This window comes from Gossypium arboreum, chromosome 1, assembly GCF_025698485.1.
Source record: "Gossypium arboreum isolate Shixiya-1 chromosome 1, ASM2569848v2, whole genome shotgun sequence".
In the NCBI taxonomy this organism is placed as follows: Eukaryota; Viridiplantae; Streptophyta; class Magnoliopsida; order Malvales; family Malvaceae; genus Gossypium; species Gossypium arboreum.
In genome coordinates this window covers 77,406,050-77,478,138 of record NC_069070.1, presented here as the reverse complement: position 1 = coordinate 77,478,138, position 72,089 = coordinate 77,406,050, and the positions used below count along the sequence as shown (strand labels likewise).

General features: G+C 32.3%; 3 protein-coding genes and 1 non-coding gene across 4 annotated transcripts; 1 reads left to right on the top strand and 3 right to left on the bottom strand.

The window, feature by feature from the left end:
* The first annotated feature begins 21,624 nt into the window (after positions 1 to 21,624).
* LOC128281641 (small nucleolar RNA R71) lies at positions 21,625 to 21,731 on the top strand. The gene has a single exon (XR_008271894.1). It is a non-coding gene; the product is annotated as a small nucleolar RNA R71 (small nucleolar RNA).
* Positions 21,732 to 41,133: 19,402 nt separating this feature from the next.
* LOC108482333 (BRI1 kinase inhibitor 1-like) lies at positions 41,134 to 42,284 on the bottom strand. The gene has a single exon (XM_017785451.2). The coding sequence runs from the start codon at positions 42,164 to 42,166 to the stop codon at positions 41,333 to 41,335; it is 834 nt and encodes a 277-aa protein (XP_017640940.1). The 5' UTR covers positions 42,167 to 42,284; the 3' UTR covers positions 41,134 to 41,332.
* Positions 42,285 to 59,124: 16,840 nt separating this feature from the next.
* LOC108482075 (B3 domain-containing protein At5g42700-like) lies at positions 59,125 to 61,298 on the bottom strand. The gene is made up of 7 exons (XM_017785181.2): positions 60,997 to 61,298; positions 60,810 to 60,905; positions 60,699 to 60,730; positions 60,463 to 60,625; positions 59,844 to 60,050; positions 59,647 to 59,725; positions 59,125 to 59,325 (listed from the first exon to the last, which is right to left on the bottom strand). The coding sequence occupies exons 1-6, from the start codon at positions 61,135 to 61,137 to the stop codon at positions 59,687 to 59,689; spliced, it is 678 nt and encodes a 225-aa protein (XP_017640670.1). The 5' UTR covers positions 61,138 to 61,298; the 3' UTR covers positions 59,125 to 59,325; positions 59,647 to 59,686.
* Positions 61,299 to 63,046: 1,748 nt separating this feature from the next.
* On the bottom strand, positions 63,047 to 66,117 carry LOC108480310 (uncharacterized). The gene is made up of 7 exons (XM_017783259.2): positions 65,627 to 66,117; positions 65,294 to 65,351; positions 65,077 to 65,157; positions 64,937 to 64,972; positions 64,499 to 64,738; positions 64,268 to 64,409; positions 63,047 to 63,764 (listed from the first exon to the last, which is right to left on the bottom strand). Exons 1-7 carry the CDS (start codon positions 65,812 to 65,814, stop codon positions 63,274 to 63,276), a joined length of 1,236 nt encoding a protein of 411 aa, XP_017638748.1. The 5' UTR covers positions 65,815 to 66,117; the 3' UTR covers positions 63,047 to 63,273.
* Positions 66,118 to 72,089: the final 5,972 nt, after the last annotated feature.

The following is a 72,089-nucleotide window of genomic DNA, read 5'->3' as shown; positions in this document are numbered from 1 at the left end:
CTCTTTAAGGTTTTAAGTGGAGTTAGTAAATTACAAAATATTGTTAAGCATTTAACAAGAGATGTGTTTCATAACTGTATATATATATATATATGTTCATGTTACGATAAAGTCAATCATCATACATAAAAATTTCTAAGATGTCTTACATTTCATGTCCGAGGTACTACCTTGCCATCAATATGAGCCAACTCATAAGCCCCAAAACCTTAACCACTCTATATGGTTCTTCCCAATTAGGAGACATCTTTCCTCTCTGGCATGCAGAAACGTTAGCTTTTGTACTTCACATTACCAAATCTCCTATATATAATTCTTTACCTTGTACCCTGGAATTATACTAGTGAGCTACTTTCTGGTTCTTTATGACAAAGTAAATTTTAGCTTGATCTCTAATCTCCTCGAGCATATCCAGGTTCGTTATCAAAGATAAATCATTCTAATCAGAATTGTAGTGAGTCACACAATACATTTGAAGTCCTATCTCAATTGGAATGATTGTTTCCATATCTAACATAAGGTTAAATGGAGTTTCACCTATTCTTGTATGAGATGTTGTAACATCCCAAAATTTAGCTTAAATTTTTGTGAAATTATTTCAAAGATGATTAAATAGCACAGTGGTTAGAAAGAAATAAGGAAGCAAGGTAAAAAGATCAAGGTCCCAAGTTTGACTTCCTTCCCTTGCAAAATAGCTAAAAATTTTCCTTCTCCCTATTTTTGTGCCGCCATTACCTAGTAAACATAGGTAATAAGTATCACCTTTTTTCTAGATTTTAGTTATTATTTTTCACCTTAGTCCCCCCTCCCACTTCTTCTCTTCAATTTTTCTCTTCCTTTCCCTTATGTGCCGTCAAACTACCAAGATCCACCATCCTTTTTTTTCTTTCTTTTGCAACGGGTTCTTAAGACATTCCCCCTCCTCTCTTTTTCTTCCATTTTTATATATTTTCCAGCCTTAAAATGAAATTTTTAACACTCAAAATTGATCTCCATTACTACCCAAGAAGCTCCATTGTCGTTCCCTCCTTCTGGCAAGAGTAAGTGTCGTATTTCTTTCGTTTTCTTGACGAATCTTCCAATAAAATACCCAATTTTATAGATTTTGAATTGGGGTTATTTTTGATGATTTTATGAGTTATTTTCCAGCCTTCAAATTTTTTTTTAAAAGGCTCTCCAATCAGCCCCGAATTGCCATCGTTGGTGGTGGTGCACCGCGCCTAGAGGCACAAAAGGGGACAGCTATTTTATTTAATTTTTACCATCAATTTCCATCAATATATTGGTCTTGTAAACCCTTCCTAATCAGCCTTTAATCATGTGTGACATAGAAAAATTCAATCTTGATCGCTCACCAACTCAAATCTAACGAATCCGGAAGCGTAAGTGTGATAGTTGCGGGTTAATGCAAAGATTTCAATTTGATTATTGGTGATTGTGTTAATTGATTATATTAGGGTCTCTATGGGATTGTATAGCTATTTATTTTTCATTATTTAAGGTTCTGACTTAAATTCCCCGAACTAACAGTGAAGCCTTTAGACGTTTGTGTGTATGTTCCGCATCAAACCAGTGTAAGTAACTTAGTCTGTAACAACCCGATTTTGGATCTAGTCAAAATAGTGATTTCGGGACCACAAATCTGACATAGAAAAATGTGTTTTTATTATATTTTTATGGTCTACAATTACACGAAATGATTTTGTGAAAATTTCATTCGAAAATTTTAACGTTTGGCCACTCAATTTAGCTAAAAGGACTAAATTATAAAAAGTACAAAAGTTGAGTTCTACATGCTAGAGGTATTTAATTGTTATGAAATTTTAAATTGGAGGTCCTTAAATGGTAATTAGACCATTGGATAATTTTTTGGACAAAAATGTACATGAAATAGGAGAAATAGAATATTTTTAAGTTAGGGGCATTTTGGTTATTTAGTAATTAAAAGATTTAAAAAGCCAAAATCAAAGCAAAATTGTGTCCATCTTCAAGCTATGGCCGAATTTCACAAGGGAAAACCATGGCTAGGGTTTTTCAAGCTTCCAAGCTTGATTGTAAGTCCCTTTTAGCCCCGTTTTTAATGTTCTTTACATTTTTTAAATCCTCGTAGCTCGGTTTAGCTATTTCCACCTTTATTTTGAGCTAGGGTTTGTGTTTAAAAATTTACCCATGGATGACATGCATTTTTTTATGTTTAATGGTAGAATATGAATGCACGGTGTGTAATAAATGACTTTTACTAAGTGATTTTCGATGAAATTGTCAAAAGGACTAGTTTGTAAAAAGTTGTAAAATGTGTGTAAGTGTGTGAATAAATGGAAATTGTGGACTAATATAGTTATGAAAATGGTTCGGCTAGGCTTAAAATACAAGGAAATTGAATAAAAATTATTTTACGAGCCTAGGGACAAAAGTGTAAATATGACAAAGTTTAGGGGCAAAAATGTAATTTTTTCCAAAATATGAATTTAGGCTAATTTGAGTAGCAGGATGAATAAATGAGTTAAATGTGTTGTTATAGATCAAGGAAAACGAGATTCAAACTTAGAACGGGAGGAAAATAAAGAATATGACGAATAAGTCATTTTCACCGATTGTGCTACCGAGGTAAGTTTGTATGTAAATAATATTTCATTTTTACTTAATTTATAATATTTTGTTATTATATGAGAGGTGGTTGCATCTTAAATGATCACTTGATGTAAATTATGAATTGAAATTGATTATGGATGAACTGGTAAAATGTTGAAAAGTGAGGAATTCCTCGGTTAGACCTTCGGAATAGAAAAGATACGAATGATCCGTTGTGAGAACACATGTGCAGGCTACTATGTGTTTAAAATGGTTTTAGGTCACGTCTGCAGTACTAAGTGCAGGCTACTACGTGTACCAGATGGTTAGGTCGCATGTGTAATACTAAGTGCAGGCTACTATGCGTACCCGATAGCTTCGATCACATGTGTGGTACTAAGTGTAGGTCACTATGTGTAAAAGATAGCTTTGGTCACTAGTGTGGTACTATGTAAAGGCCACTTTGTGAAGAAGGTAGCTTTGACTACAAGGGTGGTACTATATGCAAGCCACCAGGCAACCGTTATTATTCCAATGTGTTCAACAGGAAATGACTAGGTGTAATTGAATTTGACTATGTGATGAATGAGTGCATGCACGTGTGTGTAAACTTATGAGCAATGTGCTCGATATGTGATCGAACTTTGGTAAAATTGATATGGAGTAAGTGTTACAATGAAAGTTACTACAAAGAAAACATGAAAGAGTGAAATTTAGTAATAAAACTGTTTTGGACAGCAACAGTTGTGTGACTTTGAAAAATCACCAAAAATGGTGGAAATCGAATTAGAGGTTGAATAAGATATGAAATTAAAGCTTATTGAGTCTGTTTTCATATAAAGGAAATGGTGCAAGAAAAGAATTTTATATTACGAGATATTTAAATTTTTGTGAGACGGAGTCAGAATGATTTCAGAATCCCCTATTTTAATTTGGTAAAATCATGAAAAATTTTACAAAAATAATTACGAGTTATTATTATATGATTAAAATAATTAATGAGTCTATTTTTAAAATAAACAAACAGGAACATCATCCGAATCCCGTATGAGGAGATAATTAATTTTTAGTGAAGAGTGGTCGGAACTGTCAGAGAGGAAAACAATGGTGACTTTAAAGAATAAACTGTACTTATTGGCTAAACCAAAAATTCTAAAATTTTTATGGTAAGAATATATGCGAGTCTACTTTCTGGAAAAATTAGCAGATCTTAATTTGGAGTTCCATAGCTCTAGATATAAATAATTTTGTGACTGTAACTCGAATAGACATCTTGTTTTAAACTTGAGTAAATAGTGGATCTATGTGTAGTTATGATTGTATTATTTTGAAAACATATTTTGAGAATTTATAAAAGCATGTTAATAATTTTTTTATTATTTACATACCTACTTACTAAGCTATATGCTTACTCCCCTCTCTTTTCCATTGTTTTATAGTGTCACTAAGCTAGCTCGGGGTACAGAGATCGTCGGAGATTCTATCACACTAACAAGTTATTCATTAACAATCTTCAAGTATTTTTAAGTCTATGGCATGTATAGAGACTTGATTATGTGTATATGTTATTATGAGTTGGCCTAAAATGTTGGCCTATAATATTTGATAGTTCATTTTGTATAAGGCCATCGATGTTGGCTAATATTAGTTAAATTAAATGTTATGATGATGCATTTTGTGAGAGGCATGAGTTGGTTGAATGAGTGTGTAATGACTAAGCAAGGAAAATGTGGCATGTGAATGGTTGTGTGAAGGACACGGCCTTGGACACGGGCATATACCCCTATTTTCAAGAAATTTTCCAATTCTCTAAAGTTTTCGGTTTAGTCCTAGACCGCTTCAATAGTATGTTTTGGGCCTCATAGATCCATATCAGGGACTTAGTGCTCAAAATTTAATAGTTTAATTTGGATGTAAAAATTATGTCTCGATTTTGTAAGATTGCATGTGTATGTTCTGGTAATGCCTCGTACCCTGTTCTAACGTCGAACAAGGGTAAAGGTTGTTACATTTAGTGGTATCAGAGTTATGATTTAGTCGATTCTCAGACTAACCTAGCGTATGTAAGTCTAGCAATACATGCCATTTTACTTGTGATAGTGTGATATCTCCCGATCCTGGCGAAATTGTCTTTGCTGAGATAAAGATGCCTTCCAATCGAGCTCTTTTGACAATGCTGAAAGTAGTACTAAGATATTCGAAAGTGTGTTTATGATGAGTCTAAACTTGACAAGGTATGAGTAAAAATTCATGATTTATATGTGACGATGTGCAAAATGAAATTGGAGTAAGCTAAGAAACAAAAAAAAAAGTGAAATGGAATGAAAGTTTATATTGTGATAAGCTTGTTTATGTTTGCTTGGTAATCATATGATGTTATGTGCCTAACTTATTTGATTAAGTAAATGTGATAAGTGATCTTATTCAAAATTGAAGGAATACGTGTTTATGTACACTTGTTTGAATAAATGCAACCGCTAAGTTCGTGTGACATAAATATGTATGTAAATTTGCCTGAAGTGAATTATATGATTGTGATGATGTTATGTTAATGATGGGTGCTAAGTCATATGTGTGTAATCATGAGAGTCGAGTTAGAGGCTTTACGACCTCACCCCCTACCAATAGAGCTATATGCCATAAGAGTTATGAGATTTATATTGAATGAGCTCATAAGTGTGAAACGAAAGAGTTCAGTGATGGAATAATTGATAATGCGATCAAAGATGAGAATCGTTTAGCAAGTAAAAATAGTTCTGAATGAAATATCAGAATGTTCTAAAGATCATTCGAATTGCATGATGTCACAGTTAATGAAAAAGTTAGTCTTGGTTAATCGAATCAATCAGATATGATGTCTAAAGTATGTATTTGTTGGAAATTCTCCTAGATCAGTTTTTGTTAATGAACCGAATAATACGGGGTTCATGATGGCAGAATTACTCAAAGAAATAATATTTGAGTTGTAAAAATATCTGTGTGTGACAGTTACAGTGGAGTACTTATGACTATCTCTTCTGGACATTCTATGTGTTCATACATTCTCAAAGGCATATGTAATTGCTCAGTTTCTGATGAAATTCTTATTGTATGAGAATGCTAGTTAACTAAAAAATTAGACGAAAGCCCTATTGGTCTGGTTGGTTTATGAGCAACATTTCTTTATCTTTTCGGGATTTTGTTCTAATATGTTGGAATGAAGTCAATGGTAAAAATTTATATGAGACTATTCTTCTGTTTCTACTGATTAAGGTTTTGTTTTATATATTTGAAAAATATATTATCTCTGTTACAATGGAATTCTAGAGCCAGTAAGCATTGCTTTCTTTTGGTTTTCTCTGAGTAATCATCAAATCTTTATTATTTCTTATCAGTTATGTTCTCGGAATTCTAGTGTGGCATCGTACCTTGGATTTCTTTATCTCGGCTTTTCCTATTATTCTTATTTTGTGAACTATCAATCATGGTTTATCTTTAAAGTGTGTTCTCTGGCTTGTGATAATTATGTCTATTATGATTATATTTCTGGTTCAATTATAGGAACATGGTGATTTTGGTATCTGGATTTCTCTAAATTTCATGTAAGGAATTAACATCAGCAAAGGTATAAACGATGGAAGCTCAAGCCTAAATTTTGTGATGGTTCTCTATTCACAGGTAAGTTTGACTAGAGTCAATGCGTTCAATCATCATATTTGTTTTCTTGAGCTAATACGGTTGTAAGGATCTTTGACTAGCTTGTTTGGGAAATTTCAAAAGATTGTGAGTAATAATCGACTTACCTTTGGAAAAACAAGTATGGTTATGGATGCTTGATTAGAAAATCTTGATTATTTTGTGAACATTGGTCATGGATTAATCTTATTTGGTGACGATCCGATTCAGTTAAATTAAAAACTAAAGCGATGTTTTTCTCTGCAAGTTTAAAAAGCTTATAAATGTGTTAATGGATGGTAATCTGAATGAGTTCAGAGTGAATCGACTTTGATTTTAAATTTCAAAAGGGACCTGATTCCTGTCATTATTATCATTGTTCTAAAATAGAAATTGCTTATAGAAGAATCCAGTGATTATGCAGAAAATTTTGTACGAGGTTCAGTAGTAGCTCGTCTATTCAATCAGGGAGTAACAAAATGTATAGTTATTTGAAGTAAATGTTCTGGTTACGAGTATGGAAACCGATATTTCTGATTCTGTGTTCAGATGTTGATTTGTCAACAGGTTAAAGTCGAATAACAAGAACATTCAAGACTATTACAGTCAATGATAATGTTGGTGTCTTATGAGATAGAGTTACTATAGATTTCATATCGGGATTATTTTTACCGCTGAAAAAGGAAAATGTTATTTGGATTCTGTTAAATAATTTGTTAAAAGTCTGCATAATCATTTCAGCGTGTACGGATTCCTATTTTGACAGATTGGTTGAGTATATGTGTTTCTGAGAAAGTAATCCGACACTGTGTGTTAATATGCTCCAACACTGTGTGTTAAAGTTCAAAGATGATTAGAAAGAGATTTATGGAGTTGATTTGATTTATGATTTTGAGAAAAGTGAAAGTAATTTGTGAAAATTGAAAATAGCTTCAGACCGACATGACGAATATGTAGATTGGAAAGTTTAGGATTTTAGATATCAGATCCGATGACAGAGTGTTTCTAGAATATACTACCTTGAAGGAGAATCTTCGATGAGTTAGAAGAAACTATGAGTAAGATGCACTAATCCCTTGTCTGGTAAGATTTTCGGGGACGAAAATCCCTAAAGGGGGGAAAGTTGTAACAGCGCGATTTTGGGTCTAGTCGGAACAATGGTTTCGAGACCACAAATTTGACATAAAAAAATATGTTTTTATTATGTTTTTATGGTATACGATTTCAAGAAATGATTTTTTGAAAATTTCGTTCGAATATTTTAACATTTGGCCACTCAATTTAGTCAAAATGACTAAATTGTAAAAAGTGCAAAAGTTGAGTTCTACATGCTAAAGGTGTCCAATTGTTATGAAATTTTAAATTGGAGGTCTTTAAATGGTAATTAGACCATTGGATAATTTTTTGGACAAAAATGGACATAAAATAGGTGAAATAGAATATTTTTAAGTTAGGGGCATTTTGGTCATTTAGTAATTAAAAGAATTAAAAAGCCAAAATCAAAGTAAAATTGTGTCCATCTTCAAGCTATGGCTGAATTTCACGAGGGGAAACCATGGCTAGGGTTTTTCAAGCTTCCAAGCTTGATTGTAAGTTCGTTTTAGCCTCGTTTTTAATGTTCTTTATATTTTTGAGATCCTCGTAGCTCGATTTAGCTATTTCCACCATTATTTTGAGCTGGGGTTTGTGTTTAAAAATTTATGAATGGATGACATGCATGTTTTTTGATGTTTAATGTTAGAATATGAATGCTCGGTGTGTGATACATGACTTTTACTAATTGATTTTCGGTGAAATTGTCAAAAAGGACTAGTTTGTAAAAAGTTATAAAATGTGTGTAAGTGTGTGAATAAATGGAAATTGTGGACTACTATAGTTATGAAAATGGTTCAGCTAGGCTTAAAATGGAAGGAAATTAAATAAAAATCATTTTACGAGCCTAGGGGAAAAAGTGTAAATATGACAACTTTTATGAGCAAAAATGTAAATTTTCCAAAATGTGAATTTAGGCTAATTTTAGTAGCAGGATGAAGAAATGAGCTAAACGGGTTGTTATAGATCAAGGAAAATGAGATTCGGACTTAGAACGTGAGGAAGACAAAGAATATGACGAATAAGTCATTTTCACCGATTATGCTACCGAGGTAAGTTTGCATGTAAATAATATATCATTTTTACTTATGTTATAATATTTTGTTATTATATGAGAGGTGGTTGCATATTGAATGATCACTTGATGTAAATTATGAATTGAAATTGATTATGGATGAATTAGTAAAATGTTGAAAAGTGAGGAATTTCCCGGTTAGATTTTCGAAATAGAAAAGATACGAATGATCCGTTGTGAGAACACATGTGCAGGCTACTATGTGTTTAAAATGGTTTTAGTTCACGTGTGTAGTACTAAGTGCAGGCTACTACGTGTACCAGATGGTTAGGTCGCATGTGTAATACTAAGTGCAGGCTACTATGCGTACCCGATAGCTTCGATCACATGTGTGGTACTAAGTGCAGGCCACTATGTGTAAAATATAGCTTTGGACACAAGTGTGGTACTATGTGAAGGCCACTTTTTGAAGAAGGTAGCTTTGACTACAAGGGCGGTACTATGTGCAGGCCACCGAGTATCCGTTATTATTCCAATGTGTTCAACGGGAAATGACTAGGTGTAATTGAATTTAACTATGTGATGAATAAGTGCAGGTATGTGTGTGTAAACTTATGAGCAATGTGCTCAATATGTGATCGAACTTTGGTAACATTGATATGGAGTAAGTGTTAGAATGAAAGTTACTACAAAGAAACATGAAAGAGTGAAATTTAGTAATAAAATAGTTTTGGACAGCAGCAGTTGTGTGACTTTGAAAAATCACCAAAAATGGTGGAAATCGAATTAGAGGTTGAATAAGATATGAAATTAAATCTTATTGAGTCTATTTTCATATAAAGGAAACGATGTAAGCAAAAGAATTTCATATTATGAAATATTTGAATTTTTGTGAGACAGAGTTAGAAAGATTTCAGAATCCCCTATTTTGATTTGGGAAAATCATGAAAAATTTAAAAAAAATAATTATGGGTTACGATTTATATGATTAAAATACTTAATGAGTCTATTTTCAAAAGAAACAAATAAGAACATCATCCAAATCTCGTATGAGGAGATAATTAATTTTTAGTGAAGATGGGTCAGAACTGTTAGATAGCAAAATAGGGGTGACTCTAAAGAATAAACTGGACTTATTGGCTAAGTCAAAAATTGTGAAAATTTTATTCCATAGCTCCAGATATAAATAATTTTGTGACTGTAACTCAAATAGGCAGCTTGTTTTAAACTTGAGTAAATAGTGGATCTATGTGTAGTTATGATTGTATTATTTTGAAAAGATATTTTGAGGATTTATAAAAGCATGTTAATAATTTGTTTATTATTTACATACCTACTTACTAAGCTATATTCTTGCTCCCCTCTCTTTTCCCTTGTTTTATAGTGTCACTAAGCTAGCTCAGGGTACGGTGATCCTCGGAGATTCTATCACACTAACAAGTTATTGATTGGTATAATATTAACGATTTTCAATATTTTTAAGTCTATGGCATGTATAGGGACTTGATTATGTGTATATGTTATTATGATTTGGCCTAAAATGTTGGCCTATAATATTTGATAGTTCATTTTGTATAAGGCCATCGATGTTGGCTAATATTATTTAAGTTAAATGTTATGATGATGCATTTTGTGAGAGGCATGAGTTGGTTGAATGAGTGTGTAATGACTAAGTATGGAAAATGTGGCATGTGAATGGTTGTGTGAAGGACATGGTCTTGGACACGGGCGTATGGCCCTATTTTCAAGAAATTTTCCAATGTTCTCCAATGTTCTCGGTTTAGTCCCGGACCGCTTCCATAGTATGTTTTGGGCCTCGTAGATCCATATCAAGGACTTAGTGATAAAAATTTAATATTTTAATTTCGATGTAAAAATTATGTCTCGATTTTGTACGATTGCATGTGTATGTTCTGGTAATGCCTCATACCCTGTTCCAGCGTCAAACATGGGTAAAGGGTGTTACATAGTCACTTTGGATATGGAATTTTTATGGAAACTTTGAATTGATTAAATTCTTAATTTTATGTTCTAAGGTTGGTTTTGATAGCATCCTAACTCAATATATTCCTATTTATTTTAATTTAGGTTCGATTTAAGGTTTTAAAGAGAAATCATGTGCTTCGTAAGTAGTGCTGCAGTAGTGCAAAAATAAGGTATGGGTCCTAACTTGTTAACTTAAATATTTTAATAATATTTTGACTGTTATAAAAATTGATTAAGCTTGCTGTTCGGGCTTAGTTAAATGGCTAAGTAAATGATTTTAAAGTGGCAAAATCAGATATGTTACGAGCCCTAACTAAATGACATGTTTGCAAAGTTGCATGATTGAATGGTTGATTGATTGGTACTGATATGAATGGTTTGTTAATGTAATTTATGATTGGTTGTATTTATAACATGTATTAAATTGGAAATAAATATTGAATGCATGAAATCTTTGTTAGGTGAAATGTCATGAAAAGTACTGAATGAAAATTTGCTATACATACACTGGAAAATTTCCTATAGTGATAATAAATGATGGTATGATATAATGTCACCATGTTGATGGTGAAATTGAATGCTTGATAAGGAAATGCTATAATGTAGGCATGTAAATTATGCTACTGATTGAAAATGTATGAAACGTACATTTGATTGAAATTCATATGACATATTGCCTGTGCATGGGGAAGGATATTTTGGTTGATAAAGGAGCTCTCTAGAGTAAGGGCGGCATTTTAAGTTCGCATATATGTTGTTATTGCACTACACCGGGATTAATTAGGAGATCGATTATATCGCATTTTTTGTTAAATGGAAGTAAAACTACATTATGTATTATGGTGGTTTAACCATAACGAGCTTTGCTTGTAACGATTGGAGTTTGGCAGACGGGTTTTGGAGAACACATGGTGTGTAACGGATTGTAACACTCCTAACCCGTATCCGTTGCCGGAATAAGGTTATGACGTATTACTTAACTGAACAAAACTTCTATAAGGTTAAAGATACTTACCAGATATAAATTATCAACAATGCAAACATGTCTCATTGATTTTCCATAAGAGCTCTTATAAATTTCCAAAATGACTCACTATCAAAACATAACCGAATATCTAATAACAAAATAACTACTGTCAAGTTATAACTAAAACATTTCACCACATTAGTTCAATTATAAGGCTTCTCTAAACAAAATGAGCAAGCCATCTTCGCATGGCTATAATGTATACAAAGTCGAAATATCATTCTACCTATAGTCTATCCTATACATGCCTTAAACCATGATGATATACAATCTTCTCAACTCACATAATGACTTGATAGTGTGATGATATCTCCGGCCCTTCCAACTCGAGCTAAACTATAAACTATAAGAAATGGAAAAGAGAACACGGAGTAAGCTTCAATGCTTAGTAAGTTTTAAGCAATGCAAACAATTAATTTACTTATAGATCGATTATTTCAAATTTTTAAGAAATCATTCCTAGATAATTGCCATTTTGGCCAAGTATCCATGAACATAATGCATATTTAGCAAATTCACCTCACTTGAATCTGAACTCAATTAAAACCAAATATTGAAATCACAAATAAGATCATAAGAACTCGAAAAGCATCTCATTAACAAGTTTTAACCATGTTTGCAACAAAAACACAAATTCACTACAAGCTGTCTTCCTGAGCAATAGTCACTAAATTATTTATAACTAGAGATAAGAAACTCCAAATCAAGTGCTGTTACTTTTCCCTGAAAATACACTCATATATCTTATATCCATAAAATTTTCAGAATTTTTTGTTTGACCAATCAATACCAGATTTTTATTGAAGTTTCCCTGTTTCACTATTTGACTATTCTGACCACTCTTCACTGCGAATCAATTTTCTCATTATACAGAATTCAAAATATATTATAGTTTATTTAATTTGAAATTAGACTCATTAAGGAGTTTAAGAATATAAATTTTATCTTATAACTATTTTTTTACCATTTATAATGATTTTCTGAAACAGAACAGGGGACCTCGAAGTCATTTTGACTCTATTCCACATCACTTCAAATATCTCATTATTGGAAATTCTTTTGCTTACACGGTTTCTTTTATAAGAAACTAGACTCATTAAGATTTCTTGACTAATTTATTCAGCCTCTAAATCAACTCCCACAATTTATGGTGATTTTCCGAAATCACATTACTGCTGCTGTCTCAAGCAGATTTATTACCCATTCTTTGCATTCATATTATTTAACATGTATATCACCAAATCAATCTCATATAACCTTTCACCATAACCGAATACACACATACACATATGAGATTTTCACATATACTTCTCATTTCGCGTTCATGATTCAATTCCGATCAATCTAACATATAAAAGTATATAATACATACCTGACCAACTTAATGTATTGAACATATTCAATGGTAGTTTACTACGAACATTCAAATCAAAATCTTACTCCAATCATCGGCATTAAGTCTGCTAGGTTTAAAACCCAAATCCAATCACCACCACAAAGCATGCGGACTTTAAGCCGGATATAATACCAAAGACAAAGCTGCAGGACTTTAGCTTGGATATAATACCAAAGACAAAGCTCGGGGACTTTAGCCCGGATATAACACCAAACAAATGCCTTCGGCTTAACCGGATATAACACCAGCACGAATGCCTTCGGGCTTAACCGGATATAACACCAAGACGAATGCCTTTGGGGCTTAGCCGGATATAACACCAAAGACGAATGCCTTTGAGATCGAGCCGGATATAACACCAAAGACGAATGCCTTCAGGACTTAGCCGGATATAATTCTCCATTATCATGCACATATATATATATCATAACACATTAGCATTTCATTTACATTACTTGAACACAAGCGCAACATGCTTATCAACCATTCCACTTTCGGCTCAATAGCCACATACAAAGAACACGATTTCGTTTCGCTATCCAACATGATTTCTATAACCATTCGGCTACAAGTCATATGCACAAATTATTTATCCCACTACGTAATTCAAGTAGAACCAATAGGTCACAATTTATTTATTATGCTTATATACCATGATTTTATCAAATCATAGGCTAAGCTTCATTACTCAAAGACTTACCTCGGATATTTTGAACAGATGTGGATAGGCTACTCGATTGCTTTCTCCTTTCCCCTATCTGATTTAGTTCCTCTTTGCTCTTGAGCTTTAAATTTAAACAAATGAATTTGTTTAATTACTTACTCAACTTTAATTCTATCTACTCGATTGCTTTCTCCTTTCCCCTATCTGATTTAGTTCCTCTTTGCTCTTGAGCTTTAAATTTAAACAAATGAATTTGTTTAATTACTTACTCAACTTTAATTATATAATAGTCACATTTGACAATCATATAATTTCAATGCATATTATGTTTTATAAAATATGCCATGACTCGATTTCATGCTTATTATATCAATAGCTAATTCGCATACACAAACAAAGATTCACATAACTTACCATGCTACCTTATACATGAATTCAACCATATATACAAATATCAACTTATTAAACATTTATCACATTTCCACTTGCTATTTATCAATAATACCAAGACACACACAAATACATACATACTCATATGCATGCAACCCATTTTTGATTAATATATATCCCATTCAGCCCTAACTACTCAATTTAACCTTCATATTCAAATTTATAGGTAATGCCGAATGCCCAAACTTAATCAATCTCAAAATTTACTTTCATCACTTTAATTAACTACTACTTATTCTTCCAAAACCTCAAATACAAGGTATTTAGCACCTATACACTTATACCGAATTAGCAAGCACATATGATCCTTGGCCGAATGTCATTAAACACAAGTCATCAAAATCTTATTATTTAACATCTTATATATTATTAGATAAATGGATTAATTATACATATATACTACCAAAGCCGAACATAAAAATTTTACCTATGCATAACATTACTCATATTCCAATACTCATATTATTCAAAATCATACTCTAAAAAAAATCATGTACAATGCCGAACACTTAGATGATCAAACATTTAATTTATTCATTTCAAAACACCCCAAACGACATTTGTTCAAGACATTAAGCAAATCCATGTTCGGCTATTACACATATGAGTATTAGCAATTTATATTTTTAACAAGATCAACTTCTTTCATCAACAATTCTTCATCAAAACTTAAAGGCAATAATCAAATTCCTTCCTTATCTACCATAACCGAATGCTCAATTCATCACTCAAAATTCAAAGTTTTGGCATGGGCTAAGTAAGAAACATGATAATTAACTTAAAACAAGCTACAATTTCAAAAATCTAACATAATTTACTAACCTTCCTTATGTTTCAAATGGCCGAATGTCTTGCTCCTCTTTTTCTTTCTTTAAGTTCAGCTAAGAAGAACAAAGATGAGACTTTGTTTTCTTCACCAATATTTCTATTATTATTATGATTTTATTCATCTATATTATAAAATATAAAGCCACTTAACTAATAAATAATACATATATTTTATATAAACCATTACCATGGTCGGCCACTACTAAAAAAAATGGATATTTGACATGCAAGTCCATCCTCTTTATTACATGCATTAATAGACCACTTTAAAATTAACCTATCACATTTCACAATTGTCTCACATAAGTCCTATTTAATAAATTTCACATACAAATGACAAAATTAAAGTATGAAACTTTTCACACATGCATTATCTCATATAATAGACATGAAATTTAACATTTAATTATTTTCATGACTCGGTTTTGTGGTCCCAAAACCACTTCCTGACTAGGGTCAAATTAGGGCTATTACACGGATGGTTTGGGTAGGATTTCATTATGCGCTACGATATGTCCATGAAATTTATGAATGATTATACTTATGATATATATGTGTTGCAAATGTAAGAGTGGTGAATGATATTAACATGTATGATTGAATGTTCTTATTGGTTTGACTCACACTGAGCTAATTAGCTCACCTTAAAGTTTCAACCATCGCAAGTAATGCTCGAGACTAGGACCAGACATGGCATGCGGACATACGACAGACCTCGAATATTATTATTATTTTGTTTCTGTTTTAATTAAATTTATTCAGTTTTTGGATTGTAAAGTTATTTGAACTATAGTTGGCTTTTTCTTACTGCTTTGGCATTTTCATGGATGCATATTTGACATTTATATTTGGTTATTATATTATTATCTGCAAATGGACAAAGTATGATATCTGGCTTAAACAATTAATTTGTTAATACCAAATTTTTCTATTGCGATAAAAGATAACAAAATTCTTGATAATGAACGTTGAGTTAACTGTTTTCGAAACAACACTAGAGCTAATAACATGACCTAAGAATGGTAGATTTAATTAATGAACATTTTCCAAAAATAACAAAGATAAATTGCGATTTTTCCTAAAAGAGAGGGTACTTAATGTTATTAACAAACAATAAGGTAGTAGTGTCGCATAGGTGACCAATGTTATCTCCACGATTCAGCCATAACATCTAGGTCAGGTTTGGGAGGTTACAAATGTGGTTTGCAATGACCATAATATGTTTGGTAACTCTTCATATCATGCTCATTTTGCTTCATCTACCTTCTTTTTTAGGCCTCAAAGAATTCTCTTGTTTGCTACTTTTGCTTGTCCTTTTGTTTGGGGAGTTTTTGTTGAACTTTGACCTAAAGAGATATGCAAACTTGTGCATAAATAATTGAATTTTCCCTAAAACTACATTCTATTATCAATGATAATTAAATCTGGCAATCTATAACGACACATGATGGACTTCTATGCAAAAGTTTTGTTCCATTAGATTGGTACATGAGGACTTTGATACTTCACATGAGGACTAGGTGGAGAACCACTAAGGATGGGTTGGTTTTGGGCCAAGATCGGGATTTTGGGCCAAATAGAGAGGACAGGTGGTGGTGGTGGTTGGAACGAAAAGGGGAGGACTAAGGGACCATTGGTAAATGTGCAGGTGTGAACAATAAGAAATTGAAGAGGAGGGGATGAACAACACAAAAGTTAAGAGGGGAAGAGGACAAAATACAAAGTGGTATTAAGGTTTCAAATTTTTTTTAAAGGAGACACGATCGTGTAAAGGCCCGTTTAGGCCACACGGCCTTTCTCTAGCTCGTGTTTTTATTACCAGCCTATGTGCCAATTGAAAACTAAAAAAAAATTAAGCTCAAGGACTCACAGAGCGTGTCGCCAGGCCATATGAGGGCATCTTAGCCCATGTGATGCTTCGAAAAAAAATAAAAAATATGCCTAATATCAACATGGCCTAGGACACGCTTGTGTGTCACATACGGCCATGTGCAACGATCCTTCACTTCTTCCACACCTGTGTAACGGGCTGTGTGTTTCACATGGCCATGTCTCCAAACCATGTAACTCTCTGTTGCCGTGTGTGTCGAAAGAAAATTGGAAAAATTAGCTCCAATATGCACATGGCTTGGAACATGCCCGTGTGTCCAACCTGTATGGAACACCCCAAACCGTGTGTTCACTTCTTTTATTTTTTTTGTTTTTGTTTTCAAGTACATATTAAACATGCAACAAAATTAAGAGAAATAAAAATTTAAACACTTGGGTTGCCTCCCAAGAAGCGCTTATTTAAAGTCTAAGCTTGACTTTTCCCTTTTAAGTTCACGGTTAATTCAGATTTTAAAGTCAGAGCTCCTCTCTCTCGTTATTAATATCACCACCATGATAAGATTTGATTCGATGATCAGTTACCGTGAATGTGTCATATTCAAGATGTGTTACCTCTATTGTACCATATGGAAAACGATTTTTACCATAAATGGGCATGACCATCTTGATTTTAGCTTTCCAGAAAATAATTTGAGCTTTGAATTATTAAAAGCACTCGATCTCCAACTGTGAATTGTTTAGGATACTTTAAACGAGCATTGTGACGTCACTTTGTTGATTATTTGTACAATCTCGAGCTCTCGTAAGCATTTGCTCTCCATTTATCTAACTTATTTATTTGTAACATTCTATTTTCACCTGCAAGTTTAGTATTGTAATTCAAAATTTTTATTGCCCAAAATGCTTTATGTTCAAGTTCTAGTGATAAGTGACAACCCTTGCCATAAACAAGTTTGTAAGGAGACATTCCTATAGGTGTTTTATACGTAGTTCTGTAAACCCATAAAGCATCATCTAATTTTAATGCCCAATCCTTCCTATTAGTCTCTACAGTCTTTTCTAGGATACATTTCAATTCTCGGTTTGATACTTCAACTTGACCACTATTTTGAGGGTGATATAGGGTAGTTGTTCTATGATGTACACTGTATTTCTTAAAGATCTTATCAAATTGAGAGTTACAAAAATGTGTACCCTTATCACTAATGATTGCCCAAGGTGTTCCAAAATGAGAGAAAAGTTTTTAAAGAAATCTGACTACCACTTTAGCATTATTAGTTGGTAAAGCTCGAGCTTTAAACCATTATGAACATAATCTATCGCTACCAATATATATTTATTACCATAAGAACTAGGAAACAGTCCCATTAAATCAACACCCCAAATATCAAAAATTTCACAAGAAAGCATGTAAGTTTGAGACATTTCATCACGTTTGGAAATATTACCTGTCCTTTGGCATCTATCATAAGAAGAAACATACATATTAGCATCTTTAAACAGTGTAGGCCAATAAAAACTTGATTCGGTTACTTTATGTGTTGTCCTGATCCCATTGTAATGCCTTTCTTTCGGTCCCAAATAACAATGGTTCAAAATTTTATTCACTTTTGGTACAATAACACACCTTTGAATTACTTGATCTGTATACACACGAAAAAAGAAAAGGATCATCCCAAAAATAGTTTTCCACATCAGCAAAGAATAGTTTCTTTTGATGATGAGTCAAACCTTTTGATAAGGCGTTAACAACCAAATAATTTGCAATATCTGCAAACCAAGGGACTTCAAAATCAGTTACCACAAAGAGTTGTTCTTCAGGAAACGAGTTTTTTATCTCATTTTCATTAAGCTTATTAATATGGGGATTTTTTAGCCTTGAGAATGGTTTGCTGTAAGATTTCCAGATCTTTTCTTATCTTTAGTCTCTAAATCAAATTCCAGCAACAAATAAAATCCACCTTATAAGTCAAGTTTTTGCATCCGGTTTAGTAAGAATTTAGCGAAGAGCGGAGTGGTCAGTGTACGCAACAACTTTACACAATATTAAATAAGGTCTAAATTTATCAAATGCAAAAATCACAGCTAGCAATTCTTTTTCTGTAGTGGTGTAATTTTATTGTGTGTCTGTCAAAGTCTTGCTAGAATAATAAATTAACTGAAAAAGCTTGTCTTTTCACTATCCAAGAACTACACCTACTGCAAAATCACTCGTATTACACATTAGTTCAAAGGGTAAATTCTAGTCAAATGCAACCATAATCGGGGCATTAATTAATTTTTCCGTAAGAACGTTAAATGCCTCTAAAACATTCTTGACTAAAAATAAATGGCACATCTTTCTCTAGAAAATTAATTAAAGGCTTACCTATTTTAGAAAAATCTTTAATACATCTCCTATAGAACCCAGCATGTCCTAGAAAACTTTTAATAGCCTTAACTAAATTAGGGGAGGTAATTTTTTGATGGTTTCAATTTTCACCCTATCGACCTCGATCCTTTTACTAGAAAATTATGGCCTAAAACAATTCTTTCTTGAACCATGAAGTGACACTTTTCCCAATTAAGCACAAGTTTTGTTTCCTCACATCTTATCAAAACTCGTTTTAAATTTTTAAGGCAAAGATGAAAAGAATTACCGAATATCTAGAAGTCGTCCATAAATATCTCCATAATGTCATCTACAAGTTCATCAAAGATGGCAACATGAAATGCTGAAAAGTAGTAGAAGAATTGCATAATCCAAAAGGCATTCTTCGGTAAGTAAACGTACCATATGGACATGTAAATGTCATTTTTCTTAATCCTTAAGAGCTATCAGGATTTGAAAATAGCTAGAAAGTCCATCTAGGAAGCAATAATATATATGACTAGATAATCTCTCCAACATTTGATCCACAAACGACAGAGGAAAATGGTCTTTCCTTGTAGCATCATTCAACTTCCTATAGTCAATAAAAACTCTCTATCCTGTGACTGTTCTTGTTGGAATCAACTCATTCTTCTCATTAGTCACAACAGTCATGCCTCATTTCTTAGAAACAACCTACACAAGACTCACCCAAGCACTATTAGATATATGATAAATAACTTCAATATCTAGAAGTTTAATTATCTTAGCCTTGACAACTTCCTTCATGATGGGATTTAACCTCTTTTGAGCTTGCACACATAGCTTATACTCATCTTTTATTAAAATCTTGTGGGTGCAAAAAGACTGGCTAATCCCTTTAATATCATAAATTTTCTAGGCTATAGCCCTTTCGTGTTCCTTCAACACTTGCAATAACTCATTCTTCTCATTCAGCTTTAAGTCTGAAGCAATAATCACTGGCAATGTAGAATTATTTCCATGGAATGTATGCTCCAAATAACTCAGTAGTTGCTTCAACTCCAATTTGAGAAGTTCTTTAATAAAGGGTTCTAACTTAAATTTTTTATCTACCTTAATGGCCTTAAAATCTTTTTGTCTCAATGGAGATTCATTAGCATCCAAATTAGTTTTCATTTCACTTATCATAGAATTATCTCCATCGACCTCCTCACCTTGAACAATACACAGTTCTAATGTGTCCTTATGAATAATTTCTTCTAATGAATCTTGAATAACATGATCAATAGAATCAATAAAATAACAGAAATCATCTTACTCACTAGAAAATCGCATGGCATCATATATTTGAAAAACAATCTCATCATCACCTACCCTAAGCACAAGTTTACCATTACCTACGTCAATATCCTCATCCATGTCAAGTATAACAAAATCAACAGGTAATATGAATTTATCTACTTTCAAAAGTACATCTTCAATAATACCCCTAGGATATTTAACAGATCTGCCAACTAATTGAATACTTATCCTAGTGGGTTTTGGTTCCCCAAGGCCAAATTGCTTAAACATTTTATAAGGTATTAAATTTATACTAGCACCCAAATTAGCTAATGCTTTTTCAATGTTTAAACTACCAATAAAACAATGCATAGTAAAACTTCCTGGACCTTTCAACTTAATGGCCAGTTTATTTTGGAGAATGTTTGAGCACTCCTCATTCAGTTCCATAGTGGATAGCTCTTCTAACTTCCTTTTATTCGTCAATAGCTCCTTTAAAAATTTTGTATATGTAGCCGTCCTTGAAAAAGCTTCAAAAAAAGGTAAATTAATATGTAATTGTTTAAAAAGTTTAAGAAATTTACCAAATTTTTCATCCATGTGGTCTTTCTTCACCTTTGCTGGATATAAGATCGATAGTTTGTATTCTTTAAACACCGGTGTTTGAATTTTTTTCTGTTTTTGTCACCCCATCATCTTCCTCATCAATTTATTGTTTCAACTTCTTTTCAGGTTCAGAAAACGCTTTCTCATTCCTCAATGTAACTGCCTTCATATGCTCTTTCGGGTTGGGTTCAGTATTAATAGGTAAGCTACATTGTTGTCTTTCCGAAACCAATTTAGCAAGCTATCCAATCTGATTTTTGAGTCTATGAATTGATGTTTGCTGATTTTTCAGAGTTGTCTTAGTGTTTTGAAATCAAGTTTCTAACACCAAAATAAATTTAGCTAACATCTCCTTAAGGTTTGATTTCTTTTATTGCTGATAGGGTTACTAAAAACCCGAAGGGAGTTGTGACCTTTGATTTCCTTGACTACCCCGAGAGAAATTTGAATGGTTCCTCCAACCTACATTATAAATATTTCTATAAGGGTTATTTTGAGATCTAGAATTATTACCCATAAAGTCGACTTGCTCATACTCCATGTTAGACTTGAAAGGTGAATATTCTGAATTAATTATCCCCACTCCATTCGCATCACACTGCATCACTAGATTCACTTGCTTAGAAAAATTTAAATAATCAATTTTCTACCAAGAGCTTCAACCTGATTTGCTAACATAAAAACTGCATCAATATCAAAAACTCCTGCTACCTTGATAGGTTTTACTTTCGTAACTTGCTACTAATAATTATTCAGTGTTATCTCCTTAATAAACTCTTGAGCTGTCTTAAGTATTTTGTTATTCAATGATCAACTAGCTACTGCATCAATCATCTATCTAGTCGAAGGGTTCAAACCATTGTAAAAAGTTTGAACTTGGAGCCACAAAGATAGTCCATGATGAGAACACCTTCTCAACAAATCTTTAAATCTCTCCCGCGTATCATAAAGAGTCTTAATATCAAACTAAATAAAAGAAGAGATATTATTCCTCAACTTAGTTATTTTAGTCGGTGAAAAATATTTTAACAAAAACTTCTCAATCATTTAAGCCCAAGTCGTGATAGATCCTCGTGGCTGACAAAGAATTCAATCACTATTTTGCCTTAATCCTCAAAGAGAATGGGAACAACCGCAAGCGTATGGAGTCATCAGTAGTGCCATTAATCTTAAAAGTGTAGCAAATATCTAAAAAGTTAGCCAAATGAGTATTTGGATCTTCATCTTGTAAACCATCAAACTGAACATATTGTTGTACCATCTGAATTGTGTTTGGTTTTAGCTCAAAATTGTTTGCAGCAATAGTGGGTCTCACAATACTTGACTCAGCCCTAATCAAAGTAGGCTTAGCATAATCATACATAGTATGAGGAGCTAGAGTTGTAGGAGGTAGCTCATTATTTTTATTATCACACATCTCCGTAGAAATATCCTTTTTCCTCTTGATCGTCTACTATATTCTGTTCATTTTTCCTTACTTCTCTAACCTCTCTATGATTCCTACGAGTAATATTTTCAATTTTATTGTCAAAAATTAATGAATCCAACGGGTTTCCTCTAGTCATAACCAAAAGAACATGCCAGAAGCAAACAAATGAAAAAATAGAATGTAAAAAATTAAATTAAAAAATATAAATATAAAAATGGCTAAATTAATAAAAAATTTTAATCCCCGGCAACGGCGTCAAAAACTTGATGCAATCATAAACCAACTAAAAATTTGACAAAGGTAGGTGTTAGGTGTACCTATCAATTAATAGTATGCCTACAGTGAGTAAAGATATCATTCCCACGAAGACTAAAAGTACTAGTAATTATCGTCTTTCTATTATTTAACCAATAAATTGGAATGACTGATTGAAACTAAAATTAACCAAATTAATTAACTAAAGAACACAACAAAGAACAAATTAGGAAAATAAACGATCAACAATCAAGAAGCGAAACAATACCCAGGAAAAAATTCCCTTAGAGTTCATTTTTCATTATCAATTTAAATTATGCAATTTCTTCACTTAGTATCTTGATCCGTAGAAATTCCTAAATTATGCTAATATCTCTCTTCAAGACTAAGAGCAACTGACTCTAAGTTGATTAATTGAAATTTCTTTCTAATTAAAACCCCTATTGTCGCATTAACTCGATATATGGATCCCCTATTAGATTTGACTTTAATCCAATAGATTTATGTCGTCTTATTTCTAAGATTGCATGCAACTCCCCTCAATTATGCTAGATCTACTCTTAAATAGGGTCTATTCCTCCTCTAATTTAAGCACATCAACCATGGATTAATAGCCTAGAGATATTAAACCAAGAATTAAGCACACATAATTGAGAACAAGATCTAAGTATTTATTACGTAAAAATAGAAATCAAGTAATAGAATCCATCCTAGGGTTCATCTCCCTACGTATTTGGAAAATTAGTTTATGATAGTAAATAAAAACATCTCAAAGACAATATAACCACAAGAAATAAAGAAACTCATAATAAACTTCAAAGAAATCAAAATGAGATCTTCAATCTTGATGGAAATCTGCTTCAGAGTCAGCTTCAATGGTGTTTTCTGAGTTTTTTCTTAAATATTCTCTGACAGCTTACTCCCATCTTCTTATCTTTGTCATATATAGGTCTTAGAATGCCCGAAAAACCAAAAAATTACGTTTTTCTATGTGTTTGGAGTGCAATTTGCAATTTTGACACAATCTGACACATGACTGTGTGGCAGCCTGTGTGGGCTCACACAACCATGTGGCAGCCTGTGTGGGCTCACACAACCGTGTGCCCAGCCCGTATGGGAGAGTCCAGCATGTGTAGCCTTTGTACCTTGCACGGATTTTCTAATTTTCACTTGTTTTTCGCTCATTTTGCTTCCAAATGCTTTCTTAAGTATAAAAACATGAATTTAAATTATTAGGAGCATAAAATTCACAATTTTAAATCGAATAATCATCCAAAAACGCATTAAGAATTAAGCTAAGACATGTTACTTTTAGCACTTATCATGGAAGTAGAAGAAGTCTCATGTGGGCTATTGCCTAGGCCCTCATATAGTGGGAGACTAGATTGCCTATGTGTTTAGAGGCTACTAACATTAAGATTTGATCCAGTTTCCTGGCAATGACAGTGATATGACGCCCTTGGATATGATTCTTAGGATAGTTAGATAATCAATGATTCTAAACTTCTCATGTGCATCTTACATATGTTCAGGAAAGGTGTGGTGTTGTATGAGGCTCGCCAGGTTCAAGCTCGTCTGTGGTAAAGAGTGGAAGGAATAGAAAATAATTTTTTTTTAAATTAGTGATGCAAATTATTCATGATGATTTATAGGGTGTAGCTTTGTCAATAATAGTGTGTAGACATTGCTTGTACCTTTTTTTATTTACCAAAAAAAAACTTATTTAACCAAATATTTCAGTAAAATTAATATTTTTATTTTTATTTTATGTGATTAGTTTTAAAAAATAAATTTAATAATAAAATAAACCATAAAAACCATATTGCTTAGTTAAAAAACTCAAGTTTTTATATATCATTTATAAAACCCCAGAAAAAAATATATTCCCTACGCAATAATTGTAGCTTCAAAGATGCGTTGTCGTCTTGTCAAACACGAAACTCCAAATTTTAAACTATTGCATTGGCTTCAAATTACGCAAGGTTCTTTTCTTTTTGGTTGCTTGGGCATCTGACAGCCCTGTAAAAAGGGAAATTCCCTAACATTCATGCCTAAAATTGCAAAGTGCCGATCATTTATCTAAAGGAATAAATACCTCTAACATCCTTGTACTATAAGATCAGAAGCAACTTAATCCTTATCAAAATAACCAAGATACTTTAGCCCTTTATAATGTTTGAAATGTAGTAAATAAAGTGATATTAATTATTTTTGTAACAAGGTTTTACTTGATAGAGTGAGAAAAAATTGAAAGAATAGAAAATAACTTTTTTTAAATTAAAAATATGTTCTTTAAATAATTTTTGCAACTTTTACGTTTTCAAAGTTTTGGAAATATTTATTATATTTATATATATATATATATATATATATATATATATATTCAAAATTCAACTAATCGATGATAGAAACGTATAGATGCTTTCCACATCTGCATTTATCTTTTGTTATTTCTTTCCACCAATGTGAGTTTTAAAGTCATAAATAATTAATGTTGTATTTAATTATCCTTATTTAGTTCAAACATATTTTATCGCATTAAGGATTGAAATTCCATTTTTGATTTACATGATATATTCAATGGTAAAGGGTACCTTTTTATCCTTAGTTACGTAATGAAAATTAGAAAATGGTACTTTATTTTTTTCTTTCCTTTGATCATTTTTAAATGGTGCTCCTATTATACTTGGCAACCTAAAAAATGCACTATACTCTTTTTTTCGGATATACTAAAAATGCATTATACAAATTGTTTAATTACCTAAATTCAAAGCTTTACTTAATGTATATATTAATTTATTTTCTTTAAAACACCTTGTCATGTTCCATCTATCCCCTCCTTTCTCAACAAACAAGCCCCACATCGTTTACAAAAAGCTTAGATTCATAATGAAATAATCATCAAAATCCGATTGATTTGGGGGAAATTAATTTGGCTGCTTTACATGTTGTTATCAATTTCATCTCTCTAATTTTTTTTAATATTAATCTTATTATAAGATGTTATCATATCTGTTCTTTTTAATATAATATTTAGAATTACCTATAGTCTTTCCCCAACCCTTAAATAGAAGGTTAGTACGCTTCGACGTACTCGAATTCACATCCTCCTATATTGACAACAATACTATCACCAATCGAGCTAAGACTTAATCAACCTCTACCTAATATATTATATTTGAAAGCGAAAGAGAAAGATTAGTTTTTATGCTCTTTTTAACTAAAATTTATTTTATCACTCAAAAGTTTATTCCTTACAAATGCTTCCTTTTAATATTATTAAGATACCAACGGATATGTTTATCTTCAAAAATTAAAGAAAATTAAAATACTAAAAATAGTTAAATTATTGTAACACCCTTTGTTGGAAAAATTCCAGTTTGAAATTGGTTTTTTTGCACAGCGGAAAATTAAAATTTTAAAAACGGACCCGGTTTGTGATATTTATAACAACAAAGATTAATCGAATTCGTACTTGTATTTTTGGATAAGCGGATCATTAATGTTTTCTAACTTTCAACTAAACGATCTTCTCCGATATTCTCGTACCACAAACTGCTTCAAGTATGGGTTCAAACCAATTAAATCAAAACACAGAACTAGAAAAAACATTCCTTTTAGGGTGAAAACAGGAATTCTCTTTTCTTTAATAGAAATTGGTAAAATTGGTATTCTAAAAAATATGTTTATAAGTTGAGAATAAATTCTCTCTAGTTTTCGGCAGAATAAAAATCTCTTAAAAGTTGTTCCAATAGCTCTACTGGTATTATCTATTTATAGGAAAAAAGGTAAAACCCTTGTAAAGTTGTAGAGCTTTATCTTAAGTAGAGGGGTGAACGACTTACCCTTATATTTCTACTAGGGCTTTCGCCCCCTTCATGTTATATAAGGGTTTTGGGCCTCTCTCACATCAGGTCTAATTACGAGTACTTCCTAGGCTTTTTTGACCCAGTACTCTGTAATATGATCCAACCCAATTCGGTTTTTCTATTTCCCAAAATAAACTTAAATATTTACATATTAAATAGTTTTCTCATCCCAAATTTAGCCTAGTAAAATTTTGACGATTTTACCCCTGGTAAAATTTTAACATTTTTACCCCTGGTAAAATTTTAAGAAAATTCGTTCAAAATGTCATAAATCAACATGTTCACTATGACTAAATGGTTTATTTTCATTTTCGGGCTTCAAAATAGTCCAAAAATATAAACTCATTCTTCCATCATTTGTTAAGTAATCCTATATAGGATTGCAAGCTTCCATTTTCATTTTCATTTTCATTTTTGGAAACCTACATTCATTTCGAAATGATTTCATTTCTCCATTTCAAAGAAAACAATAATCACTCCTGAATGTTACCCATTTCTCTTTTTCTATTCATTCCGTTCATTTTTATTCAAATATGCAATTCATTTCTGGTTTCAAAGAGCTAGAGAAGGGACCGATTGGACATATGTAGTTGATGCTAAAATGATTCATAATTAAGTTCCAACTTTTTGCCTATTAATTATAAACTCAGTTAGTCATGAATTCATTCCACTATAGTATCGTGACTGAGCTATCCTCAATGACATACCATTACCAAAACAACTACTCAGTACTCGTCCAATGACCTTGTCATAAGTGTGTTACCCTTATAGGATATCTTTGATCTCTTTGGGATAATATTCGTTCTCCCAATATGATACTATTTTATCTTATGGTAACCATTGCATTTGTCTTCATAAAAAGTCAATTACCATCAAATAGTGATAAAGTCATCCATCACAAAGACAAACGACCCATGGCCACGTTTACTTTTCATCAACCATGTTGCCAATGATAGGATATCATTTGCCCATGTTTTGGGCTATGATTTTCACTTTTGTAAATGACGCTACATACTACAGAAGTCGTACACCCAACGCACCAGCTTTCGATTTTTTATTTATCTAAACTCAAGCTTTTACTAGCATCAAAGCGTACGAGTCACGCATACATAGTCCACCATCCACTCAAGATTTAGATATTCCACACCATGAACATCACAAGTGAATAAATCCATAAACAGATTCAAGGTCTATTCTGCTTGGGTCCTGTCTTATGTATTGTCAGTCCAATTAGTTACATCTATGTCTCTATCTTTTGGGAGTCATCCACTCCGATGCCCAAGACAAGACATCTCCCCAATTGGACTTGATAGATGACATATTAGTCTTTTAATCAGTTTTCTCATTTTCGATTAAATTAATGACAATGTTAGGTTTGTCTACTAATACAAGTTATATTTTCGTACTATGTTCCGACCACGTAATACTGCTTAGTATTAGTTAAACATTTAAACAACCAATGAGCAACATTTACTTTCATTTTTCTTTACATGAAAAAATCATGTGAAGAAAATTATACAAAGTATATTAATTTAATTAATCTATTTGGAAAAAATATTAAAAGTGTATATTGGCGAAAATACTACACTTAGGGCACCAGATCGAACACCCTTTACCTGACCCAATCACCAAGTCCAGGTACTGAATAACTTAACACATATCTATTCAAATATGAATATATCCATAAACAAATTATACCTCCACATTACTCCTTGAAATCTTACAACTTGACACTATTAATGTTCTAATAGTTTTTTACAATTTACAATTCAACCCCGTATAGACTCAACCAACTTCAACCCTGAGACGTAGCCTTTGTCGGTATCCCTCTGTATACATGAATAGCTACCACGCACTATGTAACTCTGGCAAAGTCTAGCTTAGTCCCCTCTTTATTTTTTCGAGTCTTTATCTAACCTGCATTCGAGCAACAATTCTATAATTTCGAGAGAACTTAGTGAGATCTGTGCATAAAATGAGTGTAAGACTGCATAGTATTAATAAATTGAGACTTCTAGCTTAGAATTAAACTTCTTGAATTTCATAGGAGAATTCACGAACTTAGTTGATAAGGCCCATGCTTTATGCACTCTAAGTCGTTTACTAGTAGACTTAGACCCTGGCCTGGTCTTAACCATGTTCTCTCATGGGTCTCACCCCTCCCCATCTCTCATTATTCCACATCTCTGATAATCGTATTCATTACTTCTAGCTAATGAAGCTTGGCGTCTACTTAAGTAATTGTCATAAATATGGTCTTTACCAGAATTCAATATCCTCACTTCTTTGGAGAACTAGTGCCCACAATGCATCATTATAGTACTCGCTTTTTCAACCCATTCCTTTGAGATGCTCCATTAGACATTGGGTACTCAATGTACTATTTTCTACTAATAAATTGACTTTTATTGCTTAAGTTATTTTTTCTCTCAGAATTTTTAAATGAATCATACTCATTTCCCTTTAACCCCTCACAAAAATTTTGAACATTGAATTCATCATCACAACTTTCTTTGTCACTAGAGGAAATCTCAACAATAGGTATATTATCACATATAATTTCTTCACAAATAGCATCAACAAAAGTTTCTTGTTGGCACATATCATCATCTTCAATGACATCAATAGAAGAAGACTCCTTATCATACTTATGTACCTCAACTTGCAAGGATCGTATGATTCCTATCGTCGAATCAAATATAAAGAACAATGAATTTGTTGGATATTCAGAGTCCTTGTAATCGTTCAAATCACACCACATACACTTGCTAGCTTGTTATCTTTGCTCCTCCATAAGTCATTTAAGCTCGCAAAACTTGTTATCTTTGTACCAATGTTTTTTCTTGAAAAGTCCATAAACAATGGAAGGTTGAATGACATTGGAAACAACATGTCTGTGCAAGATTTTGTACAAGTATGACATCTATGTTTTGCCTAAGGTTTATCATTCTCCTCTTCCATACTATGTGTGTGCACCATTTTAAGAATATGAAAGTAAAAAACACTCAAATTGAAAATTGATAAAGTAAAACCAAGGCTCGCCATTATGCACTCACAATAAAATAAACAACTCTAGGAGACAAGGAAAAGAAGTTAAGATTTCTCACTTGTAACTTTTAAAGAGTAATCAAACTCAATAATATTCGAAAAGATATGGGATCACTTTCTAACAAAGTTGACCTAAGGCTCGTCGTTATGCACTTGCAATAAAATAAACAACTCTAGAAGACAAAGAAAAGAAGTTAAGATTTTCTCACTTGTAACTTTTAAAGAGTAATCAAACTCAATAATATTCGAAAAAGATGTAGGATCACTTTCTAACAAAGTTGACCTAAGGCTCTAAGAAGTCAAAGAAAAACTCGACTACAAAGGAAGTAAATTGTACGGAGAAAAGAGAACAACTCTTTTCGTACCTATTAACATAAGAAGCGAAAATACGTTAGAATGCATAATTGAATAAGAAAATCCAAAAAAATAAAAGAGAAAACTTAATGCTAGAACCAAAGAAAATAAACTACCTAGTAGAAAACCTGAAACAATGGAAAATAACTTGAATTTTTCGTTCAAGGTGTTCCCAATGCGCTAAAATCATGAACATTAAAGTGGAGTCTCTTTATATGATAAATACCATATTTGGAAATTTTGGGCATGAATTTCAACCCAAAAAATATTTTTTTAAATTTTTTTATCTTTTCTTGAGTTTTCAATTTTTCATTTTTCTTTTCTTTTTTTTTTGTGGGAATTTTTTTTAATGTACCAAAGTGCCAAGAAATAGTATATAAAATTTCATATCGATTTTCATTCATTTACTCACTAAAATGAATGTTTTTCCAAAAAAAATTCAGGGTAAAAAATAGTTTTTTAGAGGCTATTTAAGAAAAATCGATGAAAACAATTTATTTAGCCAAAAGAATAAACTCAAAAATGCTCAAATTTGATACCAAATTATAGGGGGTAGCGGGAAGATTGCATTCAAGTTGATTGACATGAGTGAATTCAAATTTGACTTGAGAAGAGAAAGCCAAACAAATTTAAGAAAACAAAGAAAACAAAAACAATTAAAAAGAAATTTAAGAACAAAGAATAAATATTCAAAATAATAAATAAATAAATAAAAATCAAAAGTGAAGGATGAATCAAAAAAATCAATGAATATGGATAGAAAATAGTTGCCTAATTTATCCATTTGAGATATAATCCATAATTTTCCCTAATAATTCCCTCCAAAAAATTTGCTCGCGTCATCTTCAATGAAATAGTCATAACTTGATCTCCCGGACTCAAAATAGAGATATTCAAAGTGCATTTTAAAGCTAAGAAATAGCTCTTCAAACGCTATGCAGACACCTCAGCCTATAAATGCTTGGATCTTGTCCAAATATTCGTCGCAAGTTGACTGATCTTTTGACCTTTAAAATTGGCAGCTTGATTGAATTGACATTAATAAATTTCACCCCGTCCGTGATATTTTTTCATGTATCATATAAAGATATTTTGAACCGATATGTGATATTTTGACCGCATTGACCGATCAACAGTGGTCAATGTTGGGGTAAATGTTTATCAACCTCTAGGATCAACATGCCACGTCATTGATTCACAATCTCTTTATATGATACATAACAAAATATCTCCTAAATAATAATATATCTTACAAATGACAATATTCTCTAATAACTACCAAAACCATCAACTATTTACTCAAATTCCTAATAGAAAATACAATTTTAATCGAATACTCAAAATCCTATTAGAAACCTAATTTTTAATTTCTTAAAATTGAAAAATTTTATAATGCCAAAAAAAATTATAAGTTTTATAGATTTTAAAATTTCTAATTAACAATTTTTAAGTTTTACAAACTTAGGTTTTCATTAGGACTTTGAGTAAATAGTCGATGACTTTGATAGTTTTAGAGAATATCATTATTTGTGATATATATTGTTATTTAGGGATATTTTATTATGTGTTACAATAAAAACATGTTTTCTATGAACACTTTATATAGAAAGCACTTAGTATTACCATGTTATGGTCTATGGCTTGGTGGTTAGAAGTTGGTGTTCTTATCCTTATAACCATGGTTTGATCCCCTCTTGATAGTGTTTTTTCCTTTTCTTTTTTTTCTAAAAATTAATTAATAAACATGTTTTTTAATTTATTTTAAATTTATGTTCTTTATTAATAACTCCTTTTCTATATAAAAATAATAAAAAATTATGCAATAAAAATAATTTGTTTATATATGTCATTATGTTAAATATATTTTTAATTAATAACTTTTTATTTATATAAAATAATAAATATGTAACTAAATAATGAAAATATATACTATATATATTTATCAATCATTGTATTAAAAATATTTTATTTTTAAAAAGTGTCAACTAATTTTTGATATATTTTTCGGTATATAATTTTATATGTCAAATATCATTGTTTTCCACCTACATTGTGAGTATGGTAAATTTTAATATTATAAAATTAAATAATTATTTCAAATATCAATATTATCTTTATATGTAAAAATATTTCAAATAATTATTTCAAGTTTTTATATAACAATATTTTATAACTACAAAAATCTATGACTATTACTCAATTTCCTAGTGAAAACACAATTTTATAACCAAATACTAGATGTCCTATTGGAAACCCCGTCAACGAAATCAACATGCCACATTATTGGTTCACGATCTCTTTGTATGATAAATAACAAAATATTCCCTAAATAACAATATATCTCACTGAATAATGTTCTCTAACAACTACCAAAACCATCAACTTTTTACTTAAATTCCTAATGAAAACACACAATTTTCTAACCAAATACTCTTATGTCTTGTTGAAACCCAACTTTGGTGAAAATTCTAAAATTGTTAACTGAAAATTGCAAAATTTATAATGCCAAAAACATTATAATTTATATGATTTTAAAATTTTTCAATTAAAAGTTTTTTACATTTTTTAAGAATTATTACAAATCCAGATTTCCTACAAGACTTTGGGTATTAAATTTAAAAATGTGTTCTTAATTAGGAATTTGAGTAAATATTGTTTTGGTAATTATTAGAAGTTTATGAGAATAACCAGTTAAAAGTTGTCTTTTATGAAAGCTCATATAAAGAAGCTCAACCAAAATTTCTGCGCTAAGCCTATTTGAAATATATTAATTAAACATGTATACAAATAAAATATATTAAAACTACATTATAATTTATTAATTAAACATGTATACAAACAAAATATATTTTTATTCTACTTTATTTAAATAAAAATTTCATTGAAAACTTCATTTAAGTAAAATTTAAAAAAAAGTAAATTTTAAAACTTTATTTAAAAATTTCAATTTTTTTTTGAAATTATAATTGATACTTGTATTGATGGGAGAAGGAATAAACATATCAGGCCTAGAAAGAATAACCTACATCTGTTTGTTTCCTATAGGACACCGAATCGGTGCTTAAATAACGCAAAAGTAAAACAAAATAAAACAATAAAAGAAAAGGAAACTCATTCTTAACCACAAAGAAACAGAAATGAAATGACTAAGCTAAACAAATTCGGACCTGAAAGCTCATTTTCCCTTTCGTTAAACTCTAAATCTCCTTTGTATCAGTTACTCACAAAAATCGATTATCGCCCAGGATCAAAGCTATTGAAGTCTTCTTCTCGGTCGGAAGCGCAAGTTCATCGGACAAACAAAGTGTCGCAAAGTCTGGACTCTAACTCTCCATCTCTTCAACTTCTCTATTACCTCTCCTTTCTCCATCCACTAGTCCTTCCACCGCACATGGGATCTCCTCCATCCAGTATTGGGGGTTTTCATGCCGCCATCCTTCCATCGCCATCCCATGGGTTGCCTTTTTAGCTTCCCTGGGTATGTGCCTAAAGCTTACTCTTCTGAATCTGGCTGTACTTTCCTTGATTTCTCTAATTAGACTGCTGATTTCAGATTTATCTTCCCCTGCAGAGTTTAACTTTCGGATTACAGTTAGCGCATCACCTTCAATACAAATATCTTGGAAGCCCATTTCCTCAACCATAGTAATGGCTTGCAAACACGCCCTTGCCTCGACCATGACCGGATCTGAGATATTCTCCCACAGAAAGGTACATGCTGCCATCACCATTCCTTTATTATTTCTCGCTATAACTCCTGAACAAGATTTTCTTGTATGGTAGTTGAATGAAGCGTCGAAGTTCACTTTTATAGTGTTGTTCTCCGGAGGTTTCCATTCAGAACTGTCCACTACCTGTACTTGCCTTAAAAAAACCCCCAATGTGTTTATTTTTGTGCAATAAGCTTTGGCAAAGCCAACTACCTCAGAAGCTTGTTCACGAACTCCCTCATGGTAAATCTTATTACGGTTATACCATATAGCCCAGTAGGCAATAACCCTGATTTTACATGCTTCAATGTTCAGATTATTGAACTCTATTGCTAACCTCTTCTTCCAATCAGATTCTTCATTGCATGTTAAAATTGACGCCCCCAATCCCCTTAATATCTGCTACGTGAAGGGGAAATCTCTGAACAGGTGACTAACCGTTTCCTCCGCTGCTTGACAAACCGAGTAGATTGTATTAGCTACCAAATTACAACCCCTTAGTTTGTATAAAGTAGGGATGTAATCCTTAGCTATTCGCCACATATGTATTTTTATTTTACTTGGTATTTGGAGTCCCCGCAGTTTTGTATAAAGTGTAGTTAGATAATCAGTCTGAAAATTAGGCCTCTCTGTTGTAATTTGCCATTTATATCCACTCTTCACTGTATACACCCTTGTGTTGTCACCCCTCCAAATTAAGACATCCTTTGGTTCACTACGCACCAGTGAGATCAGCAAGATGTTTGCAACTTGTTCTTCTCCGAATAACTCTCGAATTGTATCTTGCTTCCAGGTAGTAGTTTCTTTATCGATTAAGTCTGACACTTTCATATACCTAATATTAATATTCTGACCTTGTACTCTCCCGTACCCAAGTCCCGGCAACCATGCATTATTTCATATATTAACTGCCTCACCATTCTCGATTCACCAACCGAGCCCCTCCTCAAGGAGATGCCGAGCTCCCCAAATACTTCTCCAGGTATATGAAGGGTAAGAGCCTAATCCTGCACTCATAAAATCCTCTTTTGGGAAATATTTTACTTTCATTACTCGAGCAAACAAACAATCCGGCTGCGTAATAATTTTCCACCCTTGTTTTGCTAACAACGCCAAATTGAACTTTGATAAATATTTAACGCCCATACCTCCCTGCGCTTTAGGGAAACACATATCACACCACTTACACCAATGTATACCTTTGTTTATCTTAGAATTGCGCTACCAAAATTTGTTCATTATACTCTTGAGCTCTTGACAAAAGGAAATCGGTAATTTAAAACATTGCATTGCATAAATCGGTATCGCCTGTAAAACTGATTTTAAAAATACCTCATTACCCCTTGTCGACAAGACTCGCATACTTCAGTTATGCAACAGTTTAGCAAAACGTTCTTTAATGTCAACAAAAGTGTGTTTTTTTTTTACATCCTACCATAGTTGGCAACCCCAAATACCATTCTTGGTTATTAGAAATCCTTAACCCTAAAATTCTACCCACTTGGTTTTGTATATCAACGCCAACATTGCCATTGAAGTAGATAAGAGATTTATCGAAATTGACCAACTGCCCCGACATCCTTTCATATTCCATAATCACATTTTTCGTATTAGATGCTCTTTCAGTGGACGCCTCTCCAAATAGCATACTGTCATCAACAAAAAATAGATGAGATACCGAAACATTACCTCTACCCACCTTTGTTGCTGAAATCTGCCCCTTAACTTTCGCAAGTGCAAGCAAACATGAAAAACCTTCAGCGTAAATAAGAAACAAGTACGAACTGAGTGGATCTCCTTGTCTTAAACCTCTGTGAGGCTGAAATTCCTCTCCATGTCTGTCATTTATCACCACAGTATACACTACACTGGATATACACTTAATAATTAAAGCAATCCACTCTTCACAGAAGCCCAAACTACGCATTATTTTTCTTAAAAAACCCTATTCAACCCGATCGTACGCTTTGCTCATATCCAATTTTAAAGCAAAGCCTTCCTGCGATGTCCCTCTACGTTTCTTAAATGAGTGCAGAATTTCATAAGCCACAAGAATGTTGTCAGTGACTTGCCTTCCTGAAACAAATACCCTTTGGGTATCCTCAATACAATAGTGCAAAACCCATCGGAATCTATGAACTAGCACCTTCGAAACAATTTTGTAAATAACATTACACAAACTGATGGAACGAAATTGACTCATTGAAGTTGGTGAGCTCACTTTAGGAATAAGAACAATACCCGTTCTGTTAATTTCCCCCACATCTCTTCAGCCATTCAATACGTCCAAACAGAACTTAATAACATCATCCCCAATAATATGCCAATATTTCTGATAAAATAGTGCCAGATAGCAATCCCATCATGATGCTTTAAGGGGCCCAATAGATTTCATCGCTACTACAACCTCTTCTGCTTTAAATTTCACCATTAAATCCCTATTAAGGTTCTCCGTAATGCATGGAGCGAATGACCCCAATAAACTATCACAATCTCCAGATCCAGTTGATGAGAATAAGTCTTTAAAATAATCTGTTGTTGTTTTTCAAGCTTCATTAAAATTCGTCACCCAAATCCCAAAACCATTTATCAACCCCTTAACCACATTCCTCTTCTTTCAGTTTGAAGCACTCCTATGGAAGAAAGACGTACTCCTATCTCCCATCCGAAGCCAATTGACTCTCGCCCTCTGTTCCCAAAAGATCTCCTCCTTGTCAACTTCAAAATTTAGATCTAGTTTAATCTCTGTAATCTCCTCTAACACCTTATCACTTATCTCACATGCACTCAATTCCATTAACTTAGCATTTAGCTCCGTCGTTCGATGTTCTCTAAACTTTTTTCTCCTTAGCTGCCCAGAAACTCAACCTCATCCCCACCTCCCTCAATTTTACCAAAAAATCCTACTGATTTGAATTCCATTTAGAACTAAGCCACTCTTCAAAACTTGACTGCAATATCCAATCAGCATTGAATCTAAATTGCCACTGCTGTTCTCCAACACGCAACCTTCCATCCCCCTCTGTGTAGACCAAAATCGGGCAATGATTGAAAAAGCTAGGTTGTAGATGACTCACCCTATATCCTGGAAAAAGATCCCACCACTCTGGATTCACCACCCCTCTATCCAACCTTTCCCTGATATTGTTGCTAAGCAGCCTACCCCTTTCCCAACTGAACCACTGTCTAAAAAACCCCAAATTATTCAACTCACACTCTTCTAAAACTTCTCTAAATGCACTCATCTGTCTTTCCTCTCTAACTCTTCCCCCTTGTTTCTCATACAAAAATAGAATTTCATTAAAGTCTCCGATAATTATCCATAGCTTACTATTACCACGCTTCAAATATCTCAACAGATCCCACAACTCTTTCCTATCTTGTTCCACCGGTGACCCGTAAAAACCCTTGAATCTCCAAACAACTCTCTCAGCTTCGTCTTCCACCTCCACGTCAATGTGAGATTTTGAAAAACTCCTTAGATATAAATTCAAACATTATTTCCATCCTAATGATAAACCTCCTTTCCTCCCTACCGCATCAACATCAATCCCATGAACGAACCCGCATTTTCTTCTTATTGTCTCCATCTTCCTACTCGAAACCTTTGTTTCCATAAGAAACAAAATATGAGGCTTAACTTGTCTCAACTTACTTTTGAGACGTTTAACTGCCTGTGGTTGCCCCAACCCACGAACATTCCAGCTTAGAATTTTCATTGTGCCCGGTCGGCCAACTTGTTAGTGGCCACCGATATCGCAATTTTTGAACCCACCTCCATTAAACCATTCACCACTTCTAAGTGAAATCTCTGCCTTTTCTTGCCATCAACAAACTCTACCTGTAAATCTTCCATCTCTACACCCTCTCCCTCTCCTATATCTTGTTTCGAAATATCAATCATGCATTTTTCCTTTGCAAGCCTAGGCTGTCGGATAAAACGTCCTACAGACTCCACACCTTCTTTATGAATACCTCTGTTTGTTACATCAGCTCCAAAGACCCTTCCCCTTCTTTCCCCATCAATATCCATACGAACCCAACATACACTTTCATTCTCCTCTTGTAGCCATTTACTCACCGCCTGCCCTTCCCTTCTTGGAGCCGCCCTTATCGATATCCCATCCAAACTCCACCTGTTGATTGCGTAATGTTAACCGAACCTGAAAGAAGCTTTCCCCATGTCCAAGGCGACCACAAAGAAAGCAAAATAGCGGTAATCTCTCTTATTAAAAAAACACATATGTGAAATGGCTCTGGTTAACGCCTATTCTTTTCTTCCTCTTAAGCGGAAGACGAAAATCCATAAAGACTCGTAATCGCATATATTTACCAATCCCCTTTGTCACCAATGATGTATCATACTCCAAAAATTTCCAAATAAAGTCCCCAATTTGACGAGCCATCCCTTCCGACATGAATCCGCTTAATAGATTGTGGATCTGTACCCAGAACACCGTTTTCCAAAGAGGAATTAAACTAGGTTCCTCGCCCAGTACTAATCGGTGAAAAACAATAAGATGTCGATTAAAGAACCGTGGCATACCATCCAAAACTCTCTGTATATCTATCTCGCTATAGAACCTAAACAAAATCCGCTTATCCTCCAACTCCATTATTGATATCCCCCTCAATGGATGCCACAAAAAAATTCAAAATTATTAAATATATTTTAATTTATACACAATCAACCCATGATAATAAAATCTAGTTATATTGTATTATATTATATTGTTTTGTCTATTTATTTAATTATTTGAATTAATTTGGGATATTTTGAATTGTTTATTGTTGGTAGATTTGTGAGTTGAGTTTTGGATATTTTATTTTAGATTAATTTTATATTATTTCTAATTTAGGTTTTGGATTAGATTTTTAATTTAAGTCTCATAGATTTTAGATTTTAGATTTTAAATTTTTAAGTCTTTTTATTAAATATTAAAATTTAAAATTTTAGTATTGATTAGGATTTATTTTCAATTTAGATCTTAAGTTTTACTAAGTTAGAATTTATTTTCTAAGTTAGGTCTTTGGTTGTAATTGGTCAGAATTTTATTTTGCTTTAAATTAGATTTAAGTTTTAATAGGGTAGATTTTAATTTCTAAATTATATTTAAGTTTTCTAATAAATTAGATTTATTTATTTTTAGATTTAAGGTTCTTATAAGTTAGAATTATATTTAGGGTTTTAATAAGATAAATTTATTTTAGGAATTTTTAATAAGTTAGGTTTATTTTCTAAATTAGATTTTTAAGCTTAAATAGGTTTCGATTGTGAAGTTCTATACATTAGAACTTAAGTTTTTAATAGGTGGATGAAATTAGAATTTAAGATTTAATAGGATTTGATTTTAAGTTTGATAGAGTTAGGTTTTTTTTAATTTTAATAAATTAAATTTTAGGATAAAGTACACTAACAGTCACTCAACTTTGATTCAACTAACAAAACAGTCACTTAAGTTTCAATTTAGCCACTCAACTTTCAAAAAATGACAAAACAATCATTTTAACTATTTTCTATTACAAACGTAACGGAAAAGTGACACGATAATTGATGGATTCCTAGTTGTTATTAATCAGCCAATTGGACGTTAAGCACTAATTTAAACAACCCCTTTTATTACCAAATTAAGGTTTAGGCTGTAGAAGAAAAAAAGAAAGAGAAGAAGAAGAAAAAAAATGGAAAGTTGTACCAGCTTGGGGACTTGAGTAATACCAATAATCCATTAGAACTTATGGATTTGGCATAATGATGACTAAAGCTCCTCTAAGTTGCAAAGTTCCTTTGCCTTCCTTAATTAGGAAAGTCCTTTTCCACCGGTTGCTTTATTTCAATCTTGGATTTTACTTCACCTATATCAATTGACGCAAACTTAAGTAGAGTGGAGTTAAAAATTTGGGTTTGTGGGGGTTGGATTAGGACCTTGGTTGACCCCAACTTAGCTGAAATAGTAAGACATCGCGATAGGGATCAACAATCTGACAACTTAAGGTTGCAGTCAATGCAACAAGCATTAGAATGCTTATCAACGGTCTAAGTGACATATTCATGAGAACAATCACATTGGAGGGACGATAAATGGGGTTTGTTAGGTATGGCCAAAATAAGAAAAAAGTACAAATCTTGAATAAAGCTATATCAAATTCAGATCCCTCTTCAAGTTCAGTAGATTTTGGCATTCAAAATAGAGGAGATGGGTTTAAGCATAAAAAAAATGCCATTTTAGTATTGGGTTTTACTGGAAATGAAGAAAAAAAATCAAATCTTCCTCATGAAAGGACAAATAATTTCTTATTTTTGAATAAAACCCATAAACAAAATAAGAAAAAGATGAAAAGATGAAATCTTAAAGTGGGAAATCTCACAACAAAGTGAAATGTAAATTGCAGACGAAAAATACCAATTGATTTCTAACCCTTAACTCTGTTAATAGATTTTCGAATCAATTTTTTAACCCTCAACCAACCTTGAACCCTAAAATTGATTTCTAACCCAACACCCTGGTTACTTATGTATTGTTATTGACCAAAATTAGGCAGAAAAGGCTTTTTTTTTTTTTTTTTTGGTGATCTAGTATTTCAGGAAAAAGTTTCTCTATGGGATGAGGTTTAGGCTGGGAAAAATTAATGAAGTATATATTTGACTATGCAAGTGTTGAGGGATGAAGCTTATCCTTCTAAATCCTCGTACTCTAACAATATTTCGACAACCACCATATATAATTTTTAATAATTAAAAGATTTGATTCATTACCCATGACGTTCACTTAAAGCTTTTGGATTAAGTTGTAACTTTTGAAACTTGGATGTTTCTCCATATAAAATGTGGGCGATGCAAATATAGCCTCGGGGTTCTACATTTCCGAGTTAATCAAAGTGATCATTTGATAGAATTGAGCAAAGATGTTATTGATAAGTATCTGTGAAGCTTTAGATTGTTGTGGTACTGTGTTTTTTTCTTTTCCAACTCAATCAGTTTTCCTATCTGTGGTTGACAGCTAATTGTTAATATATGATGAATAGACCTTGCAATTATATTAGATGTTTGATTAACTGATAAATGGAACCTACCCTTTGCTCTTTTACACTTTATGACAACTGCTAAATGTGTTAAATTTCAGTAAAAGGATTATGGAGGTGAGATTTGAATTGCATTTTGTTTTTTTATTTAAAAAATTAATAAATTAATTTTTATATATTAGAATAAAGAGTAAATTATATATTATATTAAAAATTTCATCCATAAAAATGCACCAAACACGATGACAACATTGTTTCTGATCTTTTACAAAGATTAAAATGCAAGGGGAAAAAAATAGAGGATTTTGATGGTGAAATGGGAAATTTTCCATGAAATTTTCTCCAACACTGTTATTTTTCATGGTTATTGCAGATGCGGGATTTTGCTGTCGGCCTAATCAAATAGACATATCATATGATCACAACAATCTCATGTCCTTTCTCCCTTCCCTTGCCTATAATTGATGAGAAAGTTTACCACACACAATCAGTTGCTCTTATCTGTTTCATTTTCATTAGATTTTGTACCTTCTGCAACTGTTAATTTTCTCATTGAATTTTGTATAATCAAACCGATATAAACAAGTTTATTTACTTCAAGAAAAGAAGCCACATTGCATGGAATGCTGGGATGTAAAACATAAATGTAATCTCATATTTAACATACTGAAATTAAACAACTTTCATTATTATAATTTTATGCAACTAATGAATCATGTGAACAAAAGTTTTTCATTTTAAAGATGAAATATGTTGAAGCCATCTTCAGTTCTTTTAAACTAATTTCATACTCGTTTTTATGTACCATTTATACATGAAAAAGAAAAAGAAAAAGGCAATAATTGATATAACTTGGAGAAGAAGTTGATTAAAAAGGGGAAAAAACTGAAAACTAGGCCTAGCATTTAAGTTTTATCATCCCCCTTTAAAGGAGTTCTTGCAATGAGCAATTGCAGATTGAATTGCAGCCTGCAACTCTTCCATGGTGCTATCACTAGTTGACCCCGTGGTTGCAACAAGAAGACCACTATTTGTAGGAGATGTCCTCATTGAAGCAGGAGCTGAATAATAGTCTCTTTTCCTTCCTCTCAACTCTGATTTTTTGTTTCTCAAACTCAAATTACCTGAAAATGAGTAAGCTTGTGTATGGTGATGGAGTTTCTTCTCTCTCTTTCCTATGAAGAACAACAATGGCCGAATCATCCTCATGTACCTCTTTAACGCATTACTCAAATCCAATCTCATCTTTTTCTTGCCATGTTTCTCTTTATCTTCTTTTTCTCTAACCCCTCTTTGCCGCCTTGGTAAACTAAACAAAGAGAAAGACTTTGACTTGTTCTTCACTTTTGCTTCTTCAACGGTATGGCGTTGATGATGATGATGACTGATATTGCTATCGCTTTTGCTGGTGGGTTTTACGGGTTTTGGATCATCAACCAACTCTTTTGGTGGAACGTTGAAACCGTCCAATGAATTGGTGGATGAACGTGGGGAGACAGGGAAGTGAGAAAGGAGATGAAGAGGGAGCAAATGGCCATGAAAGAAAAGGTCATCAGCCGGAGACAAATCGACGGCGATTGAAGATGGGGTCTTGGTTTTATAATTGGAGGAAGAATGGAGAGAGACTGTGAAGGAGAATTCATGAGAAGGAGAGGTTGAAGGTGTTGAAACAGGGGAGGATAATATGGATGACCCTTCTCTTATTTCCTCCTTTACTTTTCTTTCTTCAGGTTGCTGATAAGCATCCATGATTGAAAAATAAAGCTACCCTGAAATCAAATTTCTCCCAAGTATGTTTATGGAGATAAGGGGATAAAGAGTTTGGGTTTAATGTGTCATATTCAACCTCCTTTGTATCAAGTCTACTAAATGAGAGAAAAGGGTGCGGTGGCAACTCATAATTGGGCATTGCTTAGATTTCTTTTTCTCTTTTTTCTTTTTACTGCATTTAGCAATGTATTTTGTTTTGCGTCACAAAAAGAGTTGGTGGGTTGGAGTAAAATGGTTGGGTGCGGTATACATATACAATGTTTGAATGTACTTTTTAAGTAAGACATCGAATTTAAGTTTTTGATGATGGAAAAATGTTGGGTTTAACACTAAATTTAATCTAGATTTAATGTGATTATAGAATACGAAAAATGTTAATTTTAAAATGGAAGAAAATTTTAGATGATAAACATCCAAATTTGGCCAGAGCAGGTGGATGGATTGGAATGACGAAATAGAAAATATTTATTTTTGGGATATATAAATATAAAATCGAGTTATTCTAGCATAGAAAGTGAGTCATATTCTCAAGGAAGAGAATAAAAGTGCAGACTATCTTGCTAAAATGGCTCTTGGAAGAGGGGGGGATCTCCACCCGATTGACTCTCCTCTAGATGAAATGCTAATTTATCTTGAGGCAGATAAAGAGAGGATTTTTATATCTATCAGAACTTCACTGTAATTTATCTCTGTCTTGTTATTTTTTTCACAAAAAAAAAGTGAGTCATGTTCGCATAGGCACAAAATGTGCATTGAATTCAATTGCAATATTTCAAAGTTTGGAATTGAAAATTGAAATATGAGACTAAGACTTGGTAAACCTTTTCTTTTTCTTGTTCTAATCATAATGACTTGAGTTAAAAAAAAAGCAAAAAAAAAGTTAGAACAAGAGTCATGTTTTATGAGGGAATGATGTCATTGGAAGAATTGAGAGGTGAGGGGGATTTCACTTCAGGGCAGGACACGATTTGAATGTCTTTAAAAAAGTTGGGAGTCCACTTCCACGATTTGAATTTTTACAATTTTTTAAAATTAATTTAGTCATAATTCACACTCCAATTTCAATATTTTAAGTTGATTTTCATCAATTATGACATTTTCTGTTTTACCAAACAAATAAATAAATTTATACTCATGGAAGATAAATCTAATTTGTATAGAATTGTAAGATTTTATGAAATTTTATATCGGTGGCGTGATTTTTTCTTTCATTTTAAAACTGTCATATAATTCAAGTTAACGAAATTCATTCCACAATGTTATTAAATTTTAAAAGTAGGAAGAGAAAGGGGATTGAAAGCATAATTAAAACAAATGAGATGGGACTCACGTCATAATCCGTCATTTTAAAAAACACTTCCACTCCCCGTTTTGAAGAATTTAAAAGAGATTATGCATTAGTGCAAATAATGTCATAAAAATATACCTAATTATGTGTAAATGTAAATAATAAAGATTGAGTAAATTAATTCTTATATTTTAGATTAAAATTAAATAGATTATTTCTGTTCCATCCATTTTTACTACTAAAATTGATATGACTAATAAAATAATGACATATCATATATATCTTATGTTGATATATAGAGACTAATTTTAAACAATAAAAATAAATTAATTTTTAACAAAATCATCAATTTGTTATTTGATCTTACCTACAAAATTGATTTATCTATATTTAAATAGAGGAGACAAAATGTAAAAATCATACTTTTACCACAAATAATTTGATTGCTAAAGATCGGATATGATGCAAAAATAGGTCTCTTATATTTGAACGACTCAACTACATTGATGCTTTAGTCATGATCTCAACAGTAGGCTAAGGCAGGCAAATTCCAAAGGTGATGACTGAAGTAAAGCATGACCAAAGTGGGATTAAGATGAATGAGAGGAATTAGAAAGGGAAGCCAAAAGTTTTCAAGAGTTAGGTGAGAAGGGTGAGCCCACACACACGTGTAACAGAGGTGAAGAATTTTGTTCATTTAGTTGTGGTCAACATCTCAATCATGGTGACATGATTTTTGGACTGCCTCATCTTCCGCCACTCAAATATCCCCCTCTATTCTCAAGCCAAGAATGTGAAATGAAAAGGGTACATAAAACAAAGATTGCACCTTCCACCACCACTTAACAAAGATTATTTGGCCTTTTGTGTGGGGAACCTCTCCTTTTGCCTCTCTCTCTCATCAAATCATCATATTAGGATTTAATCATGTGAAGATTAAATTGAGTTTCTCAATTCAAAATAAACATCAATCATTTAATCTGGTCTTATTATATCTTGGTTTTCATACTTAATTTTAAACTTGATATTAAAATAAAAAATTTCAATAATAACTAAAAATGGTGAAGTTAGATTATGCTAGCAAGCTTCGGCATTTTTAATGTGAAACATTTGAATTGTTGGTCAGTTCAGTTTGAGCACATAAACAAAACACATAGAATACTTAAAAGAGAAAGGTGACCAATAGCACAAAGCACCAAATCATGTATAAAGTTATTATTTTTAAACTTTTATTCGATATTATAGTATATATTACCATGCAAAAGAATAACAAAAAGTAATCCTCAATGATACAATTAAATGCAATGATTATATGTATTTTTAATTAAAAAATGATTATTTGCATTTTACATTAATAAAAATAATTTGCTAAACATTTAGCAATATATAAAAGAACGTTAAGTTCTATAAAGAATTTCTATAGTTTTTTTTTTATCTTCAGAGTTTTTTAGAGAATACATAAAAATAATTATATAATTTAAATTTTTATATGTAACTTTTAAAAATTATTTATCTTCAAAAAGTAACACTCTTGTTAAAAACAATCCAGTATCATATAACTTCTCCTCTATACCCATACATCTTCTAATTTAACTATTATTATTTTTAAAAATTCTAATATTTATATATAATATAATTTTTTCACCCACATTATAGGTGCTACAATTTTCAATATATCATATATGTATATAAGTTCTATAAAGAATTTCTACAGTTTTTTTTTTTTATCTTTAGAGTTTTTACGTGACAATCCAAGAGAAATTTGAGTCATTTTATAGGAAATATTTTGTGAGTTCATACCAAACACAACAATTCAAATAGGTATATGTTCAATAGTTTCAACTCTTGGTTATAAATAGACATAATTTTTAATAACTAAGATATATAACTCGTCACTTTTAACCCATTAGTTATAACTTTTGGATTACTTGTAACTATTAAAACATTATAAAGATTTTGAAACCATTCCAATAATCTCCCTCCATTTTTAAAATATTTTAGATTTTTTATAACTTTCGAAATCAATTGCATAAATGAATGTATCTTACCATTGAACCTTAATCTGTTGAAAAAATGCTAAAATTAATTGAATTTAACTCTTAGACTATGCTTTGAACCAACTATGTCATTTGATTAATCGAGCACATCTCAAATAATAATTTCAATGCTAACCAATGCACAATATTTAGGGACATTATTATCATCATATGTCTATGTCTACTTTTCTTAAGTATTGTTAGAACCAAGCCCTTAAGCTCCTAAAAATAATCACACATCATATTGACATAGGTAGATCCCGTCAAGAGTGTTCTCATAATTATAACACTAACATATTTATTTTATGAGTCCATTAAAAGTATATTACTCAACCTTCCATTTTCATTATAGGTGCACTTTTACCTTAAGATAGATTTATGCTATAGTGTTAGCAATCACTTATTGATTACGTAATTTAAATCATGGAAATCATGACTTGACATTATATCAAGAATTTAGTTAAATTTCCACCATAAGTGAGTTTAATTAATGGGCATGAGTCTCATCCCCCTCAAGGCTTATTTACTTATATCTTTAGCAAGATTTTTTGTTAAAAAATTTAGAAAATTTTCACTTAACCTCACAAAATTAATATTGATCCTCTGTTAGAATTAAATTATTAGATGTAGAATGTCTTAACTTAATGTGTTTAAACCTTCCATAATATACTTGGTTATATGTAATTGTGCTCAGATGCGTAGAAAATTAAAACAATTTTTTTAGATTTTTGAAATAAGACATACTTGCAACCTTTTGAAAGTACATGGGTTAGGGTAATATAAAGCGATAAGGATGATACTAAGGGTGTGTTTAGTTTTACTTCTAAGAAGCACTTTTAGGATAAAAAGTATTTTTGGACAAAAGCATTCCTAAACAAGCTACTTTTGAGAAAAAAGAAATACTTCTCCCAAGCCAAAAATTGGCCCAAAAACACTATTTTGAGAAGTTGAAAATTTTACATTCTCCTAAAAGTGCTTTTTCCCTAAAAACACTTTTGAGAAGCATTACTAAACTAGGCCTAAGTAACAAACACAATAGAAGTAAGCAATGCAAGAAACACCAAGAAGTAAAAGGTTAAGAAAATGAAATTTCATATCTAACTTGAATTAACTAATTGAATCGGGTATTAATTCTAATAGAATTGTTCTTTATTGAAAAAATAAGTAATTTGTAGATAATGGTGAGAGGAAATAAGTTAAAGTGCATAAAAGTAAATAACTTGAAAGTAGAATGAAAACAAGAGAATTAAGTTAGTGATTAGAATATTGATTGAGTTCAATATACTTAACATGTGCTACTTATGACATTGGTAATTTGAATTAACACTTAATGCTCTTTCGAGTCTAACTAAACTTTACGTTAGATTTGAGTTAAGTAATGGATTAAACTCATAATCACCACTTTTGCATGATCAGATAGGTTTTATGATCCTCTTGCATATTGCCCAAGTAATCCTCTCGGAGCTTAACTTAGTAATAACATCAAACAAATTATCAACTACCTTGATGGAACCAAGCTTACTTCAATAGTCAACCATAAATATATGTGAATCTTGTAGATTAAGTGCTTAATTTATTAACTTAGTCAAGACCCAACAAAATAAGCATTTAACACATAATGGGATTGAAAAACAAAATATAAAGAATTGAAAGTATTAACAAAAGATAAATAAGAGAATTTAAAAAAAAAGTTGTAATGGAGGATAACATTTTAGATATTTTTAGCCTTAGTTTTAGGTATAATTATAGTTATATTTTACATTGCAATTACTTTCTATTGTTTTAACCATATTTCTTATTATACTTGTGAGACTCTTATAGATATGTGTGTGGATATATCTATAAGTTAAAATATGTCATAAATCCATGTAATCTAGAATTTAGTCATATGTTTATACTTTTAGAAATTTAGTCCATTTACTTTACTTAATTTTAAAATTTAGATCTAACTCATTAACAATGTTAAAATTATTTTGTTAAATTCAAATTCATTACAACGTCATTTTCCTAGTTACGTCCAAGAGAATTTTTTTTAGTTCAAAATCTCACACAAATAAATTCAAAAAAAAAAGTAGCATTGTTAACAATTGTACATGAATTTTGAAATCTAAAAAGTAAGATTAAATTCTTGGAAATAAAAGTATAAGGTGTCACAGTCCAAAATAAGGCCTAGGAGTTTTAAAGGTATTTTAGGAATTCTGTGACATGGCATATCGGCAATGTTTTCAATTAAGGTTTTTAGAAAATTAAATCAATTTCTAAAAATGAGTTTTAAATACCTTTAATTTTAGAAAAAGGACTGATTTGTAAAAGAGTCAAAATTTTGAGTTTTTAAGAAGTAATTAGACCAAAATTTAAAAATCAACCTATTTTTTCCTTCCCACCTATAGATTTTAACGTTAACTCTTCCAAAAAACTGATGTTGCCGTCCCTTGATTCTCTCTTGCTATTTCAATCAATTTTGAACTCCAATTCCTAATCCTCTTTGATTTCTATCACCCTTGAACCTTATACCTCTATAAAAGACCAAGAAAAACACCTAAAAACACCATAGATTCCTCCATTGTCAAGCTTGTGGGTTTTTTGGGTTTTTGATCAAACGCTTGGTTTTTCATCAACTAAGGTAACGATCCATTTTCCTGTTAGTTTTAAATGTTATTTAGTCTTTAAAACCAAATTTTTAGTCGTTAAATAGCATGTTTTGAATAAAAGCCGAAAATTGGATCATTAATGGTGGATTTTGATATTTTGCATAAAAACGTGATTTCAAAGTGTTTTTCAACTTGTTTTAACATAATTAGAAGGTTTCTAACTTTACTTTGACGTTTCGTTAAAGAATTATTGAGTTTTAATGAATTTTCAAAAAATAGCCATAAAACATGTCGATATTATGAATTGAGTTTTTTATTGTAGTTTAAAGGTTAATAATTAGTCGTAGATGAATTATAAGATGAACGGAATTGTTTTAGGCAAAAATATTAAGTATAGATCGAGATATTTGAATTTAAAGTTTGCTATGTTTTAAGTTTCGGTTACATGGGAACATAGCTTAGGCTTATATTTTTTATTGCTTGTGGTACGTTCTTAGCTGATTATTGAATCTATTGTTGTGTGAATTGTTGTGTTGAAGTTTTGGATTCAATAAGACATTTTACAAGTAGAGATAAAGGCAAGGAAAACCTAGTTTGAGCTTTCAACTTTTCGACGAAAGCGTAATTGGTGAGTGTTTGAAATAATTACTTGTAGACATGATTCAATGCATTATTTGGACATGATTCAACGCATTATTTGGGAATTTAGTAGTAGCCTAAAACCCTACTCTAAATTCTGCGTGTAAGCTTTCTCATACCTATGTTATCTTATGAACAAAGTGCTTATGTGTTTATGAATATGTGAATTGAGATGAGATGCTATAACATGTGATATGTAGTTATGATAGTTATTGTGAAAGTGCAAATATGTACATGTTATGTATATGTTAAATGTTAGTGTCAGTGTTTTGCTAGAGATGCAAATATGCAGTTATTGTGCACGGATAATCGGTAAGTGATATATGTTTGACTTTGGATATTTTGGCTTTGTGATCTTGAAACCGTTGGATATAGTTGACATGCCATAGAATTGTGAGCACTCACCTATATGTATAGTGATTTTGGGCGTTGAGGCTATGGGACATGTTGGAGAGATAAGGGAATGTGAGCTAAGCTCCATTGAATGGGACATGTGAGGGGAAACAAGGAGTGTGTTAGCTTTATGCTTCACTTTTGGTACATATTTAACTCTATGAGTCTATGTTTGGTGTGTTGGAGATCTGTGTATTCAATGAGTGAGTATAGAACTCACTTTTATGTTTCATAGCTCAAGTGTCAATTTATCTTAACTTATGAATATGTGTATATTGTGATATGTGTTTATATGACATGTGACCATTATGCAATTTATCTATAAAGATGCTTTAGAGTATTGTAGTATATGTTTAAATGTTATGTGATTTTACGAGTATTATGACATATGCTTAAACGTCATGAAATTATATGAGTATGGTGATATATGCTTGTATGTTAGGTGACTATCTGTGAAATATGCTATATGCGTAAAAGTGAATATGTTCACCATGTAGAAGAACTAATAATAATGCACAAGTAAGTATATTATAACACTAAAGTTGGAATTGTTAGAGTTATGCTATATGGTTGTTTCGTTAATGCTTGATGAACTGTTTGCAAGGTAATTGTTCTAGGAATTCGCTAAGCTTGTTAAGCTCACCCACTCCCTTCTTTAACCATTGCAGATTAGTTGTATGTCTGTGTGAGCGGTGTGGTTTCTAAGAGGTGATCTAAGCAAAACTTTTGCATTATTTCATAGGTGTTCTATATTTATTTACATTTTAGGGAAAAAGGCAATGTGGTAGACTAATTATAGCCCTGTTGATTTCTAGACATTATGTTGGTTTTTGGTTCGGTTTATAAGGATTACATGTTATTGTGATGCTTGGGTTCATAAACATGAGAATGGATTGACGTTACTTGCTTGAACACGGTTTTGCGATATTGAACTGTTAATTAGCCCGTTGAATGATTATTTGTCGAAGTAATTGATGTATGATGTTTAGAAACTAAATTGGAATGGATTAATTGCTTATGTATGCCGCATTTTTGAGGTCTGGAGTAGAGGTATCGATAATCGGGTCTTAAAATCAATACCTTTTGTATTTTGAAATGTGCAAGAAGCTAGAATAGAGATTTGGTATTGATACATTTGCTCGAGTATCGATACTTGGGGTAAATTTATCGATACTTCATGACAGGTACTAATAATTTTCGAGACTTTGATTTTTAATCAAGAAATAGAATGCAAGTTTGGAATCATTTTTCCAGGTGGCATCGATACCATTTAAAGAAAATATCGATACCTTAGTGTCAATATCGATACCTACGGACTTGGTTTGAGAATTTTGCTGAATGGACATTATGCATGTTTTAATATGTTTATAAACTATTTAATGTAAGTTTAGCACGTGATAATGATAACTAGCTAGTATGATTGACTTAATACCAATGCGAATAGCAAACTGATGGATGTTATGTTGGAATGAGCTTTTACTTGTTGGTTATGACATGAGACGGTGGTGTGGCATCCTGATATTCGGGCTTGGCGACCAGGTTAGGTATAGTGTGTTACATAAGGACTAAATTCCAAATTTTTAAAGAATATAGGGACCTATAGCATATTTTAACCATATATATACATACATTCTTATAACAACTACTAAAAGAAAAGAGAATTTACTCTTTTTCATGGTATCATGAGCTTCAAGCTGAAACTCTATCTACTTGATATTTTTTATTTCTTCTTCTTTTATCAATTCATCTATCATGTTAGAGTTGGAGCAACAATTTGTCTCCACTTAAACTTCCGTTATGGATGTGACACCTATTTCAAGGTCATCTCCATCCTTTCTCCTAATGTCTTTCACCAGATCTTATTGAAACTCACCTCTACAAACTGTTTTCTTTGGAAGATAGAATTTATACCTATGCTTCAAGACTTTGTTGTTGAACATCATGTAGATGGTTCGAAGGAAATTTCGTCTCAACTTAACCAGTTTTCAAATCAATCCAGCTTATGTATTAAGGGTTTGTCACAATCTTATGTTACTTATGTGAAAAATAAAATAGAATAAAATAAATAAAAATAAAGAACACATAAATTTTACGTGGAAACCCTTTCGGGAAAAAAAACCACGGGCAGAGGAGAAGAAAATTCACTATGTCGAAAAATTTTTTACTCAAATACAAGAGGAATAGACTATGTCTATTTATAGGCTTGCAAAGCCATATTCTAGTAGGATTGAAACACCTTATCCTAATCAATATAAAATAGATGGAGTTTAATAAGGTTTAAAACCTTATTCTAAAATAAAATAAAAGAAGTCTAGTTCTATATGGATTTTACTTTTATTTTATTTTCCATCGTATTTTATTTAAATAAGAATTTTGGGTCACTTAATTCTAACAATCTCCACCTTGACACAAATTCTCAATGAACAAGTTCTTCATCGCGAACTTTCAATAAACAAGTTCTTCACCTCTTCCAAAAACCCCTTAAGGGTTTAACTTCAACAATGAACACCAACCAAGTCTAAGCAATGCTCAAACTTGGTTATAGGAAGTGACTTAGTCATCATATCTGCAGGATTTTCATGAGTGCTAATTTTGCTCACAACAATATCACCACGAGCAATAATATCACGAACAAAATGATACCGAATATCAATGTGTTTTGTTCTCTCATGAAACATTTGATCTTTTGTAAGAAAGATGGCACTCTGATTGTCACCCTTTGCAACAAGCCTTGCTTTATATCCGGGTTCTTCAACTCCTGAGTCCCTTCTTTCTTTTAAACACCCATTTACAACGAACAGCCTTTTTACCTTTAGGAAGTTTTACAAGATCCCATGTTACTTTTTGTGGAGTGATTCCATCTCCTCTTGCATAGCAAACATCCACTTTTACGAGTCTTCACACTAATCGCCTCGAATAATTAAATGGCTCTTGATTAGCATCTATATCTTCACCACATTTAAAGCATAAGCAACTAGATCAACCTCGGCATACTTCTTTGGAGGTTTAATTTCTCTTCTTGTCCTGTTTTTGGCGATAGAGTATTGCGGTGAAGAAGCAACTCTATTATCAATTTTGTACTTGGCTTGAGGAGTTGATTACGTATTAATCGATGCTCCACCGCTTTTGGTTTTCTTTATTGGAAGAGTCTTTAAGAGATAAGTTAGGTAGCATAGCGGTTTCATCAAAAACAACATCTCTGCTAATCACAACTTTTCTATTTTCAGGACACCATAACTTATAGCCTTTTACACCACTTTATAACCAAGAAAAACGCATTTAATGGATCTCGGTTCCAATTTTCCATTATCAACATGAGCATCGCAGGACACCCAAAAATCTTTAAATCGGAATAATTAGCGGGATTACGGACCATACCTCTTGTGGAGTCTTTTTCTCAATGGCAGCGGATGGAGATCGGTTGATCAAAAACATGCAAGATGAGGTCGCTTCGCCCAAAATGACTTGGTAAGTTGGCATTTGACAACATACATCGAACCTTCTCCATGATCGTTCTGTTCATTCGTTCTGCAACGCCGTTTTGCTGTGGAGTATGACGAATTGTCAAGTGTCTCATGATCCCTTCTGACTTGCACAATCTATTAAACTCATCAGAACAGAACTCTAAGCCATTGTGCATGCGGAGGTATTTTATCTGTTTTCCCGTCTGTTTTTCAATCATAATTTTCCAAGACTTAAATGTGGAAAACACATCGCTTTTACGCTTGGGAAGAACGCCCAAACTTTTACGGAAAAATCATCAATAAAGGTTAGCATATAATTAGCTCCACCTCTCGAAGGCACTCGGGCGGCCCCACGATCGAATGGATATACTCCAACGTTTCCTTCGTGTTATGGATTCCTCTAGTGAATCGAACTCTCTTTTGCTTCCCAAAACACAGTGCTCACAAAATTCAGGTTTGCAAATTCCTTGCCCATTAAGAAGTCCTCTTTGCTTAATTCGCCATGCCATTCTCACTCATATGCCCTAGGCGCATATGCCAAAGTTTAGTAATATCATCATCGACAAGGAAGAGGAAGCGACAATTGCATCACCGATAATGATAGAACCACAGAAAACATATAACTTGGCAATCTTTCTTTGCCCTTTCATCACAACAAGGACCCTTTGAAATCTTTAAAACCCCACTTTCACTGTGTATCTGCACCCTTTGAATCAAGAGTACTCAACGAAATTAAATTTCTTTTCAATTCGGAACATGCCGCACGTCACTAAGTGTTCGACAACTCCATCAAACATCTTAACTTTAATTGTTCCAACACTGCGATTTTACATGAAGCATTATTTCCCATCAAAACAACACCTTGAGATCTTGTTTCATAAGTTGTAAACCAATCCCGATTGGGACTCATGTGGAAGGTGCAGCTGAATCAAGTATCCACTCTCGCTTACTTTAGAATCATTGATGAAGCAACTAGAAGTTCACCATCGCCGTAGTCTTCTACAACATCACTTCACCGAATTTTACATTTGTTTTCCTTTTGATTCGCAGCCTCCCTTTTAATCTTATTTTGTAGCTTATAGCACTCAGATTTAATGTGCCCTTTCTTCTTGCGAAGTTGCAAGTTTTACCTCTGTTTGAAGATTTCGATCTACCCTTAGATTTACCACGAGGATTCCGTTCTGTGTTCTACCACGATCATCATCAACATTCGGTCTTGTCTCCCACGAACAATGAGACCCTCTCCCGAGAGTTGGGTTTAACCACAAGATGCTTCATCTTATCATACGAGGTTAAAGAATCATAAACCTCATCAACTGTGAGAGACTCATGGCTATATAAAATCGTGTCTCTAAAGGTTGAATAAGGCAGGGCAACGAACAAAGTAGAATCAACCCTAGATCTTCCTTATCATCTTGAACCTCCATGGCCTCCAAGTTTGAGAGAATTTCTTTAAACATTGTTAAGTGTTCGTATACGAACACACCTTCCTCCAAACGATGAGCATAAAGACGCTTTCATATGAAACTTGCTTGTTAGAGTTTTCGACATACATATTTGTTCTAGCCTCTTCCATAATGCAATGGCGGTTTTCTCTTTCATCACATCCTGCAAAATTTCGTTGGACAAATGCGAGATATAATTGTGTTAATGCCTTTCGATCCTTACGCTTCTTCTCTTCATCTGTTAATGTCGAAGGCATCTTATCTATCCTAGCAGGGCATCCTCTAGATCCATCTGCAAGAAGCGCTTGCATCTTAATTTGCCACAACGCAAATCGGTGTTGCGATCCAACAATGAATTTCATACTTCAAAGACGCCATTACCGTGATCGAGATGAATAACCCAAAGCTCAGATACCAATTTGTGAAAAATAAAATAGAATAAAATAAATAAAATAAAGAACACATAAATTTTACGTGAAACCCTTTCGGAAAAAAAAACCACAGGCGGAGGAGAAGAAAATTCACTATGTCGAAAAATTTTTACTCAAATACAAGAGGAATAGACTATGTCTATTTATAGGCTTGCAAAGCCATATTCTAGTAGGATTGAAACACCTTATCCTAATCAATATAAAATAGATGGAGTTTAATAAGGTTTAAAAACCTTATTCTAAAATAAAATAAAAGAAGTCTAGTTCTATATGGATTTTACTTTTATTTTATTTTCCATCGTATTTTATTTAAATAAGAATTTTGGGTCACTTAATTCTAACAACTTAGTTGGACCATTACGTTTATTTCAGAGTTGATCCTTCCTCAAATAGTTGGCCACATAATTGCTCATATAGCTTAGGACATGCTTGTGTTGCTTATACCACTACCTTCAGACTAAAATTCATGAGTTAAAAACACAATTGTATACCTTGCATCACAATACTAATAGTATTGAAATTTAAGTGCAGAAAATCAATCTATCTCCGATATATTAGTGGCATTACAAAGTCCAATTCCTGAAGTTGGTTTAGTTGATTTTATTCAAGTAGAGTTGGGTTCTTCTCATCATCCTTTTACTCGTGTCTTATAGACAAGGCATGAAGATATTTCATATGATACTCCTTATAACATGTCAATAGATGAAGAACGTGAATTACAACTTGATGAAGTCACTATCATAGCACCAACAACATATTATGGTTAGACTTAATCCATTCAACTATTGAAAAAATTAGTTAATTTTTTTTAAATTGTTAGGCTCACTATATTTATGAAATATTGTTAGGCCCGAAGGTGAATTGGTGTTTTAAAAACTTCTACAAACTATTCCAAAATAAATGAGAATGGAGAATAGTTTGGGCAATTCAATTTATATTGGTTCTGCCTCAATTGCCTACCTTCACTACCTTAGTATATCTTAACTAAGGATTTTCCTAATTTACTATAAAAATTGTTACCTTTCAAGGAAAATGTATAACATTTATAATCTCTATATTTTCATAAAAGCGAAGATAGAACATTCCTCCTAATTTTTGTGGCTAAACTACAACCCTTTAGCTTTTATGGCTCAATTAAAAACTCTTTACAATTTACTTAAAGTTTTATACCTCAAAAACCTTAACTATTCTCTTTACAACAAAGAGAATATGAGCAAACTAAAGAATACCAATATTTCTATGTTACACAAGCCTATACCAAGGTTTCTAATGAAATACCAAAAGTTTTATCAAGGTTCCTTAGAAATATTAGCATTCCTTGATAAATTGTGGTATATGCCAAAATATCTAAGGTTAATCTCTTAGAATTTTTGGTAAAATATTGTGTAACACAATTTTGGTATACCAAAATTTTTAATGAGGTTCCATAGAAATATTGGTATTCTCTTAGATATTGTGGTGTATATATATACAACAATTTCTAACAATTACCTTAGAAATTTTGTTATCACCTTAAAAATTGTGGTATATGCCAAAATACATAAGGATATTTGTTTTCAAATTTTGATATTTTCCAAAATATTTAGTTATATAATCTTAGGAATTTTGGTATTACGATTTGGTTATATTTTTTTTCATATTAGGATATCTTGTTATACTTTCAATTAAATTACTAGTTTCCTTGATAACACTTATTAACCAAAACAAAATAATTTTAATCATTTCATTGTAATTTTCAAAATTTTGATATTTAAAAATATTTCTAAAAGATTCAGAATTTAGTATTTTGTTAGAAAATTTATTCAACTTGAGAAACTTATACCAATATATAGGGTACTTCATTAGAAATCGTGGTGTATATATACCAAAATATCTAAGGATAAGTTCTTAGAAATTTTAGTATTTTATTAGAAATTTTGGTAAAACCGATAAATCTAGATTTTGGTATATTGATATTTCTAACAAGGTTCCATAGAGATATTGGGTACTTCATTAGAAAATTTGTATAACTTGATAAACCTATATCGGTATATCTAAGAATATGATCTTATTAGAAATTTGGATACTTGATCAAAAATCGTAGTATATACCAAAATATCTAAGGGTAAGTTCTTAGAAATTTTGGTAAAAACTTAAATTTGGATTTTGGTATATCAAAATTTCTAATGAAGTACCTAATGAGGTACCAATATTGGTACTTCATTAGAAATTTTGATATACGTTCGTAAATCCAAATATTGGTGTACCACCTTGTTAGAAATTTTGGTATATACTAAAATATCTAAGGATGTGCTATTAGAAATAGTGATATTTTATTAGAAATCTTGGTATAGGCTTGTAAATTTAGATTTTGGTATATCAAAATTCTAACGAGGTTCCATAGAAATATTGATATTCCTTTAGAAATTGAGGTATATACCAAAATATCTAAAGATAACCTCTTAAAATTTTGGTATTTCATTAGAAATCTTGTTATAGGCTTGTACAACATGATTTTGGTATACCAAAATTTCTTACGAGGTTCTATAAAAATATTAGTATTCCCTTAGAAATTATAGAATATACCAAAATATCTAAGGATTTGCGCTTAGAAATTTTGGTGTACCACAATTTCTAGCGATTATCTTATAAATTTTGGTATTGCCTTAGAATTTGTGGTATATATCAAAATATCTAATAATATGCGCTTAAAAATTTTGGTAATTCATTTGGAATTTTGTATCCTTAGAATTTTTGGTATCTAAGAAAATATCTAATTATATAATGTTAGGAATTTTAGTGTTTCATATATGGGTTATCGCAATTTCTTTTTCATGGGAACATATTTGGTTATTTTAATTTGGCTTAAAACATAATTTGATACTTGAGTTTGACACTTTTTTCTAATGTGGTACCAACATTATTTTTATTCAATTAGGTACATGTATTTGACAAAATTATATATTTTGGTATGCAAAGGTAATTGTTAACCTTTTAACATTTAATTGGTTTTAGGGTTGATTTGATGAAAGTTAATGGCTAAATATTATTATGCTTGAATTTTTCATGATTTTTAATAGAATAAATTTAATGTTAATAGTGAATTTGTTTAATTTTGGGTTTAATTTGTCAAATACAATCTAATGGATAACAACATTAACTTTTTTCATGTGAACATATTTAGTTATTTTAATTTAGCTTAATACATAATTTGGTCCTTGAGTTTGATACTTTTTTAATGTGGTTCATGTGTTATATTTTGGTCCAATGTAGTACTTGTATTTGACCAAAATTATATATTTTGGTACCTAAGGATAACAACATTAACTTTTAGTGTTTAATTGAATTTTAGTGTTGATTTGATGAAATTTCATAACTAGTTAATAATATTAACAATTAAATTTTATCAAATTAACCTAAAATCTGAATTAAACACTAAAAAATTAACAATTACCTTTGAATACTAAAATATATAATTTTGTCAAATACGATATCAAATTAAACAAAAAAATAACACATGTACCACATTAAAAAAATGTGTCAAAATCGGGTACAAAATGATAACACTTATTAACCAAAACAATATAATTTTCTTCCATTTATTATAAATACCAAATTGTTAATGATTATCCATAAAAATATCGATATTTTCTTAAAATTTTATATTTATACCAAAATACCTAATTATAATTTTGATATTCCCTAATATAAACTCGGATGAACTATAAAAATAGTCATTTTGTTTGTTTGATTACATTTTAGTTACTTATATTTGAAATGTTACGTTTTAGTCACTTACGTTATGGTTTTATTACGAAATGGTCACTCTACCATTAAGCTCTGTTACCTCCCTAACGGAGGTCCTACATGGTAGTCCAAATGGGTTTTAAATGCCAACTTGGATATCCTATGTGGCATTTCAAATTAAATTTATTTAATTAAAAACCTATTTTCATCTTAACAACTAGACATCCAAGTTGACATTTAGAATTCATTTGGACTGCCACGTAGAACTACCATTAGGGAGATAATAGAGCTTAATGGTAGAGTGACTACTGTGTAACAAGACGATAACCAAGGGCGAAGCCAAAAAAATTTTTTAGGGGGGGCCGGATAAAATTTTAATTTTTTATAGTTTATATTTTTATAATTTGTAAAGGATTAAATCAAATTTTTATAATTTTAGAGGGGGCTAAAGTGTAATTTTACTTTTACTAATTTAAAATTTTTAAAAAATTTCAAAGGCCTAAAATGCAATTTTACATTTTAAGGGGGCCGGGGTTCATGCCAACCGCCCTGGCTTCGCCCCTAAAGATAACGTAAGTAACTAAAATGTAACGTTTCAAATATAAGTGACTAAATTTATAGTTTTCCTAAATTTATATTTAAAATCACACCAGAACTGCCGTGTGTTACACCCCATCACATGTTGGGCGGACAAACCATTATCAAACATAAACCTATCAAATAGCTATATGGTAGTTAAAAATAATTTAATAATAATGGTTGTTAAATTATTAAGCACATAATACTAACCGATACAATTGTAGTTTAGATGCTATGGTAATATTCACGTTGAATGTTTTTTAATTATTTTTTATTACTATAATTTTCAACTTATGTGCTTTTAGATCTTGTAACCAATTAATAATATAATGGCAAACATGAAAATAAATAATACACGCATAAATAAAGTAATTGATAGTAAAATATATAATTACATCACTAAAAATATAAAGTGCTAGTTAGGGGAAATAATGCCAACAACAGCAGGTCTATATTGGACATGGAAATCACAATTTAAAGATTAAGCTTACAGCTAAAATATCAGTACATAAATCTATTGCAGGTTTCCATCTAACCCTGTCTTACCTGCAACATTAATGTTAATAAATCAGAAGATAATAGCGTGATAGACTTGCTAGTTTTCTCACAGATTTATTTATTAATTAATATGCAAAAACATTGTGCTTAAGATGTCAATGGAGTGAGAGATAAGTTGAATGTCCCATTCCAAATAACTTCAAGTAGGTCCCAATCCCACAAGATTAGCAAATGCATGAAACAAATTGCAAGTGTCTTTATCAAGATTCTACTTCACATACTCTACTTTGAAAATGTTGAATTAATATTTGATGCTTTAGAAATATCAATGATTATCTTACTTTAGCAGTATTTATCCAAAATCATTACCTAAACTGACTCCGCTGGCATGGTTCCAACATTACAGCAGCTAACTTTGTTGGGAACCCTTCACCCTTATAATGTAAACCTGTAAAAGGAAACAGTGAGAATGACTCAGAAGTTGATCCACATAGACACAAGGGCAAATAACAACAGAAAGGGATAGTCTGCAATAAACATATAGGACCCTATTTAAGTGGAATCACCTTAAATGTTGTACGTTGCAGTAACTGAAACACGATGGCATCACCATCGACCAACCCATGAGCGACTGCAAACCCTTTCCATCCACCGCTAAGTCCTGTTTTTTTAGCCAAATATATGGTTGGATACTCATGGCCTTCTTCATCCACCAAAGTCATGACCTCATCACGCTTGGGAAGATTTGTCTTGCAGAAATGGACCGGTAGGCCCTGTCATCGAATTAACTCACAGATCTTAATGAGGAACAGACCCCCTTTCCCTTCCTTTTTTCTTTTTTAAGACCAGCACATGGATGTCATATGAAACCTATAGTACATGAGTGGTTCAAAATTTGATACAAAAACCAACCTATACTATCAATTTTGTTTCCCAAATCCCAAACTTTGTACAATAACATGTATATTAACAGTGAAGCCGTAAATCAATGATACTGCTACATAGCTATCATGACAATTCGTGTATATAAGCCTGTTCATGTGTAGACTTTTTGATTGGTTAATAATTTGGATGAATAAATGTTGACATTTTTTGTATTTTCATGTCGTGGCTGGCATTGTTAGCTCTACTATCATCTATAGATTGAATAAGGAAGAACAAAATAGTTTAGAATGATAAACAAACCAGCCAAAATCCACCGGTAACATGTGATTGAAGCATGGACTTAATGAAGACAGGAAAATGAGGGTCTAAACCAGATTCCAATTTTTCTGCTTTCTCCAAAGCCTCTGCTCTAGCTTCATCTGAAGCATACACCCGGTTTGACAGATCCCTATGCTTAGATAGCCTAAATTTGCCACCAAAAAGTCATTAAACCCTACAAATACAAACAAATATCAAAAAATCCAAACAAGCATTACCTTCTAGGTATCATCACTTTATCAACAAGAACCTACTCAAAGAGATCAAGGTAAGATAAATGCCCCCATTTTTAACTAAACCCATGAAAGAGAATCGAGGATTTCACTCACTTCTTGGTAAACCGGGGGGGGTTTGTTGGCGACACGACTCGATCTTCTAACCACAACCAATTGTTTTTCGACTGTCCGAGGCTTCATCTGTTTTCTCTGTTTGGATTAAATAAACTATACAAAGTGAGCTTCTCATTAGTAAAATAAAGAAATAAAAATTGAAGGAGGAATTGCAGAGAGATGGAACCGGAGAGGGTTTGAAAGATGGGGTATGAAGAAGTGTAGAAAGCTGTGGAAGATTGAGGGCTTCCATTCTTTTCTTGTTTTCTTCCACACGTTTCTGACGGATTTCCTCGTAGGACATCATCTTCTCCTTTGCTACCACCATTGTTATGTTGTTGAGAATTAAAATCAAAAGCGCTTTGGCTAAATGGGATTGGATTGGCGCTGTGATTTAAGAACAACCCCACTCGACCGTTGGCCTCTCACTTCTTCATTCCTTTCCTTTTTTTTTATTACCTCGATTGAACCACCCATTCAATCAATTTCAAAATCAAATTTTGAAAATAAATAAATAAATTATTAAAATAAACATTTTTATTTATCTTAAATCACCTTTTAATCACTTATATTTGAAATGTTACATTTTAATCATTTATATTAACGTGTTGTAACATTTTAGTCACTGAGCTGTTAATTGCTATTAATAATGTAATGGTAAGCTGACTTGGCACGTTAAATCATCATTTCAAACAAAATATTAGGTTAAATTGTACAATTGATTCCATATTTTTTTGTTTTGAGCAATTTAATTTTTTTCTTTTATATTCTTTTAATTTTTTTCTTTATTTTCCATTATCTTTTGCTTCTCCCTCTCTTTCGTCCCTTCATCTCTTTTAACGTAGTTTTTCTATATTTTTCATTTGTTAAAACTTTTTTATATTTATGAAAAAAGAAAAAGCGAAAATTGAAACCAAAATAGAACTTTCTTCGCATTTTCTCACTCTATAATTACAAACCCTCATTGCCCGTCATCGCTTTAATGAACCAATTTGGATCTCTTAATGACCTAGTTCACAAGCTCGCCTCACTCGAAGACCTCGCCAGTCGTGACTTATGGTAATCCATCCTCAACAAAGTTTCTCGAACCTGTTTCCTTAACCTCCTAACCAACCCCACGACCACTTTATCTATCTTACCTACAACATTCTCCCTCTTTCGAAACTACGTTGTTTCACGGATTCTTCAAAGAAGTTTTACACTCTCAATGACTAAAACAATCACCATACGAAATTTACCCTCAACTTTACCCAAACCAGGTTGGTTCTATGCTCACTTTCTCTCTTCAGTTCATACATGCTCAGTTTCAAATCAAGCTTGTTTGGAAATATCCAAGAAGATTTAGATTAACTTTATCGTTTGCTTAATTTTATTCGTCAAAAAATAAAAGAAAAGGAAATAAAAAAATTGTTTTGAATATAAAGAATTCAATTTATGTTTAGATTTGATTAAGGATGTGGTTTTTTGTATTGATTAGTTAGATCCAATTTTAGTTTTAAATTTAGGCCATATTCAAATCGAGATTTGATTAAGAATGATTGATATTCAGTTTTCAGTGAAATTCAATTTAAGAATCATGTAAAAGAAATAAGGACTTAGTTTATTTGGTGGGCAAAATTATGTTTCTTCAATGAAAAATATGAGAAGAGAGAAAATAATGGGGAAGAAGAAAAGGAAAATAAAGAAATAAAAAGAAAAAATTAAATTGTTCAAAAAATAAAAGTATAGGGATTAGTTTTAACAAATGACAAATATAGAAAAATTACTTTAAAAGAAAAAAAAAGGAAGGAAAATAGACAGAGAATGAGAAGAAAATGGAAAAAAAGAAAAAAAAAAAGGAAAGTTCATATAAATTTTAAAAAATTAAATTACTCAAAACGAAAAAATATATAGGAACTAATTATATAATTTAACTTAACATTTTCGTTTGAAATGATAATTTTACATTTAATTTTACAAAATGATAAAGTAAATTATTAAAATGTACATGATAATTTACTCTTTTGGAAAGGACTGTCTTCACACAATTACTCTCTCCTACTACGAGTAGTAGGGATGGCAATAGAGCAAATATTGTTAAATTCCAGGTCAATAGTGGATTTGAGTTATATTAATTATTTAGCTAATTTTTAATAATAATTAATCTGATAATGTGATTGTGAATTATACGACTTTAAAAGAAATCTCTTATGTGAAACCGTTGCCTTATTTTCTTTTTCCATTTTGATGGGCTAAGATTCAGACAAAGGTTAGAGCTTTTCTGGTAAATTCGCTATACAGTTAATGTTAGAACACAGGTCTAACAGCTCAAAACATAGAATTAACCTTTTATTGTTCCACAAAACAGAAATTTAATAAATCACACATTGCCCCCTTCTTTTTTTTTATCCTTTTAGGAGTTTCATTGTGCTCTATGCCCCACTTCGCAAGCATTCCTTCTTCAAGCTGGAAAAGCAGAATATGTTTATAGCCTGGATCTTCGAATGCATTTGATTGGATTGAAATGGGAATTCCGCCGAGAAGTATACAGGTGTTTGCTTGAGGAATCTGATGACTTTAGATCCCAGCCTTCAACGTTCTTCGGAACACATGCGTCGAAAAGGATTTGACCAAGAACCCCGTGGAGATTGACGCTTGGAGGGTGAGCCAAATGGATTAAACCTTCCTTTTGCTCATCTTGCAAGGACCCAAAATCTCTACCTTCGTAATATTCTATCGAACTAGGCAAGAGGAAATTACCGCTTTGCACTAGAGGAGTTCCCTGAAAGTTCTTGTTTGGGCTTAAGGCTATTTTGCTGATATTGGAGATCGGCTCAGAGAATTCATCCTGTGCCCCTGCTGATCCAATTCGCTCACCCTCAAATTGTTGAATATTTCGGGAATACAAGGCAGCTGACTTACGAAGAAGCTCAGTCACGGCGGCCTTGTAATCAACTGGATAATGCCGATAATGACCTGCAAAGACCATTAATTGGAACAAGTTGATATGTCGAAACTTCAATGTGATTGATTTATAGATACAAGAAAATATAACTATTGCTACAAATGAAAGGAAGTTAAAACAGTCATCTGCATTAGATAGGTTTATGTTGAAGATAAATACGCAACCTTTTTTATCATGCAAACATGGGTCTGGACCAGAAAATGTTTCTTTCAATTGTACAGCATAAACATGTGATCCCTTTGATCTCTTTGTCCTCATTTAAGCATTTTGGTAAAGAAAAGACACTAAACTCCACTGCTGTCGGGACTTGTGTAAGGCAATCAAGAACTTAATGTTTCATAACGCTTGAAGATGAATGAATGACTACCCGTATTATATATAAGGCCCTGTCGTGCCATCTATTTTCTTTCAGTCTAAATATGTTTTACATCACCACTGAACCCCATTAAAAGCTTTTATCTGTGGTATGATCATGTACTAATAAGAGCAATTTCTCATAAGTTTAAAAACTAACCTACATGAGGCGAACCATTGAACTTCACAAGTTTTATATCACCTCCAAGTTGTTGTAATCTTTGAGCGAAATTGCAGATAATTTGATAAGGAGCAAGATCATCAGTTTCGGAGTATAATATGAGATACGGGGCCCCCATCCTCTGCAAAAGATTTGTAATTAGTGAACTAAATTGTTTTTCAAGAAAAAAGAAAACAATAAATTGAACAACGGTGTTTATTGTACACTTACAATTGAACCGTATAGAGTCTGCCAATACTCAGCACGATGGGACTCAAACCTGCTGAGGAAGAGAGCATCAAGACCAGAAGCAATGCCATTTGCTATCCATGATGCTATTCGTGGTGGATGAGACATTTGCAGAACTGTTGGGTGAACAACAAATCGGGCACCCAAGTCACTAGTAAAATCCATAGGACTAGAATCAAAAACATGGCCCGAAAAGCACTCCTTCAGCAGTTGGAGATCATCCTTCAATGGAAGTAAAACAATTCTCAGCAAATGCCATTATACCATCATTTGTTGATTTTTTTTGTCATATAGAAAAGATAAACAAGGATTTCCCGTATCGGTACCTAATAGCCCTAAAGAATAATTAAAAAACTGACTGCAATTGCATGATTTAAGAAGATAGTAAAAGGTTAGCATCTTAATAGAGGTATAACATACTGGATTTACTTGCACTTCACACAATCCCTCGATCATCTGCGACAAGCAAATATAAAGCTATATCAGCACAAGCAAACGGAAACAAGTATTAAACATATAAGGTAAAAAGCAATGGGTTTTCAAAGTTGTGAAAGAAATACCTGAAGAACCTTGTACATACAGGCCTTAGGGCCACCGGAAAAAGATGCAAAGACCACAGGGCATGGCCTAATCTTTAGCTCCTGCACAAAATCAAAAAGAGAAACCCAAAAATGGGGGAAATTTGAGAGAATTGATAAAAATACTCCTCTACCCATTCAGAGGGCCAGAATTAACACCTCTTGCAACACACAAAATTAAGATTTTTTTCAGTATTACCTGAACAAGTTCTTTAAGAAGATGAAGAGCTAAAGCAGCAGCCTTATCAGGGAAGAACCTGCACAGATTACAAAACATCAAAACCCCAGTTAGCCTTTAGCAGATTCACATAAAATTTCAGTTCAAAAGTATCAATCAAAGACATATGAGAATCTGCATCAATTCCAACCAATATCCCTCATTTCCATATTACCATAAGATTAAAAAAGAAAACCCATTTTACAGCACGGGAAATCAAGTGCTACAGTAAGTCAAAAGCATCCACCAGCCAACAAAGAAATAAGATTAAATTGAAAGTAAATTCAAATCCAAATTTAGCTTAAAACCCCATACATGTTTAAGAATTCTGAATGGCAAACCAGAGAATCCCAACCCAAAGAAGCGTAAAGTTGAACATAGTTCTTCAAGTGCTTCTCTTGACTGGACATCCAAGCGAACACTACAACTATACCTCCTCCATTTTTCCTTCTTTCCACGCTTTCCTTTCTCCCCCAATAATATCTCCCCCCAAATCCCCACATTCTCTCTTCCTTCAACTCTTCCACTCGAATTACCAAGCAATAATTAAGCTTCTCTTAGTTCCACACAGCTCAAGAAATTAAAAAGAAAAAAAAAAAGAAACTGCAGAGAATTTGATTCAATCTATGGAGCAAACTTGAAACAGATTAATAATGCAAGTCTGATTTTCTTTTCCCCTAGCGTTTTATAGGGAACTGTGAACGAAAAGTATGCGCGACTTCCTGCGATTGATTGTATCTTTCAAGTCTTGCAACCTAATCCTTGCCTCCTTGGAAATTTTACATGTGTTACCTTAATTTTCAGACAAAATATGTTATAATTTTTTTATAAAAGTTAGATAGTAATATTAAATGGATTAATTTAGTCAGTTTAGAAATTGTTGCAGGGATGAAATTAAATTGCATAACTTTACGATAGTAAAAATATAATTTTACTATGTTAATAATTTATATCTTTATAATTTTTTAAGATTTAAATCAAATTTTATTATTTTAAGAGTTAAAATGTAATTTTACTATTATTAATTTAAAATTTTATAAATTATAAAAGACCTAAATTGAAAAATTTTCCACTATAGGGGGACAGGGCCCCTTCCAAACCCCTTTGTTCCGCCACTAAATTTAGTCTCTATATTATTAAAAAGAATTAAATAAATTCAAATTGTAATACTATTATAAAAATATATTGGAAAGTTAGTTGTTTGAATCGCAGTTTAATTCTAAACAAAATAATTCATTTACAAAACCGTAAAAACTTTAAAAATATTAATTACATTAAATATTAAATGATATTTTTTTAAAGGCTAAATTAGCTGATTGGGCTGTTTTTTTAATTAGGCCTTTAGGCCATTTTTAATTTTATTTAGGGAAATAGACAATTTTAAGGAGAGAGAAACAGGAAGCCGCCTTTTACATAATTGGTAGGAAAACGCATCTAGTTAAGGTGCAATTTTTACTTTTTTAATATAATTAATTTCTTTAGTTGGATGGTTAAATGTTGGTGGTGTTGTTCTTGAGTCTTAGGTTTGATTTATTTCCAGTTAAATTTATAATTTTTATTTCATGTTATTCTAAGCTTCCTCTTTTTTTTAATGAATGTTTTTAACATATTAGCTTTATTAGTTAAATGGATAAATAATAATGATTTTATCATTGAGACCCATGTTTAATTTCACTTTTCTAAACATATTTGTAATTTTATTTCATATTGTTTCAAGTTTTTTAATTAATAAATACATTGTTTTCAATTTTTTTATTTTAATTCATCTTTTTAATTTTTTTGAAGGAATCTTTGGGTTGTATTTATTTATGCATAATTAAAAACATTATGATCTAAGAACCAAACATAGGCCATGCTCCAAACTAGGGTTAGGGCCTCTAGTAAACAAAGTTTAAAAAAAACAACGTTACCTAAAGTAAAACTGAAAAATATTGCCTAACATAAGAAAAAAAAAAAAACCCAGCCTTATGAGCTGTCAACTTCTAGATAGTTCTTTGAAAAATATCTGCATCCCAATCGACTAACTCTTGGAGAAACAAACAGTCATAGAGATCTAAAATTTTTTCTCCTACTCTCTCATTTGCTGGAGATGGTGTTGACTCAGCGATGGCCTTCATCTCCATCCCCTATCAATTTCTGAATCGGTGAGAACTTGAGTAACAGGCTCATGAACAAAGTATGCATTCACCCCCATTTTCAGCCCTTCAGATGCCAGGTTATGTGCTGCTCTATTTGCTGCTCTTTTTGCATGCTAGAATTTGCATCCATAAAAATTCGCCTTCTGCTCTTGAATATCATCAATATAAGGGCCGATTACCGATTTATCTTTTTTTTTTTGTTCTTTTTTTTATAACTGTCAGAGAGTCGCCTTCGAAAATAACATATTTTATCCCCAATTCTTTTCCCACCATAACCGCCTGCAAACATGCTAAGGCTTCTGCTGCAAATCTTGAAGAAATCTTGTCATGGATAACAGATTTTGAAACCAATACATCACCTTTAAAGTTCTTGACTATTACCCTTGAACAAGATATATTTTTCCCCTTATCAAAAGGAGCATCGAAATTGATTTTGAGGAACCTGCTTTCCTGCGCCTTCCATGAATCTAAAACTGAGTATTTGGCATGGTGTTTTCTTTCCATATCTTGTAATTCCTGTAAATATTGTATTACAAACTGCGCTATTTCTGTTCTAGTTCTCTTATGTCCTCCGTGTACCCATTGATTCTTATTGACCAGATAGCCCAAATGGCGCAGACAAAGATGTAGCATTCTTTCTCTTTACTGTGCAACAATACCCAGGTAAACCACTCCATATAGTCCATATGCGATAACTTGAGTGACCATACATAATTTAATTTTTTCCACATTTCCTTCGCAGCAGCACAGTCGCGAAAAATATGTTCCCTAGTTTCCAGCCCTTACTTACATCTCAGACAGATGACGTTATTCGTTAATCTTTTGATTCTTAAATTCACTAGGGTAGGGAGGTAGTTGAGAGTGGCTCTCCAAACTGTAATACGTACCTTTGAGGGGAGATTACAGTTCCACAGTTTCTTGTAACATTTTATAATTTCAGGCAAACTGTAACCATTACTATTGTAATCATTGCCTTGTAATAGTAGTTTGTAACCACTACGCACAGTATATTTACCCGATGCTTCACCCCTCCATATCAAAAGATCATTTTGTGAACGCTGGGCCAAAGGGATTTGCAGAATCTTTGGAACATCAACTTCTGAAAAGGTACTCCAAATCAACTCTGTTTTCCATGCTTTGATATTATTGTCAATAAGATCCGCAACCATTATGATGTTCTGCATTCTGTCCTTTTTGTTAATCAGTAGACCTGGTACATTTGGGACCTAAACATCTTCTTCTATATGAATGTCATGGCCATTCCCCACCCTCCAGCACAATCCCGATAGTAAGAGGCCCTTTGCTGCCCATATGCTTTTCCAGGTATAGGAAGGTAAATTACCTAAACCTGAATTTAAAAAATCAGTATTCGGATAATATTTAGCTTTTAACGTTCTAGCCAAAAGGGAATTAGGATCGTCAATTAATTTCCAGGCTTGTTTTGCGAGAAGGGCCAAATTAAATTTTGCCAAATTGCGGAATCCGAGACCGCCACTCTTTTTTAACTCGCATAATTTACTCCATAAACACCAGTGAATACCTCGTTTCCCATAACCTTTTTGCCACCAAAATTTTGCGATGATTTGTTCCATTTCTTCACATAATGATTTCGGCAAAAGAAAACATGCCATTGTGTACGTGGGGATTGCTTGTAAAACGGCTTTGATGAACACTTCTTTTCCACCTTGCGATAATAATCTTGTACTCCAATTGTCTATCTTTAACTTTAGGCTATCCTTTAAATGTTGGAATACCAAACGCTTTTTCCTTCCCACCATATTCGGTAGGCTTAGGTATTTCTCAGAATTGTTTGACCTTTTCAGTCCTAGACGATTCGATATGGTAGATCGAACATTTTCAATGGTATTTGAGCTAAAAAACACAGTTGACTTACTATAATTAATACATTGTCCAGAACAAATTTCGTATTCCTTGAGCACCTTTTCAAACGTTGCAATACCCTTGCCGGTCACTTCTCCAAATAAAACACAGTCATCAGCAAAAAAGAGATAGGAAATTTGAGGTCCCCTTCTACTTGCCTTAATCCCTTTCAATACTCCTTCCTCTGTTGCAAGCCTTAAAAGTGTTGACAGCCCTTCACTGTATAAAAGGAATAGAAAGGGACTTAAAGGGTCCCCTTGCCTTAGGCCTCTTCTTGGAGTAAAAACCATCCCTGGCACGCCATTTAAAACCACCGAATACGACACTGTGCTAATACAATGCATTATGCGCTCCACCCATCGCACATCAAAAGCCATTGTGATCATCATTTTTTTCCAAAAACTTCCATTCCACCCTATTATATGCTTTACTCATATCAATCTTAAGTGCCATAAGACCTTTTTTCCCCACCCTTTTATTTCTCATAATGTGAAGAATTTCGTAGGCGAGAAGTACGTTGTCAGAAATTAGTCTTCTCGGAACAAACGCACTTTGAGCAGAATCGATACAATGATCAGTAACTTTTTGAAGTCTATTTGCGATAGATTTTGATATGATTTTATAGAACACCGAGCATAGACTAATATGTCTAAAATTGGTGGGATTTCTTGGGTGAGACGTTTTTGGAAGTAACACTATATTCGTATGATTCAGCAGTTGTAAAGATTTACCTTTATTAAGTACTTCCAAGCAGAAATTGCTGACTTCCCTCCCCACTATGTGCCAATATTTTTGAAAGAAAATTACTGGGAAATCGTCAGGTTTGGAGGCTTTTGTTGGCCCGATACTGTTGATTGCCTCGACAACTTCTTCCTCTTTGTATTTCTCTATTAGTAGTTGATTCATGTCCGCTCCAATACACCTTTCAACCCCCGAAAGAAGACGGTTTGTATCACCAACTCCACTTGATTGGAATAATCCCATGAAATAATCCCTTATGATGCTTTCCATATTCGTATCCTCTATTTTTAAATCTCCTTCCATGTTTTCCAGTCCCCAAATCTTGTTTATCCTATGTCTTTGAGATGTTTTGCTGTGGAAAAAAGCCGTATTTTTATCCCATTGACGCAACCAATTTGCTCTAGCCCTTTGGTCCTAATACAATTCCTCATTTTCCATCTCCCAATTTAATTCCAATTTTACAGTTATCATCTCAGCTAAATTATCATCATTCCTATTCATACCTTCTAATTTAGCCAATCTTTTCCGTAAAGCCTTCGATCTTTTATCACGCTCTTCTTTGATAGTCTTCCCCCATCTTTGAAGATTAACTCGAAGATAATCTAATTTTTCCAGCGCATCTCCTGACTTTTCAGTCCACAATTTCTTAATGGCATCTTCACAAAACTGTTCCAGTATCCACCAAGATTCGAATTTAAACCTCTTCTTTCCAGCTGGATATTCATTGAGCTCTGTTTGTATAAAAAGTGGACAATGGTCAGAAAAAGAGTGAGGAAGATGGGTAACAGAGAAATCGTGAAACAAGTTTAACCATTCACTATTCGCCACACTCCTATCAAGTCTTTCTCTAACATTTGTGCTCTCAAAATTTCTCTTTTCTCAACTTTTTCCCTTTGAAACCCATATCAACCAATTCACAGTCTGTCAGAGCTTGCCTAAATTCCTCTATTTATCATCAATCTCTTGTTGCTCCCCCTTTTTTTCTCATGAGTGTACATTATTTCGTTAAAATCACCTTCTACACACCACAGCAAAGTATAGGTGCTTCGTAATCTTCTAAAGAGATTCCAAGATTCTTGTCTATTTGCTTGTCGTAGGTTCCCATAAAACTCGGTAAATCTGCATTTAATTGAGTCATCATCTTCATAAACCTCAGCGTCAATATGATTAGTTGAGTAACTACGAACTTGAATTAAAAAATTCCCATTCCAAGCCAAGCTTAGACCTCCCCTTGAACTAAAAGCTGAAACATCCAGCCCATTATAAAACCCACAGCACTTTCGAACACGTTCCATTCTGTTTTGATCCAGCTTTGTCTCCATTAAGAAGACCATTTGGGGTTTGTAAAGCTTTAACATGTGGTGAAGCCTCTTGATAGCCCGGGGATTCCCCAATCCCCGGACATTTCAGCATAAGAGTTTCATTGTTTTCAGTCGGCTTGCCATTTGGCAGCCGTCAATATAATTTGTGAAGGGTCACTAACATCTGTTAAAACAAAGCATGAAGGCTCAGTTGTTGCAAAATCTGCCGAACATATGCTGTCAAAATTTGCCCTTTTTGTTTTAACATCATCCGAAAGGTATGATTCAATATCATCCAATTTCTCGTGATTAAATTTTCGCTTCCCCATTATCATCCCAGCCATGTTTGCATCAAAAGATTCTTTACTAGAAAAGCGCCTCCAGCTATATTTCTTTTGACTCAATTGTTAGGTCTCAATCAGTTCGATTTGCCTGTTTGATTCAGAAATTTAATTTGACCTATTTCCCTCACGATAGTGATCCCTACTGGAGTTTTCTTCCACTTCTCTCGGCATATTATGAGGACAAAAATTTATTTCATTATCCCTAAATTTTTGCCGCAAAATCCCTATTTCCCTAAGATCAAAGGACTTCTCTAAACCAACTTCTTTCACCATCCGATGCACCTGTTGTACAGAATCTATTGAAACACTATCAACTTTACCCGCTACCTCCTAACCGATGTAGTAACATTTTTTCATTATTTTCTTCTGCAAA

What these genes read in the sequence shown, in the direction of transcription:
- LOC108480310 (XM_017783259.2), bottom strand. Translation starts at nt 65,814, where the DNA reads ATGTGGGGATTTGGGGGGAGATATTATTGGGGGAGAAAGGAAAGCGTG. An exon ending in CATTCAGAATTCTTAAACAT is followed by an intron (nt 65,352 to 65,626) that starts GTATGGGGTTTT and finishes TAATCTGTGCAG; the next exon opens with GTTCTTCCCTGATAAGGCTG. An exon ending in GTATGTACAAGGTTCTTCAG is followed by an intron (nt 64,973 to 65,076) that starts GTATTTCTTTCA and finishes TGCTTGTCGCAG; the next exon opens with ATGATCGAGGGATTGTGTGA.
- LOC108482333 (XM_017785451.2), bottom strand. Translation starts at nt 42,166, where the DNA reads ATGGATGCTTATCAGCAACCTGAAGAAAGAAAAGTAAAGGAGGAAATA.
- LOC108482075 (XM_017785181.2), bottom strand. Translation starts at nt 61,137, where the DNA reads ATGGTGGTAGCAAAGGAGAAGATGATGTCCTACGAGGAAATCCGTCAG. An exon ending in CATCTTTCAAACCCTCTCCG is followed by an intron (nt 60,906 to 60,996) that starts GTTCCATCTCTC and finishes TAATCCAAACAG; the next exon opens with AGAAAACAGATGAAGCCTCG. An exon ending in CCCCCCCGGTTTACCAAGAA is followed by an intron (nt 60,731 to 60,809) that starts GTGAGTGAAATC and finishes CTCTTTGAGTAG; the next exon opens with GTTCTTGTTGATAAAGTGAT.